This window comes from Pararge aegeria, chromosome 27 (genome assembly GCF_905163445.1).
Source record: "Pararge aegeria chromosome 27, ilParAegt1.1, whole genome shotgun sequence".
In the NCBI taxonomy this organism is placed as follows: Eukaryota; Metazoa; Arthropoda; class Insecta; order Lepidoptera; family Nymphalidae; genus Pararge; species Pararge aegeria.
The window spans coordinates 8,374,946-8,430,151 of NC_053206.1; the positions used below are offsets into that span (position 1 = coordinate 8,374,946).

Consider the following 55,206-nt stretch of genomic DNA (forward strand, 5'->3'; position numbering starts at 1 on the left):
GTTAGCTTGGGGGACCCTCGCCGGTGCCCCGGGAGTCGCCATTTATTTGGCCCTTTTAACGACGGGTGCGGGTCCACCAGAGCCTCCTCCCGTTGGAGAGGGCGCGTGCCCTCTGCCGGAATGAGCCCCCTTAGGCCCCTTGCCCGCCTTTCCTCTACGGCCAGCCGCAGAGGTGTTTTGCCCAGTATGAGAGCCCGCCAGTCCGCTCGATACAGGGTTGTAGGAGCTACCAGTTTTACGGCCGGCACCTCCCCCCCCCCGTCCGCTCGTACCGGGTACTGCTCTCCCCTGGTTCCCCGCGCTCCTGCCCCCCAGCCCGCTTGGGCCAGGAGCGGGTGGTGCCGAACTGGTGCTTAGCCCAGCCGACCCCACTCCCAGGCCAGTCGAGCCAGGTGCTGCAGTCGCCGGGTTAGTGTGCACCTCTGCAGCTGCCCCCGAGGCAGAACCAGTATTGGCTCCTCTCACCCTGAACACTATCTTCCGGAAGCCAATATTGACCCGAAAGTCACGTGCGCGGAGGGTCTCAACGGAGATCTCGTCGAGGGAGATGGCAGCAATGATGCCTGCTCCGTCGACCTTCTCGTTGAGGACCCTCCAGTGTTCAGGGTAAAGCCCCTCATTCTGGTATCTGATGGTGTCCAGAGCCTCAGAGACAGAGGACGCATCAGTCGCCGGAATGAGGGTGGTTGCAATCCATGGCTTTGGAAGCTCGCTATCCTCCATTATGGATAGGTTCGCCTCAGGCCATGGCTTGCAATTTGGGACTTCGCTCACAAGCCAGTCTTTGCTGCGTTGATTCTCACAGGTTACGAGAATCCATCCTGCCTTGTGAGTAAAGCCCAGAAAGGACGGTCCAGCGCCTCTGTTGTCCATGCACCTCCCTTTTGTGTTCAGGGAGGTGACCAGGGCCGCACGAACCGAACTCATTTGCGCGTCTGTCATTGGCACCACATTTCGGATGCCAACTCTAGTCGCGCCCGCTATGTCCCTATAGCTGAGAGTCGGGTTAGTACCCCGCCTCACAGGTGTAGTGGACAATTTTGGAGCCTTGCTCGGCTTCTCCTTGGGGGAGTTGTCCTCTGGTCTGCCCCTCTTGAGGTTAGATCGCTGACCATCCGGTTGAGTCGAGCAAGGTTTGCCTGCCTGAAGAATGGCCTCGTTGAGTTCGAGACCCCCCTTCAGGAGCCTCCACATTCTCTTTTTACCTGCCCCACTCAAGCGTCTAAACGCTGGATTGGAGTAGATGTTGTCGGGCGGGGCAGGTTTGCACGAGGGCTGAGCAGAGGTGGTATGACCTCCGTCCTCCATCATAGCATCCCGGTCCCGCGCCGAAGGTGTTCCAGTTGGTGCAGAGTCACTAGGCGTCCCCAGCTCCTGGAAAATACCAGTTGGTGCTGAGTCAGTCTTACTCCTCTGCTCCTGGTCTAGTCCACCAGAGGTGGATGGTAGAAAATTTGACATGTTTGTATCCATGCAAGTCCCACGAGTAGCAAGGGAAATAAAATGTCGCAAGGCCTCAGAGCCCCGCATGAGACCCGAAGGGCAAGATACTGCCTCGATTTGCCCCGGTTTCGAGGAGACTCCGTTCAAGACTGATTAACCCATCAGCCATTCATCCATCGGCACGGGTCGTGTGACACCTTGGATTGGGTATTTGGGAAAGAATACTAGCAGTACTTTCCCAAGGTACTACTGCCACCGTTTTTGAGGGTATTTAATGCCTCAGGGTTTGTGGTAACCGTGGTCAGGATAATTAACCGCCGCCTGTTGTTCGGCGTTGTCAGCTCGTTTTGCACCACCCAGGGGACACGTGTAGGGCGGGCCCTGTTGAAGGACAGGGTGGTAACTCCTACGGACGCGAGCGACGTCATCCCCCTATTTTTACTTTAGGTAAAACAGATATTTTACCTCTTGTCATAACAGAAATGCACACAGATATATATTTTAAGACATGACACACCAGTAGGGATCTTGTATTAGTTGTCAATCTATATCTTCAATTGAAATCTTAGTTTATTGTACCTTAATCAAGTTTAATCTTTTTATCGTTGCGTTCATCTTCCTCGTTGAGTTCGTCCAAATGCCTCTTATTCCTTGTCACATTGCTGTCTTTGTTTTCTTTGTCTGTATCTTTTTTGCTTTTCTTACCTTTACCTTTATCTTTGGATACATAATACTCGTCCATTTTGTGACTATCTTCGCCTGTTAGTTCTTCCAGTTCTATGGTTTCATCTAGTTCCTTGTTTATGGGTATGTCAGTCTGTTTGTCTGCTTGTTCCTCTTCATCGTCTGAATGTATGATGTTACGCTTTGGTTTGGATTTTGAACTGCCAGCTGGAATGAGAAATAAAATATTTGTTCCCATAGTATAGATATTCAATCTGACCACAAGTCAGAATCACAAGTTTGTTAATGTTTGTTTTCAGTCCTTATTGTAGATTTTTATTTAAATATATATTAAGTAATAAAATTAAAAATATCAATATATCAAAATTAAAATGCATGAGTTGTCTGTGCTGCCTTAGGTTAAAGAACTAACTAGCTAATCACAACTATTTTTTGGTACATATTCAAAATTAACTCTTCATTAGTTTCACCGATCAATCTCCTTCGTGCCTTCTTTGACGGCCGACTGGCGCAGTTGGCAGCGACCCTGCTTTCTGAGTCCAAGGCCGTGGGTTCGATTCCCAAAGCTGGAAAATGTTTGTGTGATGAGCATAAGTGTTTTTCAGTGTCTGGGTGTTTATATGTATTTTCTAAGTATTTATGTATATATAATTCATAAAAATATTCATCAGTTATCTTAGTACCCATAACACAAGCTACGCTTACTTTTGGGCTAGGTGGCGATGTGTGTATTGTTGTAGTATATTTATTTTATATTCTTCATCTACAAGACCTTGGCGAAGTACCTTGTGCCCCGTTGGCACAGACAAAAGCCATAAACAAGAATTGAATTGAAGTCAGAATCAAAGTCAAAAATATCTTTATTCAAGAAGGCCCATAGGTGGCACTTTTGATGTGTACATTACATGAGAATTGTCTTGCGCTTTCTTTAGAAATTTACACTCCCATCTGATGTTCACACCAAAAGAAGTACAATTTCTAAAGTTATCAGTAAGGCTTAGCCAAGAAATATAACAAACAAAAGTGATCCTTTTTGATGGATGGATTTTTGATTGAAACAGTTATTTCCATTATTATTTAAATCACATAATATGTAAGCTTATAAATAACAAAAGTTAACCAATCAGTGTAGATATTAAAATTTCTTAAACCACCTACCTTTAAAGCTATAACTGAACCGTTCAAGCTTAGCAATAAACAATCTGGTAAGAGATTTTGAGTTTGATTCCCATTGGAGGATGATATTGGGAATTCAGAATGTCAAACTGGGCAAAATGTCTACCGCATTTTACGCTGAGCGATTATCTGTAACTCATAAACATAAACAGTTTAAGAAGACAGTTAATAGTACAATACCTTGAGCTGTATCCTCTTCATCACTCTGGGTCTGGGCCTGGTTCTGTATGAAGAAGTTGGTGATAGGTTTCTGCCATTTCGGAGTTTCTCGTGGACACACTGTGTTGCCTCCGGAGTAACTTCTAGAAGATTTGTCACTACTGGAACCTGCAAACGACAAATAAAGGTAATAACGAACAAGCATGGAGTACTGTAGTCACCTGTGGGGTGGCTCTGCCAAGTACCAACTTGAAGCTTTGGATTCGGTGGATCGTCGCGCCAGGAGAATTATAGGCGACAATTCGTTAACGCAGGCGAAACTACATAGTCTCCAGCACCGACGCATTGTTGCCTGTTTATAGGTTTTTTACCGGATATACTTGGTGAGTGTGCTCAGGAACTTCACAATCTTGTTCCCCCTTCCCCGTTCTACCACAGAACAGCGAGACACCGAGAGCGGTGGCATCCTTATGTGGTTGATATCCCATCAACACGCACAAAACGTTTTTTATCCACGTTTCTGATACGTGCCGCTAAGATGTGGAACGCCCTCCCGGTAACTGTGTTTCCTGCCACGTATAATTTAAGTACCTTCAAGGCTAGAGTGAATAGGCTTTTTCTAGGCAAGCGTGCTCCAACCTAGACCTCATCATTGCTTTCTAACGGGCATGATTGTCGTCAAACGCTGGCCTATCGTTAACCTAGGTGTTTCACTGACTATGTATTTTATTTATTGATTTAATCACACACCACTAAACAGTTATCGACTAAACAGTTAGTAAAATAAAGGACAAATGTATAGAATACAAAGACTGGAGAAGAATATAAAAGTCTACTTATAAGAAGTAAAATATTAGATTTCACTCAATAACATACCTGCTGAGGTGCTGCTAGGTGGCGGAGCAGCACTGCACCTGGCCTTGCTGCTCTTACCAGTTGCAACTGAAAATAACAGGAAAAATATTGAGATTCTTGTTTTTTTTTAGTATACTGACGGTAGTCAACTGTGTGTTCGGGAAACTTCGTGACATCTTTTCGTCTAAAATCCCCCAGTGCCTGAAGACTGAAGTCTTCGAACAGTGCGTGTTGCCAGTGATGACTTACGGATCACAGACATGGTCGCTAACTATGGGCCACATAAGAAGGCTCAGAGTCACTCAGCGGGCGTTGAAGAGAGCTATGTTAGGAGTATCTCTACGTGATCAAAACAGAAATGAGGAGATCCGTAGAAGAACTAGAGTTACAGACAGCTCAGTGATTCACGAAGCTGAAGTGGCAATGGGCGGGGCACATAGCTCGGAGAACTGATGGACGTTGGGGCCTAAGGTGCTGGAATGGCGACAACAAAGTCTTCCTTCCAAAGCTTGTTGTAGACTAGAAGCTGGGTAAGCCTGAAGAAGGCGTGAGGATGGAGACCAAAATAGGTTTTAATTCAAGGAAAACATACAGTTCCCATAAGATTTGTAAAAAATAAGTGTACCAAGAATGCGGGTAACAGCTAGTCCTTTTAAAAAAAGTATCAGCTTAGTTCTGTTTTGTTATACACAGTGAAATGTACTTGCATTACGTATAAAATACTAATGTTTTTCTTTGAATATTAGTAAATACAAAACAATGACTATGATACCTTTAGCCGCCACCGACGCTCTTGTTCGTGCCATAATTTAGTTACTTCGTATTTCGTATGTTTCTTGCAATGTTTTTTATCACATAACACGCAAGTTTCACTAAACAAATTACGAAGTGCTGTTGTTTTTAACAAACATAGAGTGCAGTTAAATATTTCCAGTAAGTAAGATCTTTAAAATTATCAACAACAAGAAGTTAAACTTGGAAAATGGAAACAGAACAAAATTGCGCCAAAATCTTAAAATGTCAAGCACTGGTCCCAGACCATAATCTAGTAATCTAGTATCCAGACCACTATCCAATGATCCAATCAAACGTCTCACGCATTGAGCCAAAGAGTAAATGCATTGAGCTCTATTTTATAGTACAGTGGTCTAACGTCTGTTATTGGTTGACACCATAGACAAACACTACACATTTTATAGTCTTTATAGAGAGATATGAATCTGTGGAGAAATATTTATTGTGTCAACTTATGGAGGGTAGAGGTAAGGAGAGTCATCTTATATGGGAGAAAAGTTGAAAAAGTGTCCAGTTGTTGCGCTAAATAACAGTTCAAAAATCCTCCACAATGGCGCTGGTGGATGCACACGGTATGGTATGAATGTAGCAATCGTAGATGAATTGAAGTATGCCGAGTTAAAAAATTTAATGTCATTATCGACTAAAGTAGTTAATTATTGAGAATTTCAACAACTTACGTTGTACAAAATATTGTGGTAAATATAACCTTACAGATTTATTAAAACCAAACGTGCGTTTAGAGTGATTTTATTTCGTAAATAGTACGGTATTTATATTTGGCGCTTCTTTTAAGAGTTACCCTGATGCAAATGTGGCGCCATCCTAATTTAATACATTTTGACGACACTTTTTCATATACACAGATGACTCTCCTTACCTCTACCCTCCATAGTGTCAACTGTTGTAAACTAATTATTTGTTTATTTTTTTGTGGATTACTGTCAGGAATTTACGACAACATTTAACAATTTTAATTTATTTATTTCACTTGTAGTTGAACACATTATGCACATACAATAAACGCCCAGTGCAGATACTATGATTTGTGAAGGATGTCTCAGTGAAGACAGGGCTGTATCCATTGTTGATAAAGAAAATTTGAGGATCTATGCCAGTTTCCTTGATGATGTAAGTAAAATATAGATCTCTTTGCGCATTTAAAAAATCTGTTTGAATGATTTAGACTTTTTTTATTCCACTACAAGTCAGCCCTTGACTGCAATGTCACCTGGTGGTAAGTGATGATGCAGCTAAGATGGTTGCTGGCTACATGTTAGGATGTATGGTAGTCATACCCCTAATCAGTTTCCACTACAGGTGGTAACTAGCCACGGCCAATGCCTCCCACAAGACCAGACCAGAGAAAATTAAGGAAATATAAATTCCCAAATTGCGCCAGGGAGTTTGTCAAAACACTACAGACTACAGGAACAATGCATTTTTCCACAGTAAAAGTTAACCTTTTAATCTAAGCTACTATAGAATTACCATTTTAGCGCATTTAAAGTTTGTATTTGCAAAAAATCCAATTAATAAGTTGCTGTGTGAAAGAAGTGAAGGATTTTGTCACTTACAGTTAAAACACACAAGTGAAGAGGAGTTTTCGTGACAAAAAAATGTCTTACCATATTATGCAAAAACCAAATAGGTAAATAGTCCATCCACCAAAAAATTGTAAAGAAATCCTAAAGATTGTAAAATTATGTTGAAAAAGAGCAATCTTCTGAGTTTTGTTGGCAATCTCATTCTAAACTGGTTGTAGAGTCACTACAAACAGACTCACTTTATGTTCCAGCAGAGCTTATTAGTTGAATTAAATGAATTTTGAATTCTGAATTTTTTGAATTTGTTGGTTGGTACCATTTCATTCGTTTCACATTTCACTATTGCAGGAATGCACTAACAACAGTGTAAAACTTTGTTGGGAATGCAGGGCACTATTGAAAAAGTTCCTGAGATTCAAGCAGCAAGTGAGATGTGCTCACAGTACTTTAGTTAGATATTCGGTAAGTATCTTGTATGTTCTTTCAAAATAACCGTATCATGCTGGAAGGCTTTTTTAATATATAGCAATAGCTAATGGCCAGGGGCTCCCAACCTTTTAAGGCCAGCAGCTTACAGCGGTAAGTATCTTGTATGTTCTTTAAAAAAAACTGTATTGTGCTGGAAGAATTTTTTTATCATGATACGCCAGCTAATGGCCAGGGGCTCTCAACCTTTTTAAGCCAGCAGCTTACAAGTTAGAAATTTGTGATGGCAAGGCGTTTGTGCCCTGACCTAGCTAGTTAAATTATCTGTATGGTACGGTACGGTTTACGGTTTGCAGATAGACGCAAAAAATAAAAATCTCTCAATTTCTAAAAGTGGTGATCAAGCTGTGTCACTGCTGCAGAAAAACTATCATCAATATTATTTTTCTTGAATTTTAAGTACATTCAGCTCTGAAAGGAAGCCCTGAGCTAACCCATAACATAAACTGTTTCATTTCTGTTGGTGAAATGTTTGAATGAAATGGATTAGGTTATGAATTTAAATATATTTTTGGTCAATAGTATTCTGGAAAATATAAAAATTCATTTTACTTCCTGGAATAGTGGGCAACACTGCACTGGATCTCTTGTTATTATCTTTATAAATCCATTAACGGCCCACTACAGGGCACGGTTTTTCTCACAGCATGGGAAGGGTTTATGGCAGTAGCCCATGATGCTGGCTCAGTGCCAATTGGTAGACTTCACACACCTCGTAGCACCCTGGGGCATGCCAATTTCCTCACCATGTTTTAAATGCTTAAATAAAAAAGAGTGGGTACCAAATTCACTGAGTCAGAATTATTGCAAATATAAAAGAAATTGGCTGACAATGATAGTTTAATATGTATACTAAATTTCCAGAGAAACATCTCCAGGATTTATTAATTAAATTAGAGGAATGCTTTCTCCGTGCAAAATTTCGCCAATATTAGTTAAGTTGTGAAGGTGGAACAAAAGCTATTTATTGAAATCACCAGGTAACATTTCCCCGGTGCTTTTCCAGGATAGGTATCATAGTCCGCCTCCTGGATGGAAGTAAATAGTGTACGGCTCAAATTCGTCAAGTTCTGTGCAAAAATCAAACCGACACACTGTGGCATGTACAATATTCATTTGGATATGAGTTTCAGGTGCCCCAGTACAAATGTTCTCCAAATCACAAAACAACGGAATGCAAAAACACAATTGATACTGATCACGAAGCACAGATCTTATCGGAAACCATCTTATCGGAAACCATAGTGAAAACAGAAGATGGATGGAATACTAACCTAGCTGATTTTGATCACAATGATAAAGATATTCATGTTACAGAAAAGGTGAGTTATGCGGTAAGAAAAAAAAAAAAAATCAATTGATATATTATGAAAATATAACATTGTCATCTAGCCGTAAAGTAAGAGTAGCTTGAGCACCCATAGCTAAGATGAATATTTTTTATGAATTACTTATAATATACAGATAAACACCCTGGTACTAAAAACATTTCTTATCATCACACAGACATTTTCCAGTTGTGGGAAATGAACCCACAGCCTCTGACTCCGAATGCGACTGCAAATGAATGAATTTAGGAATTAGCACAAACTTATATTTTGTATAAATCGAATGGTTGGCTTGTTAGGATGTGTAGGACGATATTTTGTGTAACAATACAGATATTCAAGATTCAATAAAATAAAAATTCATTCAATTCGAGTTGAGTCGATTGGTTTATAAGCATATTATTTTGTCTCACGAAGACTTATCTTATCATAAATATATTGCCAAGCTTCTGTGTTTAAACTTTTCACGAAGAGATTCCTGTAAACTACCAATGGAAATTTATTGTTTTCCCAGAACCAAAAGTAGCCTATGCTACTCTCCGTACTTTCAACTAACTCCAAAAATCAAGTCAACTGATTGCTTAGTTAGGGCATAAAGGACAAACAAACAAAGAAACATATTTTGGCATTTATAATATTAGTATGGATCATTTCATGTCATATATGACAAGTTCACACATCTTATATCTTTAAATAAGCAATTCTTGTATATATAATATAATTGGAATCAGAAAATGTCATTTTATTTGTTACTTCGTGCAGACAAAGTTGCACAGGTCAGCTAGTATTATGTAACATGACATAAATTTATTTGTAACATTCCAGGTGCCCCGGTACAAATGTCTATCGAATCTTAAAACAACTGAATGCAAACACACAATTGACATTGATAACGAGAGAGAAATAGTAACGGCAACATTCGTGAAAATAGAAATCGAATCGAGCACAAGCTTAGCAGACAGTTACCACGATGAACTGGCTGATCACCTTTCAGCTGATGAAGATGACAGTTTCAATAATGATCCTAAAGGAAATGATGATGCAGAAAAGGTGAGTTAATTATCAAGCAAACTTCTTCTTAGTAATATTTTAGTTATTTATGCAACTGTTTTATACTTAGTAATCAACAGTTGCATACAGACTTTTCTCATCATATCAACCCACTACCAGTTTACTACAGATCACGGGTCTCCCCCCATAATGAGAAGGGGTTAAGGCCGTAGTCCACCACACTGGCCCAGTGCGGATTGGTGGACTCCACAAACCTTTGAGAACATTATGTAGAACTCTCAGTCATGCAGGTTTCCTCATTATGTTTAGTGTGCTAGGCCTGCTGGTGTAAGAATGACATGAATTCATTTTATTTTTCAGACATACGTTAGAGATGATTCTTCATTGGAAACGCCTGAATTGAAAAGCAAAGCAAAAAAACGCAGTCAAACCACTGACGTATTCGACGAGTCGGACGATGAACCACTGAAGGACAAAACTAAGCCTAAAGCGAAGCGGGATAAGAAAAATGAAGGTATCATATCTTTTTTTGTCTTTTTAATATATTCATTAGATACTCTTATACCACTGCCATTACAAAAGTAATAGATAAACAAATATATTTTGAGATTTTCAAAAAACTTTGCAATTTTTAATATTTCTTTAAAACTGTTGAATTTTTTATTCACTTTGCTATTCACAATTGATCCGTTTGAAAAAAAAAAAATTGATTATGATATTTGCCACTAGCCAGCTAGTGGCAAATATCATAATCAATTTTTGGCGTACAAGTCAAGAAGCGTGGAGCATATGACATATACTTACGACCAATACAAATTATTATGTTTGAATAGCGGAAACTACACAGGCGTCTGTCGTAAGCGTTACTTCCGTCAGATAAAAATCTGAGTTACTAGTCGCGCCTAAAGAAATTTTACGTAAAAAAATGATGATGATGATGGTGGTGGTGGATAAAAGAAATGATGATGGTGATGGTGGATAAAAAATGATGGAAGTTGGTGGTGGTGGATAAAAAATGATGGAAGTTGGTGTTGGTGGATAAAAATTATAGTGATTGTGGATAAAAATTGTTTGTGGATAAAAATGATGGTGATAGTGGTGGATAAAAAATGATGGTGATGGTGGTGGATAAAAAATGATGGAGGTTGGTGGTGGTGGATAAAAATGATAGCGATGGTGGATAAAAAATGATGATGATGATGGTGGTGGTGGAAAAAAAGGTTGCGATGGTGGATAAAAAATGATGATGATGGTTAAAAAATGATGGTGGTGGATGAAAAATGATAATGATGATGATGTCTGTGTGTCAGGCGCGGCGCGGCGCGGCGGGCGGCGGCAGCAGGCGCCCGGGGTGGTGAGCAGCGCCAAGGTGCTCCGCAAGCTGCAGAGACTCAACGCGGACGCCGACCAGCTGGAGATGGTGGTGCTGAGCTGGGACCAGGTGCGCCTCACACTCAGCCAGCCAGTGGCTCTCGACTGGCTGTCCCGGCTACCTTCCACCGTGCACCGGCACGCAGTTTAAGTACCATCAATAAGTACCCCGACACCCGTAGGCTTATAGAAAAGTCCTATTATAGTGTAAAGGACTACGTAATCGATAAAAAGGCTTGGGTGTCAATTATTGCTCTAACCAACTAGCTCTTCTAATAATTACAAATGAGAATGTGAGATGGTGATAAAACAAAAACACTCGGCTAAGTTTGTTGTGGGCTTCTTCTTAGACCAGGACGCGTTTGGAACCCTCGTAGCTTTAGTTTAAAGTTTACGAATGTGGTTATCGCCATCATCTCACTACCGTGTAATTCTCATGTAATGTACGCATCAAAATTTCGATATGGGCCTACTTGAATAAAATAATTTTTGACTTGACGCTCATTCCAAGTATTAACTTATGACTACGCTATTAAAAATAAAAGACCGACACGCGCATAGTACCTACGCTACACAACGCGTACTTAATAAAGTAACAGGGGTCAAATGATTTTAATTTTACATGAATGAATGAATGAATGAATACACTTTTATTGTACACCACATAAACATAACAAATTAACAGTAAAAATTTAACAAAAGGTTTACAATTTGGCGGCCTTATCGCTACATAGCGATCTCTTCCAGGCAACCAAAGGCGTTAAAAACAGCTCAAGAAGAGAGGTAGGCGGTGCATTTAACTGTACTGTGTTGCAAATAAACATGCATAAACCTATATATACAAATATAATATGATATGATATGATACATGTGATGTTAGGGCTATATCTGATATCATTCAGTAAACACAATAGCAGTGAATTACTCAAGAAGCTTATTTCCCATAAATTAGCTTTTCAGTTTGACAGATAAGTCACAGAGACATTACATAATGTTCCTCTAAATCCTGTGAAGTATTATATCGGGTTTTGTTTACACGTTGTATATTAAAAAAAATTGGTTGCCTGTAAAGTCGGTATACGGGCGAAAGTTTTACGTGACAACGACTTTGAGTGGTAAAATAATTTTAATGTGAATATTCATTCGTATAGTAGGAAGAAGGATGAAATAATAGTATAAATTTAAAACATTTATTTATACAAAGAATTATATTTAAAACATTAATTTATACAAAGAATCTCGCACTGAATTTCATATTAACAAAATTTTATTTTTACCTTTACACATACATACGTATTTATATACAAATATACATACAATAACTTGCAATACATTTGCGTACAATGAAACAGCGTTTACTACAAAGGGACGCGTGCCTTTCACTTTTTATGTCTGTCTCTCTCGCTCTTAGGCGGGCGCGTGCCTTTCACTCGCTCTCATTGTGAGCGCATAACGTGAGCGGAGCGTAACGCAGTTTCTTGAAGTGTCACCCGGCAAACCAATTTATAAGACGTTGTCACGTCAAAAAAAAATATGGTTAGTTTTCCCCATGTTTTCTTAATCCTAAGGTTGCCTGGCAGAGATCTACTACGCGATAAGGCCACCTTTTGTATTCTGCTTCTATATTTATTTATGGATCCTTTTTTTTTTTGTAGTTGGCAAATAAAGAGTATAAATAAACAAATCAAGAAGTTGGCTCAGGGCGAATTTGTAACCCTCCTAGCTTTACCTTCACTCAGGTGGAAGAGGAGCGTCAGAAGGCTCTCAAGAGCCACGTGTTCCTGCGCCACGAGCACCGCTGCTATACCTGCGTGGTGGGCTTCAACCACCGTTGCAAACTCGACGACCACATCGCGAAGAAACACGATCCGGTAAGTGAGCAGTTTTATAACTTACTTAAGTATTGTATTGGTTTTAAGTATTGTATTGGTTATAAAAATAAATAATAAATAATTTACGCGCTATAAATAAGGAAATTTATTTATCCGAGTGAACTTTCGAAGGTTCACTGCGACGCGAGTTAAACCTCTTTAGAACTAGTAAGTATTTACGTTACCAAATACACTATGCGAATGCTTAAACAAAGTAATAAGCAGATATTACTTATTGCATCTCCATGTCTCAGAGAGCACAAGAAGCCAATGATCCGTTATTTCATCACTAACACCAGATAACACTCGCTACGTGAGAGGCGGAATTATCTAAATACGCCAAACCGCGTAAAGATTCACGACTCTCTCTAAAAAGGCCTGTATTGCTTTCCCCCCCCCCCCCACAGTCGCTCGGCACTGTGGAGTGCAGCGTGTGCAACGTGCGGCTGGCGAACGTATTCGGGCTCAGAGCGCACCGACGGAGACATGTGGCCAGGTAATTATATCGTTTTCGGATCCAGAATACATCTTAAATTATAATGTATTGTGAGACCTAGAGTTTTTGGCAATAGATGGCGTTGTCGCCTGTGCGGAGCGATGTGGTCGCGTGCGGAGATCGCGGCAGATCACGTGTCGCGCGCACACGGTGGCAACACGCCCGTACACACGTGCCACGTGTGCGGCCAGCGTGAGACGTGAGTACCCGTTGCGAGACAGGCCTGGTATTGTTACTGTAATAAAACTAATGCATTTTAATTAATAAAAAAAATAAAATATTGGAAAAGTGAAAAAACAAATAAGTAAATTGACACTCATATAGCTGTGAACAAAAAAAGTAATTTGCCAGCTTTTTGTGGTGGCCATTTTATGGTATCGACAGCGGTGATAGCCAAAAGTTCGATCCTTGGCCTCCAACTTTTCAGAGTTATGTCCGTTTTTAAATCATTAGACAATTAGAATAGCACTTGCTTTAAAACTGAACCAAAAAACATCGTAGAAAAACGTATAGCAATCCGCACTTAACCACCGTGGTGGACTACGGCCTAAGCCATTCTTGGACTCGTGCCTTGTGTAAAGACAATATCGTGCGTCAACTTGTTTATATACTCATTGAGAGTACCGGCGCGCAAGTAATGCCGTGACTCTGAGATACCTATACGCTGTAATTAAACTATTAATGGCTTGATAACGATGATGGCGACGGGACAATCTTATCTTATCTATTATTTGGTCAACAGAACTCTAGGGAGACTGAGGATTCACGTCAGCACTCATTCCGAGAAACAGAAGTGCGAGCTCTGCGGGAAAATGTTTAGAAACAAGGAGTCGCTGAGAACACATTTGTTGTGAGTACGCTCTCATCTAAACCACGTTTGCTTACCGCTTTGCTATTACCGCGTTATCATGAGGGTAAATCGTAAATTTCACTCACCCCAAACCAATGTGAATTTATAACAGAACTTCAGAATATATTAAAGAAAAAGAAAACGATAACGTGATAATATTTATAACAATATAATCTTATTACACAGTTAACTAAACTGTTATTTGAAATAATGAAATATTAAAATATTTAATATTTCATGATTAAATGATCCGCTTCTCTACTATCGCCAATGCAATTACCTTGCAATTACCTTTGATTATCATGTAATTATTATAAATAATATCTGCAAATAGTTAGAGAATGATTTTAAATTAAATAGTGAATCGGATATAAAATTAAACTGGTAAAATTTATTATTTTATTGTAATCTTGTTATTAAAGTATACAATCAAAATATTTTTTGTGAAGATATTTTTAATGACTCCTGCTTTTATTTATATATCTGATCTCTGAATATAAATATTATTTTAATATTCTTTTTATGCTAATGTTTACATGCCTTTGAATAGGCTAAAACATTTTTATTGCAAATACACATTCATTTAACTTGAAAAAAGTCTGGTCGATTGTGTTTCACCAATCTTCTCTATGTATCACATTATATAATTTTTTGTACGATTGTACATGCAATATAGCACAGACATTTGGTATCCCTCAAGGATGTGTATTGGGACCGACTTTGTTTCTAATATACAAAAAGGACTTAGGTGATTTATAATTTGACAGTGGCCACCATGTGTTCTCTCATCCCGATTGCACTGCTATAGTTTTAAGCACGTTTTATCTTATCTTTTAAAGCTAAATACTGAAGAATCAAATTTGTATGCATAATTTGATTCTCAAATCTCATACACTCCATTCATTTATTTGTTCGTTAAATCATTCACTCACTCATTTTTTTTCCAGTATACACAAAGGGGAGAAGGAGCACGCTTGCCCGCGCTGCGACAAAAAGTTCCTGTTCAAAAAGGCAATGGAGGTGCACTGCATATCCCACGACGCCTCGTCGCAGCTGTATTGCTATGAGGTACTTCTATTCAAATTCCAAATTCTTATTCAAATTCTTTATTTGGGAAAAATATGGTAGGTACTAAACACTTATATATAGATGTTACCATTTTGTGTTTCACGCATATTTCGTCGTTCACATCAACGTCCAAATATTGAGGTAAATTAAAAAGCATAATATATCTAGTCAAATATTTTTGTGCAATAAAATTCCTTGACTGAATAAAATGAATTTTGTAAGAGCCATTTCTTCAAAGCTGGTTTGAATCTACCCAAAGGTAAAATCTGTATATTTTTTCGTAGCAGGTTTGAAATCTTAATGCACTAAAAGCTTTTTAAATAGGTAGCGGTCTTCGAAGCTTTATAAAAGATCAATCTTTCTGTATTCCTACCATTTCTCAATTCTTTTATTCGCTTCAAGTATTGAAATCATTTCATTAATAAATAAATAATAATAATAAATAAATATACTACGACAATACACACAACGCCATCTAGCCCCAAAGTAAGCATAGCTTGTGTTATGGGTACTAAGATGACTGATGAATAATTATATGAATAATATACATAAATACTTATAATATACAGATAAACACCCAGACACTGAAAAACATTCATGTTCATCACACAAACATTGTCCAGTTGTGGGAATCGAACCCACGGCCTTTGCTCAGAGAGCAGGGTCGCTGCCCACTGCGCCAATCGGCCGTCATTTGTAAATATTTCTTAATCTCGTATACATTTTATCACACACGTATACAGACGTCTGTATATAAATACAAAAATAGCCGATGTACTAATATAAAACCAAATAAAATCTAAAACGTCTTTGAAACCACCGCAGCGAGGTATAGTGTCCGAGATGTATCCATAAATGCACAAAAGCACTGCCTGCCCAATTTTTTTTATATCTTGATTATGAGCAGGATTTGTCCACACTCTTCTACGCAGAAATTAATATAGCGATATGTTGGTAACTCTAATTCTTCGGCTGATTTTCTCATTCCTGATTAGATCACGTAGTGATACTCCGAGGTTCATCGACCGCTATGAAAAAAAAATCAGAAATTGTAATAATATAAAAATATAAAATATAAATAATAAATCGGACCTTGGATCTTCCTCTGGGACCCGGGAAACACCCAGAAAATTGAATTTTCCGTAACCGTGTTACTGTTACTTGCAGTGCGATGTGAACTTCAAGAACCAGATGTCTTTCAACCAGCACATGAAGTACACCCTCAAACACGTGGACCCCGCTAAGTTGAAGTGAGCTCAATCCATCATTATTACTCCTTTTACTTCCTTCCCCTTAAAAACCCCCTGCACAAAATAATAATAAAAATTCTCCATAGCTACAACAATAACAATTATCTTATTTACTATATTTGAAATTAAAATTGGCCAAACCTATCTTAATATATATAAATCTCCTGTCACGATGTTTGTCCGCGATGGACTCCTAAACTACTTAACCGATTTAAAAATTAAATTGGCACACCGTGAGCAGTCTGCTCCAACTTAAGAGATAGGATAGCTTAGATCTTTAAGTAAAGTCACAATTTTATTTTATTGCAAATTATTTGTCTATAATTAATTGACAGTCACATGTCAATATATATATATATATATATATATATATATATACAACTATGCTCATCTAAGGCTTAGCGATACTGAATACTTTAAAAACCAAATCAAACGCAGACGAAGTCGCGGGCAACAGCTAGTAAATAATAAATAATTAGGATAATAATAGTCGTATTAACTTTGAAGGCAAAAAGTTTAAAAGTAGTAAATTTATACCTATTTGAATAAATAAATATACTACGGCAAAACTAGCCCCAATGTAAGCGTAGCTTGTGTTATGGGTCTATGAATATACATACAGACAAACACCCAGACACTGAACGTTGATGTTTGCAGGCACGCGTGCGAGTTGTGCGACAAGAGGTTCGTGAAGGCGGTGCGCCTACAGGAACACAAGCTGGCCGTGCACCTCAAGCAGACGCCCATCGCGTGCTCGCAGCCCGGATGTACCTTCGTGAGTGTGTCTCCCCCCCCCCCCCCCCCCCCCCTTTTTTTTTTTGTGTAGTTTAATGCGATAGCTTCTGGGCTCGATCCCCGAAATTGAGAAATTTTGATTTAAATTGCATTCCCTCTATCTAGTCTGGTGGCAGGCTTTGGCCGTGGCTGTTAGCCGGCATAAGAGAACACGTAGCCACTATCAATTTTTTTGGCATTTTAAATGGCATAAACATTAATCAGTTATGTATGCTAGAAACGAAGTTGGTCCCAATACACTTCCTTGAGGGACACCAAGAATACAACAATACAAAACAATGCACACTCCAATCGCTATACGCACTTCCATTCTATAATTGCTATCTAGAATGGCTTCAAACTTATTTTATTTCAAGAAGGCCTTACTCTATAAGCAAGGCGTTACTTTGCGGAATTCCATGATATATTATAAACATTACGCTTAATTTACAAAAAAAAATTAAGCTTATAATATTTTTTTGTTTTATTGGGGAGATTGGCCAGGAGAAAGTAGAAGTTATTTTTTATATTTTTTTTTATTCAGCCCCATCGTAACCTATAGATCCTTAAGATAGTCAATTATAATCGAATAGAATTATATACTGTGAATTTCTACGTCGCGCATTGTCTATGGTATTTTGATTTACATGAAGCTGTTGATGGCAACAAAGCTGTGTCAAATGGAACTTGTAATGTGTGCAGGCGTGCTCGTCCAAGCCCGTGCTGCGTACGCACGTGCGCATGTTGCACCGCAACGCGCGTGCGCGCCGCGACCACGTGTGCGACGTGTGCGGGAAGGCCTACTCCGTACGTACGAGCAGGCGCTCTGGTGCTTTGGCACGGCGCATGCTGCATGCATGGCGAAAGCTGCCGACATTACTCATTACATACAAAGCACAATAGGGAATATTAATATTAAAGTGAGAAACATTCGCCAAATCTTCTTTTAAATATTTTGACCAAGTCTTAACTATTTTTGAAATCATTAACTAACTATGACATCCCACCGATTGCATCAAAATGGCGGGTCAGTTGTTTTTTTTTTTAAATATTAAAATTAATACTAAAACTTAGTATTCAAAAATAGACAATCCTTTTTGGCGTTATTTTTGTTATCGATCAGCATGCATATTGCCTAATGAGAAGCATTTTTAGAAATTTTTGCAATTTTAATACAAACTTTGAACTTTTTAAGAGACATCGCCAAGATGTCAATGGGTAGTTTATTGTAGAATTGTATGCAATTTCCTTTCAACGAATCATGAATTTTATGTAACCTAGTATATTGCACTGTAAGTTTATTCTTACTTCTAATGTTTAAATTATTGCAGAAACATTTTTTCTTAAATTTAGAAATGTTTTTATGAACTTACATTAAATTTTCAAATATGTACTGACTATATACACTGTCATTATTTTAAAATCTTTAAATTTCTAATTTGTAATTTAAATATTTTAAAATAATCTTGGTGTGTAATAATTTGCATGTTGTACATTTTAATGCAATAGCATAAAAATAATAATAATAATTTTTATTTGGTAACTATGACCCGTCTACACTGTAACATAACAGAATAATTAAAAACTAAGCTAAATCAAAAGATCTTACATGAAATATTATTTGCTATATACAAATTAGAATTTCTGAGTCCAGACAGCACTACGTGGAGTTTTAATATACAGCTTGTAAATCGGAGAGTCGTATCTATTTATTAAACACTTTCAGAATGCCGTAACTGCTTACCCACGTTCTTTTTATTAAGGATGTTATTCTGATGGCAAAAAAGTCATCAGTATGAGTCGCGATTATTCCTGATGCACTACAATAACGTGGTAAGCCCAACGGCATTCTGAAACCATCATTATACTGTACTCATACTTTATACATTATAAAGTATGAAAATATACAATTCAAGGACAGGAAAATGACAGTTCCACAAGTGTTTTTAATACATTTGCAAAGAAAAAATTCAAAGGTAATAAATAAAGTAATAAAGCATTATGAATAACAAGTTATCGTAATACAGTCTGTCAGTCGTCAGACAGTCTGTCACTCGGTAATCAGTCGATCTGTCGGTCGACAGTCTTCAGTTAGTTTTGTCTGTCGTCAAGCACAGGGTTTTTGACCAGGGTATGGGACCATAAAGAAGGAATAATTATCATTTAATAATATTAATAATAATTTTTTAGTCAGGCTAAAAGAATGGATACAATAATAACATGAATGCCCTAACCTCTGCGGAAGGAAAACCTGTGTTACAGAGGATAGGTCCTTCCTGATGTCACAAAGGGTGCTTATTTGTTTTAAACCAATGTTTTATGAAATAAGAAAATAAAATTAAAAATTAAACAATGGAATGAAACAAGGAAAGTGGCAAAATTTTTTTTTTAGTGTAGGCAGTGCTTTTGTGCTTGTATGAAGTGCACGCCACTGTTAATCGGTCTATCTGGCTTAAGTGATAAAGTAATACGGCTATCTCCCTTATAAGCCCGACGGGCTATGGTTTCCACAGACTAAAAAGATACTAGAAGGGCATCTGCACAGCCACAGCGGCGCACGGCCGTACCGCTGCACCACGTGTCCCGCAGCATTCGGCTACCAGGCCGCACTCTACAACCACAACAAACTGGTGCACCTCAAGAATAAGGTGAGCAGGTTGAGCTAGAAATACAGTTCCTGGTGGGAGGTTTCGACCGTGACCAGTTACCCGACCCACAAAAATATCTGCAATAGCACTATGACTTAAAGAAACACATGTTCTTTCTGTTTTTCTAGGAGTGACCTTAGCTTGTAAGTGTAGCGCCATCTAGTTCTGTAATGGTAAGTAATTCATGGTCTGTATTCGCTGTATAGCGACATCGTCTGTATAGCGGTCTCCACATTACAGAACTAGATGGCGCCACAAAAATTTTGCATCGCGCTAGCCAAGTGTTCACGAAGAATGCCTATATATACAACTTCCAAAGATGAATGTTCGGACCTCGGTCCCCGAGCACGATCACCCGCTCGGAGGAAGATCTTCCTATTGTTACGGTCGAGCGTATCACCATAGCTCCCGTACAGAAAGCCTAGCGAGTAAACTCAGCTCGGCTGCATATGCAATCAGGAAAATTTGACAGCTTACCGATGTCGAAACAGCTAGCTACGGCTGGTTCATATCGCATACTATCACAGTATTATGTCCTATGGGATCTTGTTGTGGGGAAAAGCTTATTAATTGAAAGTATATCAATACTACAGAAAAGAGCTGTATATTTATTTAAATGATTGCTCGCAAAAAAACTCTTTGAGTAGACTATTGTATAGGATTCAATTAATTAAATTAATCAATGTTATGTTGTTCTGAATATTCAAATTAGACTATGCTGCGTTGTAATGTAATGAAATACATTACATTTTGCCTTAGTGTGCCATACTTTATTAAGGTTTTTGTAACAAATATATATAAAAGTTCGATATCAACATTAAACGACGTGGAACGCCCTCCCCGCAACTGTGTCCTGCCACGTATAATTTGAGTACCTTCAAGGCTAGAGTGAATAGGCTTTTTTTAGGCAAGCGTGCTCCAACCTACACCACACCTCATTATTGCTTTCTAACGGGCATTGTCTTCAAACGCTGGCCTATCGTTAATAAAAATTAAAAAAAAAAGATAGTGTCTAAACGCAACACAAAAGCCACACTAAAAGTGCACTTATTAAAAATATGTGTTTTTTTTTACAAGACTGGTCGCGGACGTGGCGCGGCACCGGCGTGGCCTGTCGCTGAAGAAAAGCCGGCGCCTTTACCTGTTGACCAGACCTGATGACGATAAATAGCACATCCCTATCAAAGACTTATTAAAATATACACGCTAATGATTGTTTTATTACTTAACTTTACTTCTGCATTAACTTGTTCCTTTTTTTATAAATTAAAAATGAATATAATAATATTTGGGAACCGACAGGATTTGAATCTGCGAAATTGAGCTATGGCTCTCCTAAAAAAAAAGTTTTTTGTTATATGCATATTAATGAAATTTTATGTCATAAACAACTGTGCTATTATTCTATGTTTCGGTATAAAGTAGTGCAGTCGTTTTCACCATGTTCGCTGTGGATACGGAATAGCAATATTTTTAGACCTAAGCATTTGCACCAACAAATATTGCAACTATTGGCACCGGTACTTATATTAATTTTTAAGATTAAATATAGGGTGCCCGGCAGAGATCGCTACTTAACGATAAGGACCCATTTTTGTAATCTACTTCCATTTTCATGTTTATATCCTTAATTTAATGTGGTGTACAAATAAAACTTAATAATGATTCAATAGGACCAAGGAGGACATAAACCTTGCATTGATTTTTGACATTAAATCCACAGACTAAAATTCAAGGGTTCAGCTGCCTGTCATTATTTACCTATTTTCGTCTGCACTTGATTGAAGTTTTAACAATAACAATGGGAAAATAACCTATAAAACTACAAAAATAATTTCAAAATGCGATTTACAGTACTCTTTCGTATCCCAAAAACATTATTATCATCCCACGCTGTACGTAATTACTCCGAATATGTGCCAAAAGCCCTGAGAAGCTTAAAACCAAAGTCTACTCGTAACACAGTACAGTATTACGTTGATTCGTGCCGAGTGAGGACCGTAGCGGGCAATGGGGGAGACGGCTGCATCTCCTTCCTCAGCGTGTGGTGCAACGACCAGGCCGGACCCGACGGAGGGGATGGGGGGCACGGCGGACATGTTATTTTCCAGGTAAACATCTCCATAGTACACAGGCAAACTTAGGTTTTTGTTTCATAGGAATTTTGATGGTAAATGGATAAACATCAACAGAGCAACCTGGCACAGGTCATGCAAAGAACACATCCTACAGAGTAATAAATGATAAATATACTACAACAATACACACATCGCCATCTAACCCCAAAGTAAGCGTAGCTTGTGCTATGGGTACTAAGATGACTGATGAATATTTTTATGAATAGGATACATAACTACTTATAATATACATATAAACACCCGGACACTAAAAAACATTCATGTTCATCACATAAACATTTTCCAGTTGTGGGAATCGAACCCACAGCGTTCGACACAGAAAGCAGGGTTGCTGCCCACTGCGACAACCAGCTGTCTAGTGCTGTATCCCATCAATTTGAAGCATAGTTGTTAAGCCTCATATGCTTATAATAACACAAGCAACCAAGTCCTTATGACCAGATTGCGCACTGACACGAATAGAAATATAATGATTCTTGGCTGCACTAATAACCATGACTGTAGTACTTTCCGGACAAGTTCTGTCACAGAAAGCTTCACTATTCTGTTTCTCATTTCTTTTATAGCTGTAACTCTGCAATCTGTCTTGAGACATTGGGCCGTTTGTTTGTGGGTTTAGGTAGTTTTTTATTATTATTATTGCTCTTTTTCAGGATATCATCCATTGATGAATTTACCCTAGCTCTTAAATCAACTTATTAAATTTAGAATGCTGTTTCTCTTCAGTCTAGAGAAAAGAATACTGCTGTCTCCTCTCATTTTATTTGCCAGGTTGTTGACATGTGTCACCCTAAATACTAAATACTGTATCCTTGTCTCCCTTCTGACTGTTTTAGTATTTAAATCTTTTTGGATATTCTTGTTAGTCACATATGGTTGGTGTTAAACATGCTTCTCATGGCCTTGTTTTGAAATTTGTTTCATCTATTAAAATAAAATATGTTTACACTTCTTTTTAACTATCTAATCTAAACTCTCAAAACTTAAAAATTCATTTATTTCAAGTAGTGTAAATAAGCACTTTTGAAACGTTTAGTCATTCTGTTTGTAGTTACTCTACCACCGGTTCGGTGAGTTTGGTACTGAGACGATATGGCTTTTCCTTTAAACTATGTAATCTGAAGTCTGAGACACCATCATTATATCAATTCCATCTATATCTGACCCTAAATTAAATTCTTATTTAAGTTATTGCTAGTTTAGTTTTCAATCAATCCCTAACTTCTGTCATGTCCCCAAGAAGCAGCTTTTGTTCACAACAGCCACACCATGGCCTGTAGGTTGAACCTGGTGCAGAAGTCTTGTATGCCTAGCTTTTAGGTCAGTTGGCAGTAACTCCCTGCATATAAGTAACTTACTCCTGAAAACTGAGAGTGGTTAATTTTGCTAGGAAGTATGATGGAAGGCATTATATATTGAATTTCTCTACAATTTTAGTTGTTTCAGTTGTGTTTTACACACTCGTGCACTAATATATCCTACGTAGTTGTCTGACCCAGATGTTTTTTTGTGCTGGTCTGTCCGTTGTACACATTATGTTGATCTGTTATGTTTATAAAAAATAAATAAAAATAAAAATAGCCTTTATTCTCTGTCTAAATACATTTTTGCTTATATAGTTACTAAATCTATTATTTAATTAAGTTATATTTATTCCTAAAAAAATTGTAACACCAGCTTAGTCAGGTTGTCCTTGGACATAGGCCTCCTCTAGAATTCTCCAGTGTGCTCTGTCTCTGGCTATTCTGCACCATCCTTTTGGTAGGTATAATTTTTTTAGTCCATTTTTCTTTCGAGGATCTAACCACATGGCCAATCCAGCGCCATTTTAGCCTCTTAATCTTTCTGGGGACATCCGTTACTCCTGTGGCCTTTCTTATTTTCCTCTGCTCCACTTGTCTTTCAGCTTAATATTCAACATGCTCCTTTTCATTCTATGTTGGCATACTTTGAGCTTCTGTTGGTGAGCTTTCGTCAATCCCCAGGTTTAACATCCATAAGTGAGGATTGGGAGAATACACATGTTATATACCTTGGGTTTGGTTGGCATTGGAATATCTTTGCTTTTTAGTACATCTTTGAGTGACCGGTATCGAGCCCAGCTGTTGTTCACTCGCTATTGCAATTCCTTGTCCATCTGCATGTTTGGTGAGATTATTTGTCCTAAATAGACATATTCGTCCACATATTCTATCTCTTGGTTGTTTACTTTTATAGTTTGTTTATGCCTATTTTTCATAACCTTCGTTTTGAAAGTGTTGATGGTGAGACCTGCTTTCCGGCTTTCTGATGCTAGTTGGTTTAGCATTTCTTGTAGAGTGTCTGGGTCATCGGTAAATAGCACTAAGTCGTCTGCGAATCTCAGGTGTGTCAGTGTGTCAGTTTGCTCTGTTATGTTTAATGCAGCTAAAATTCAAATTCAAATAGTCTTTACTCATGTAGGAATTTTTTGTTTTTGGCGTGGTGGAAAAGCTTTATTGCTACCTTCGACCCTTGGGCAGGACAGAGGTTATGTGGGACTCCCCCCTCTAAAGGCTTATACCCAAACTAAAAAACACAAAAGCATGTCCCTCTTGTTGGCTTAGTTTGACGCCCGGGGAACCCATTGTATACCTCCGGGATGTCCAACCACCCCAACCGATTGTTGGGGCTCCTGCGCTAACGAGGAGGGGATCAGGACAGCCTTGAACCCCCCCTCAGACCGTAGAGAGGCTTGTGTAGTGATGAGTAGCTAGCCCAATAGCTCCCAAGAGAAGCTGGCGAGTGGCAAATTGCTGGCGTCTTCTTCCCACACGTCTACACCGGAGCGGATGCGCGTCTGGAGCCTCTTGACGCACCCGCTCATGTAGGCCTATCACAGGGATTAATATAGCGTTAATTTAGCGCCCTGCTCTAAGAGGAGTCCACAACAACCTGGGCCGGGTATTTTTATGCTATCACCATCTCACAGTCAAATAATACTAAGCTATTCACACCCAAGCTTCTTATCGTTTAAGTAATCTTCAGTTTAACTTTCAGGCGACACACTCAAAGAAAAGCTTAAACCACTGCAAGTCAGTGATCCAGGCCAAGCACGGTGAGAAAGGAAATCACAAGGACTGCACCGGGAAGAACGCCGCCCATATTGTTGTGGAGGTGCCTCTAGGTAAGAACCATCCCATCCTGGAATACAGGCAAACGCATAAAAGCTAGTTAAGAGTCATTTTCTCAGGGTAATTCTAAAAAATATATAAGTCAAAAACTTGACAATTATTCATTTATCGAACAGGCTTAGTTCTGCTGCCTATGTGGTAAAGAAGATACGCCATATGACCGACGTAGAAACTGCTAGACTGGTATATTTTAGTTACTTTCACAGCATTATGTCATATGGAATTTTACTTTGGGGTAATGCTGCTGATATTAGCACTATTTTCGTGCTGCAGAAGAGGGCTGTTCGTTCGATCTACAAAATGGGTCCGAGAGTCATTGAGAGATAAATTTAAAGATTTTAAAATAATGACAGTGTATAGTCAGTACATATTTGAAAATTTAATGTACGTTCATAAAAACATTTTTAAATTTAAGAAAAAATGTGACTGCAATAATTTAAACATTAGAAGTAAGAGAAAACTTACAGTGCAATATAATAGGTTACATAGAATACAGGATTCGTTTAAAGGAAATTGCATACAATTCTACAATAAACTACCCATTGACATCTTGGAGATGTCTCTTAAAAAGTTCAAAGTTTGTATTAAACGTAAGCTTATAGAAAAGTCCTATTATAGTATAAAGGACTACGTAAACGATAAAAAAGCTTGGGTGTAAATTATTTCTCTAACCAGGTTGCTCTTCTAATAATTTAAAATGACATTGTGAGATGGTGATAACTAAAAAAAAAAAACACCCGGCTAAGTTTGTTGTGGGCTTCTTAGACCAGGACGCGTTTGGAACCCTCGTAGCTTTAGTTTTAAGTTTACGAATGTGGTTATCGCCATCATCTCACTACCGTGTAATTCTTATGTACGCATCAAAAGTGCCACCTATGGGCATACTTGAATAAAGATATTTTTGACTTTTGACTTTTTTTGACATTGTAAAGTCAACATCTCCTGAGGATGCTCCGGTTTCGGAGCGAAACGTGCGTTGAGGATACATTGCTGAGGATCTGTTTGGTGTGGAGTATGCACATTGAAGAAATTATAAATTACAAGCTTAATTTCCATAATATATTATGGATTTCCGCAAAGTAACGCCTGCTTCTATCCAATGTTGTTGCCCACAACTTTTTTGCCAGGCATTTTTGTTGTTTATTCAAAATTCTAAATTCTAAATTCATTTATTTCAAGTAGGCGTAATATAAGCACTTTTGAAACGTCAAGTCTGTCTGTTTGTAGTGATTTTACCACCGGTTCGGAAGGCAGATTCTACCGAGAAGAAGCCGGCAAGAAACTCAGCAGTTGCTCTTTTCCAACATCAACAATTTACATTTTGTATTTTAACATTCATTTTTCTATCTTGTGAGAGCTGAAAGCGGAGCCGGATGCTTCCAAGCAACCTTGTCATTAAAAAATTCATCAATTGTATAGTAACCTCGCTCTAATAAATGTGTTTTAACAAATTCTTTAAACTTGTGCATTGGCAGGTCCAAAATCTCCTTAGGAATCATATTATAAAAGCGTATACTCAATCCCACAAATGATCCCTGTACCTTACGCAGACGATATGCAGATGACAATAATTTATGACCATTTCTTGTAAGTCGACTGCTTATGTCCACTTTTTGTGTATAAAGACTAATATGTTGTCTTACAAATACTATATTGTTATAAATATATTGTGAAGCTACAGTAAGTATGCCTATTTCTTTAAACTTCTCACGGAGGGATTCGCGTGATTTAAGTTTATATATTGACCGTACAGCTCTTTTCTGCAATATAAATATAGTTTCGATATCAGCTGCTTTACCCCATAACAAGATTCCATAGGACATAACACTATGAAAGTACGCAAAATAAACTAGCCTAGCTATTCCAACGTCAGTAATCTGTCTAATTTTTCTGACTGCGTAGGCAGCCGAGCTTAGTTTACCCGCTAGTGAATCTATATGGGCACCCCACTGTAGCTTATTATCCAAGGCCACGCCCAGAAAAACTGTGGAAGTCTCTATTTTTAGTGATTCACCATTTATCATTATATTTTTTATCAATTTTCTTTACATTTGGTAAGATAAATTCGACACACTTTGTTTTTTTTGCATTTAAAAGTAAGTTGTTAACTGTAAACCAGTGCGACACATGCGACATAACACGGTTTACTTCGTCAAAGTTATCTTTACTCCTATCAGTCTTAAAAATTAGAGATGTATCATCTGCAAACAATACAATGTCGCATGTTCCACCTGTTATGTTATGCCTGTTATCTCTATTACCATAGATATATGGTTACATAATTGAGAGGTGATTGTGTCTTATTTTACTCAACAACAGGTAGGTACCTAATCTACCCTCCATAGTACCTAATACAAGATTAAAAAAATATTTATTCTTTCGCATAGGGATAAGGCAAAGGTATACCACCGTACAGCCAGGTTAAGATAAAATTACTTTTTTTACTTGCTAAACAGCTCTGGTGTTTAAGACTTTTTTAACCCTTTTAAGATGACGTGTACACTACAGATAAACGTCCACCTTCCCTCAGGCACGATAATCCGGGACAGCTCGGGCCGCGTGGTGGGCGACCTGCAGCAAGAGGGAACAATGTTTGTTGCGGCGCGGGGGGGCTGCGGGGGCCGCGGAAACAAGTTCTTCCTCACGGACACTGAGCAGGTCGGTTGTGATACACAGATAATACTAAATACACGAGAACCGGCTACTGTCCATTCGTAACTTGTCCATAACTTATATAGTCCCCTTTATAATATGGGGGACAAGTTGTAATGAATATTATATTATTACCATCCATATACTATAATTGAAGGGCAACCCGTGAAATACTTATTATTATGTAGTTCTAGTGGCTTTCATTAAATATAATATTAGGGATTACTTAAACTATAAAAGGCTTGGGTATGCATTGCTGTAACTTCATAACTAAATATTTATTAACTGTGAGATGGTGATAACAAAAAATATACCCGGCTAAGCTTGCTGAGCTAAGCATTGTTGCGTAGTCTTCTTAGAGTAATGGAATGGTGGTGGCAGGCGCCCATGGTGGCGGAGTGCGGCGCGGACGGCGAGAGCTGCCACTACTCGCTGGAGGTGCGGTCGATGGCGCACCTGGGCCTCATCGGCTTCCCCAACGCGGGCAAGAGCACGTTGCTGCGTGCAGTGAGCCGCGCGCGCCCCGCCGTGGCGCCCTACCCCTTCACCACGCTACGCCCGCACGTCGGTGAGACAATGCGACGACTCCTCCACTTTCGGCGTCTAACTACGATTTATATGCAATTGGGAGAGTGATGACAGTAACGAATAATCTCTTAAATATTGTTTAATGTAGAAAAACGCACTTTTATTTAAATTCGAAGTGTGATTATTATTTATTTTCAATATATAAAACTGCGTTCTAGCTATCCACTATGACAGGTGAAACGCTGTATGACGTCACATCTATATAAACATTAATTATGTATCGCTTGAACTTCGAAAACTGCTGCATATATCAAGTATTTTGTGTTTCCAAACTATCGGTTGCTCGCTAGTTGTGCAACAAGGATTTTATATATAGCTTTAATTTGCCTATGATATGTTGAAATTTATCAGTGGCGTGCACTAACACTGCCTATCCTCAAATTGATTATCTCGTATAGGAGTAGGGTTTTTAACATAACTTTTAACGATTTTTTTTAACAACATAGGGCAGTTTTCCAAAATTGACATTATGCCTATATCTCCCTACGTCTATTTACGATTTGTATAGAATCAAAAGTACAGCATCTAGCGACAGTTCACTGTGGGCGTAGTGCCTAAAGCCTTGCCGTTCTTTGAGGAGACCAACACTTGGGGGCTCGTAACGGGTTGATGTTGTGGGCAGTACAGATGGTGACACGAGCGTTATTGTCTGCAGGCATGATTCCGTATGACGACTACGAGCAAGTGGCCATCGCGGACTTGCCCGGGCTGATCCCCGGATCGCACAAGAACTACGGGCTGGGTAAGAATGACATTTTTCTCCCCGGGGAAAGAACAAAATGTTTATAAGTGAACAAAACTGTTAGAGGGGTCCCACAGCTTTGTTTACTCTCCAAGCATGGGCACGGGTGTAAATGATATAAAAATAATATGTGTAGTACCGAACTGGGGTAAATTTCTACCTTTCCCTTTTTCTATATATCCTTTGGATTGATAAATTTGATCCCTTAAAAAAGGGGATATAATTTTGGTCTCTTGCAAAAACATATCGATGTAACTAAAGTAAAATAAGTTTTGCTTTAAACTACTACGGTAATAAAGTATTTCGCGCACACGCACGCACAGACACACGCACACATACTCACAACTTCACGGTCCCATAACGTCTAAATTCCTATTATAAACAGTAAGTGAAAATAATCTGTATTTACCTTGTTTTATATTAGCGACCCACGAATTCGTTCGAGTGGATTATATGGGCTTTTTTTATTCCCGCAGGAACTCTCTTATTTTCCGGGATAACCAAACTACAGCTTATCTCTGTAACAAATTTCAGCCAAACCGGTTCAATGGTTGCGACGTGATTCAGTAACAAACATACAAACTTTCGCCATGATATTCTAGCTTCTGCCCGCGACTTCAGAATTTTTGGCAATTATTTTCCCACATATCAGTCGGACAGATAGTTTCTATACTGAAACATATCGGTATAGGAAGTATATGGCCTTTTACATAACATAGGGGTCATGCATACGAAATTTCAAAGCTGTCTGCCCGTGCCTTAGGTCGTAAACATTTTTCAATATTCCCTCGGGAATTACTTAATGAATCGGGATAAAAAAGAAGCGAGAAGTCTTTTGCGTGTCGAAGGCTACATGCATGCCGAATTTCATCCAAATCTGTTTAGCCGTTTTTGCGCGATCGAGTAACAAAAATCCACACTTTCATATATTTTATAATATTAGTAGGATTATAAGACCGCTAACCATTTCTTTCTTGGTTTACTCAATGACCATTGGACAAGAGATATACTCATAATATCCAGAGAGTACATTCAGAACATCGACATATGCTATAAACAATGGACTTACTAGAAATAGACATAAATTATTGACATCATATCATGTGCCAGCATTAAGAAGGTGGTCTGATGATATAACACAGATAGCAGGAAAAACATGGGAAAGAACAGCTATGGACAGAAAGTCCTGGCTACTCATGGAGGAGGCTTTCACCGCCAGGTGCGGTCCTTACAACGAATATTAAATCTAACATAGTTTTAAGAAAAATTACTTACCTAAACATTTGTTGTATTTAGAATTTAATTATGTAAATTTAGAATCCATTTAAAATAATATGTAAACCGTTGTAAGGAATAATAAAGCTATTATTTTATAATGTGCGAGAGGGATCATTTGTGGGATTGAAATTATAACTTTTCTTATATGATTTTTTCCATTTTGTTTTATCAAATCACTCAAAAATAATCTAGCTTTTGTTCTTAAATGTGCCGTACTAATAAGAAGTAAAAAAAAACACTCCTCATTCGGGCATTCTAGGGAGATTTCAAAGGGCGTTTTCAATTGGTAAATCTTTCAGGTATACAATTCCTCAAACACGCGGAAAGATGTCGGGGCCTGATATTCCTCCTGGACGGCACCAACGACCCGCGGGGGCAATACCGCTCCCTGTCGCACGAGCTGGCGCACTACAGCGAGCAGTTGGCACAGCGCCCGCGATGCGTCGTGCTCAACAAGACTGACGTGGCGGGCGTGCACCACGTGCTGGCGGACCTCCGGAAGACCATGGACGTGGTGGGCATTTCCGCTAAGACGGGCAGCAACCTGGGAGAACTGCTGAAGGTCATTCGCAGGATGTATGATGAGGAAGACGACGCGGTTGACTAATAAATGTATTCTAGTATTAAAAATGGTTTAATTGCGACTCATTTCCAATGCATCATCTTCATTTGAACCCATTGCATGCCTACAAGGTTTACTCTCCGAATGTGAAGGGTTTAGGTCGCCATCTAGCCCCAAAGTAAACGTAGCTTGTGTTATGGGTACTAAGATGACTGATGAATATAATACATATAAATACTTATAATACACAGATAAACACCCAGACACTGAAAAACATGCATGTTCATCACACAAGCATTTTTCAGTTGTGGGAATCGAACCAACGGCCTTGGATTCAGAAAGCAGGGTCGCTGCCCACTGCGCCAATCGGCTGTCGAATTATGTAGAACTCTCAGGCAAGCCGGTTTCGTCACGATGTTATCCTTCACCGTTGAAGCCAGTTATATTTAATTGTATAAACTAAAACCGCACGTTAGTGACGCAAACAGCCATCTTGTTAATTATTAATTAATAAAATAAAAATAATTAATATAATATAATTTTGGCTGCAATAATTGTTTGTCTATGGTTTGTATATTAAAGAATGAGCAAAAACGGAACGTAAGTATGGGTGGCAACTGTCTTTCTGACAATCGCGGCGGTTAAAAATTCGTTGACCGCAACTTCTCGCAGCCGCATCTTTTTTAAATTAATTCCGCCAGCCAAGTCATTGAAGAAATCCTGTTTTTTCATTTGCCTTGACCCCTACACGCACTTAAATCTGAAAAGTTACGAGGTGCGTGCGTACTGGGGCTTAAAATCGGTTCTTCAAAAGGCAAGCCGATTACCTCAACCCGATCCGGGAGTAACTTGGTGCGTCGCGGGATCATTTAATGAAATTTCCATAACGAACTTCATCGCAATAATTATTGCAATTCAATTCTATAATATTTACGATACATCCGGCTTGAAGGACCAAAAGTAAATAAGTATTTTTGGGGGCCATCGGGAATGGATGTTTTTGTGAAACCCGTCTCATTTATTATTATGAATGAAACTATTTTGAGGTAACGTTGGTTAATGGCGTAGCAACGCACAGTGGGCACAAAACTACTTCATTCGTACCAACTATTTTGACAATAAAAATTATTGGATAGAAGCAGGCGTTACTTTGCGGAATTCAATGATATATTATGAAAATTAAGCTTAATTTGCTATACTCCTCGAAAAGCAGCAGAATCTGTATGGTGTAATTAATGATTTCTTCAATGCTTATACACCAAACAGATCTTCGGCAATGTACTTTCTAAGCACGTTTCACTCGCACCGGCACCGGAGCATCCTCAGGACATTTCGATTTTACAATTAATCATTGCTGTCAGTAATTATGAGAAGCAATAAATAAAGATTGTTTATTTCTCATAAATCGATTAACTACAAAACTAAGAACCTAAAGCATATTGTAAGTGTGCGATAGATGCTTTACTGCTCCATGCAATCTTTGATAGACATCATTGCAAGGACTATAATTTCGAATAAATAAGTGAATAAACAGGAAGTCATTTAATCAGTTAGATATATTTGTTGTTTTGTTTATGTATTTTTTTTTTTTACAATTTTATTTTATTTTATTTTCTTTAATTACTTTTATTTACCTACTTGTTTAATTTAAAGTGTTAAATATGTACTTTTTGTGTTCGTTTTAGTTTTATTTGCTCTCTTTTACAGTTTATTCGGAGTTTTTTATTTATATTTACTCTAGTTATATTAATAAAGAACCGGGCGTCGCGGTTGTTTGCTCAGTCTGATACTGGTGTAGACTGAAAATCATTGTTGCTAATGCACAGCATAAGGCTGAGTTTGCGGCCATTTGCCATATTGTTAATATTAATTGATAATCTTTTCGTTAATAATCTTGTATTAACAATAGTGTATGGCAATAATGGATTTTTATTATTTTTTAATAATAATAATTAGAATTATTGCATAAATACACGTAGATAATCAGATGTTACAAATTTAGCTTTTGTTGTTGAAACAGTGTATTACCATTAATTTGGTGTGCAACTTACAATCATATTACATAAAATAAAAACATAAAAGGAAAACATTAAAAAATAAATCAAAACTACAATTTGGACGCAGAAATATATAAATTATAATATCGTTAGTAAAAATCATCTAATGAAATGAAAATAAGCCGTTAAGTCAAAATACAAGTAGGTATATCTTAATGAAATTAACAAAGTCATTCTTGAATAATATCCATTATATTGTTGATAATACATGCATACAAAAATTATCGAAAAAAATTGGTTGCCTGTAAAGTCGGTATACGGGCGAAGGTTTTACGTGACAACGACTTTGAGTGGTAAAATAATTTTAATGTGAATATTCATTCGTATAGTAGGAAGAAGGATGAAATAATAGTAACAATTTAAAACATTTATTTATACAAAGAATTATATTTAAAACATTAATTTATACAAAGAATCTCGCACTGAATTTCATATTAACAAAATTTTATTTTTACCTTTACACATACATACGTATTTATATACAAATATACATACAATAACTTGCAATACATTTGCGTACAATGAAACAGCGTTTACTACAAAGGGACGCGTGCCTTTCACTTTTTATGTCTGTCTCTCTCGCTCTTAGGCGGGCTAACCATGCCCGAGTGGAAGGGACGCGTGCCTCTCACTCGCTCTCATTGTGAGCGCATAACGTGAGCGGAGCGTAACGCAGTTTCTTGAAGTGTCACCCGGCAAACCAATTTATAAGACGTTGTCACGTCAATAATAACATTAAGTAAAGTCAAAAAATTCATTAATTGAGTAAAAGCACTTAAATAATAGCCACTCATGCAATCTTCTCTTAAATAAAGGAAGATTCATTCCTTTTATGGACTCTGGCAGCTTGTCATATACTCGAATAACCATACAAAATGCATTTTCTCTATATAAGGCTAGTTTAATCCTAGGTACAAGAAGACGATCCTTATGCCTTGGTTCGTTGTCAAAATGCTGGCCTCGACTTTTAAAGTACTCAGGATACCTTTTCACAATATTACAAAACATACACCTACTACCTTTTCACAATATTTCACTATAATTAGGCAGTTGTTCAACCGACAACGATGGACGTGTGATAAGTAGGGCTAGAATGTGGAAACAAGCTAGCAAGCTCGATTATAAGCGAGTTTGCGGGTTTCATAGTGGTGAGCGAGTAGTACTTTTATCATATGTTTTGTCAGACAAACTACGAGCAGTGAAACGATTCCTCGCCAGCCAGCAGCGTGAATGTCCAACGATAAACTAGTTGAAACATCTCTTTTATTTACATGGAGTGTATAACTATTGGAATTTCCATGAGCAAGAAAATAGTAAGTAATTTCCTTACCGTCTGCGGGCCAACTGCCTATTTTAACGACGAATTAAATGATTCTTCTATCGCACATTAAGTCGATAATTTGTAGACAATTGACGTGCCCCACGGTTTTATTTTAGTCTAGTCTATGCATATGTTTATAATTCCCACGACTGTATCTATTTTATTATTGCTTGGTTTTTAGTACATTTATCTTAAACATTGCAATGTATGTTTAACATAAAACCGTTTAACTTAAAAAGTTTTTTTACCTATTTTTATTTTCTAGTTTTAAGTTTTTATTTCGCATTCTGTTTAATTCATTTAGTGCTTCATTATTGCAAGGTTTCTTGCCCGTTAGTTTATTGCAGTCCAACTCCTCTATACGTAGTCCCTGCAAAGATCTTACTCTACTAAGAGCCACGTAGGCTTGACCTTCTTCAAACAGTTTCGTATTGAGGTTGTATAGTGCACTGTATTCGTCTTGTCAAGCCCTTTTATTTGATACCCATATTGGTGGGATTGATAAAAAATTGTTATCCGCCATTTGGTAGCGGCGGCCATCTTGAATTTATAATGATAATGAATAAACATAATTGTATTGTCACCAAAATCCAAAGTGTATACAAAATTTCAGATTAATCGGTTGACAGGAAGAGGGTGAAATGTGACCCAAGAATAATAAATAAAACAAACGGGGTGAGCTAAATAAAACAGTTTAATAAAAAGAGAAAGTGTGTGGGTATGTTCCGTATAGGGTCCGAAACGGCTGGACCGATTTCAATGACACTTTCAGGGAATCTCCGGATTGACCTGGCGAGTAATCCTGTAAAGTTTGGTGACGATCGGAGCACTCCTATTTTTGAACTGTCAAATACAGCTTTTATTTACTATGATTATATTCTATTGTTAGGTGTACATGGGTGTAGATAATGATCTTCACCCGCTCGAGAAGTGAATAGAAGAGAATGAATACGGAGAGAAATAAATGATTTAATATATTATGAGACTTAAATTAAAAATTGAATGATGTAAGTTTATTATATCTAGCCCGGCGAAGTGGGCTGGGTACGCTAGTCATTTATAAAAATTAAGAATAAAATTGGACCCGAGTGATAACCTTGGGGCACACCAGACGTTGGAACTAACGGATCAGATTTGTAGCCTGGATTAACCATTCTCAGAACCTTATTGCTAAGGTAGACTTAAACCGCCTCCACAATCTTCCGTGTACGCCATAGTGTTTGGGTCTTCTTAACAATACGTTATGATCTACTTTGTCAAATGCACTGCTAAAATCAGTATAAAGAGTCAACCCGGATTTGAGAGGCGACCGACCTTGAGATGTCAGAGACATAGGAAATTAAACTAGATACTGTAGAAAACCGTGTTGGGCATCAATCAAGCTAATAACACTAATAAAACTGTAAATTTGTTCATTTATCTATTAGTGTTTTGGGAGACATCAGTAACTGGTTCTGTGAAGTGTCGGGTGGGAGGATATAGGTTAAGGGTGTTTTGGAGGATTCGATAACGGGTTTTTGAAACGTGTCGGTATCGGGTGTTTGGTATGGGTGTTATGGGGAAATCATTAACGTTAAACATTTTGGAAAGTATCTACGAGTATATCGCATATATTGGAGGTTATCGGGTATGGGTGTTTAAGCAGGTAACAGTGGTAAAATAAAACGATAAAGTTTTATAGTAAAACGCCATATATTCAGTACAAACACACGCTAGGGGGGGCCCGCTTGCAAGAGAGGGAGGAGATCGCTCGACTTTTTCACCTTTTGCTTCCTTATCCTGTTCGGTTGCAGTTTCATCTGCGATGAAAAAATAATATTTAAATCGACTCCGAGTTCATAATTTTTCAATATTATTAATAAATAAATATACTACGACAATACACACATCGCCATCTTGCCTAGTTATGGGTGGGTACTAGGATGACTGATGAATTATTTTATGATTAATATGACATTAATACTTATAAAATACAGATAAACATCAAGACACTGCAAAACATTCATGTTCATAACAGAATCAGTTGTGGGAATCGAACCCACAGCCTTGGACTCAGAAAGCAGGGTCGCTGTCCACTGCGCCAATCCGCCGTCATAATAATAGTATAAGATATTGACTCGAAACCGATACAATTCAAATTTCAGCAATGACATAATAGGATTATATTATTGTGACGTAGTGTTGTTTGAAAAGTGTAAAGCGGTAATAGCGCAGTGGGTAGGACCTCGACTTCACTTCACCTCTAACTTATAAGTTATGTGAGTTTTAAGTAATTAAAAATATCACTCGCATCGACTGTGAAGGAAAGCATCAAGCATTCAAAAAATTCAAAATTCAAAAATTCAAAATTCAAGAAATTCCAAATTTTAAAAAAAAACATTTATTTCGAGTAGGCCTATTTTATAAGCACTTCTGAAACGTGAAGTATGTCTGTTTGCAGTGACTCTACCAACAAGAAGAGCCGGTAAGAGACTTAGTAGTTGCTCTCTTCCAACACCTCTCTCTTACAATCATTTCTCTATCTTGGGGAGATGAGAGCGAACATCGTGAGTTAACCTGCACGCCTGCGAGTTCTACATAATGTTCTCAAAGGTGTGTGGAGTCCACCAATCCGCACTAGGCCAGCGTGGTGGACTACGGCCTTGACCCCTTCTCAGTGTAGGAGACGTTGGTATGATGATGTTTATGATGAACGCTTAGAACAATAGACATACAATAATTACAGTCTACACTAAATGGTATGAAAAGACAAACTATTTGTTCGAGAAACCATTCTAAAGTGGACTGGTTTTCGATGCTTCAATATTAGTCGCATATGAATATCTTTTCAAGGCAAACAAACAGTCTAATACACATAAAAATGACGATGTAGACACTGTTTCTGTCCCCTTCTCACTGTGTGAGGAGACCTGTGTTCTGCAGTGGGCCGTCACTGGGTCGATGTGTGATTATTATTTATTGTAATTTCACATATTTGGATTTTTTTGACGTGACAACGTCTTTTATTTCGATGGAGCCGGCTGCACGCACGAAAAAACATGACTCATGCGGCGTTACCTCGCTCTGAGGCGTTCCATTTAAGACTTGAAGTGTAAGCGAGAGCGCGGAACGAGCGACTAAGAAGCACAATCGAAAATTTCCTTTTTAAAAATGCAACCATTCCATCAGTATTGTCTTATGACGTTGTCACGTTTAACTATCGTCAGTAAACCGATTTTATTTAATTTTTTTTTCGCCGCCATTTCGGAGTCGCGTAGCCGGGCCGGCGCACCTTGTAGTGCACCTCGCGCACGTGGCGGTACAGCGAGGAGTACCAGCCGAAGGCGGCGCCGCACTGCGCGCAGCGGTACGGGGTCTCGCGGGTGTGCATCGCCACGATGTGGTACTTCAGCTTGGCGGCGTTCTGTGGCCAAATTCAAAATTCAAAATTTAAAATTCATAATTCAAAATTTAAAATTCAAAATTCATAATTCAAAATTCAAACTTTAAAATTCATAATTCAAAATTTAAAATTCATAATTTAAAATTCGTGATTAAGTATATTTGTGATGAGAAATAAATGGCTTTTTTATTTTATTTATTTATAGGGAGTGACTCAGATTTTTCCGACGTAATTAACACTTACGTCAGACGTCTGTGTAGTTTCCGCTATTAAAAAATAATAATTTGTATTGGTCGTAAGTATATGTCATATACTCCACGCTTCTTGACTTATACGCCTATATAGCTAGTGGCAAATATCATAATCAGTTAGGATTATTTATGTCCAGTATTTTCAAACGGACCGAATGTGAATAAAAAAAGTTAATAAAAATTAATAAATATTTTTGAAAATCTCTAAATATACTTGTTTAAATATTACTTTTGTAATGAATAAATTATTAATATGTCTTTAATATTCAATGACAAGGTTATATTGACACGTGCTGATCTAACCTTAAATTTTCTACTCTCAATTATTCTATTTAACAAATAAAAATATTTATAAAATGTTAAAGTGATGTTAAGGAATTTTAAATAGAATATAAAATGAAATGGCGGCGTCCCAGGAAGTATGGAGTTTGGCAAGTTTGAAAAAGTAGATCGAAACTGCAACGTTTCCTACTAGATGACGCTACGGTCGCAGGTTCAAATCCTGTCGGTTCCAAAAATTTTTACATGCATTTTAAATTTATGAAATTGTATATGCTCACCGGGTAGGACTTGCCGCACACGTGGCACAGGTTTTCCTTCTTCTCTTTGTTCTTGTGCACGTTCTGCCGGTGCACGTACAGCGACGTGTGGCACTTGAACGGCTGCAACGACACAGCGATGGTCATACCCATTGACATCTTGGAGATGTCTCTTAAAAAGTTCAAAGTTTGTATTAAACGCAAGCTTATAGAAAAGTCCTATTACAGCATAAAGGAGTACGGAATCGATAAAAAAGCTTGGCTGTCAATTATTGCTCTAACCGGGTTGCTCGTCTAATAATTTTAAATGACATCGTGAGATGGTGATAACAAAAAACACACGGCTAAGTTTGTTGTGGGCTTCTTCTTAAACCAGGACGCGTTTGGAACCCTCGTAGGTTTAGTTTTAAGTTTACGAATGTGGTTATCACCATCATCTCACTTCCGGGTAATTCTTATGTACGTGTTAGGAAATAGGGAATTACAGCACTTTATCTATGATAAACCCGATGATTATATTAAATATATCAACAAATCATAGTTTGTATACTCATTGATAGTGTATTGAAAATAGAATAATGGCCTTTAGTAGACCGTCAAAGAAAAATATAGGATCTATGGCGGGAGACGCGAGTTTGACAAGTTAGATTGGCGGCAAAGAAAAGTGAGGACGGATTTAAATTAATGAATTGAGAAAAGGAGATTAAGTAAAGTATTGTGGATAGAACGTTACAAATTGGGTTGAGATGATTTATAATGGAAACGATACACTTAACGAAATATTGTTGTGGCGAAACAAGTCGTATGTACTGGTGATGGAGTTGTTAAAAGTTGTTGGTACTATGGTTGTACCTGATGTTGCATTAGATAAGTATATCTCATCCTTTGGTTTATTTAGGTATCATATATGGAGCCCTAGCATAACTTTATACCGACAGTTTATGTAGCAGAGGTTGCTCTATACAAACAACTTGTTCCAAAAGTCCTGATGTTATAAGTGGTAATAGTGGTTATGTTTTACCTGTCTTAAAATATGTCTTGTATCAAAGGGCCTAGCGTTATTACATATGACAATGTTGTAATTGTGTTTATAAGTTGCTTTAATTGATTGAATAAAAGAGCAACGGTAGAGTTTCTTGCCAGTGGTCTTCTCTGCCGAAGACAGCATTCCGAACTGGTAGTAGAGTCATTTGAAGGTAACAAGTAATATGAATTATAGAGAAGCCTAATATACAGTATTAGAGTCAGTCCAGTTGTTTTATTTCACTCCTTGGGAAGTCAGGTTTATAGAGTACAGACCCACAACACTGCTCTAAAGCAGGTTGGTGGGCTTTAAAGATTTATTTTATAAAATGAATACTTTAATAGGAAGAAAGAATAATAGTCATGAGAATAAATGATTACTGCTAAGAAACTAGGTATTTAGCTTCAATAATACTGTTAATTAATGAAAGATCTAAGTGCCATCCTGAACATTGTGGGTATTGAAGTGAATATCTGAATACCTTGGCTTTCCATTCTCTATATTTTTTTAGCATACGCATCAAAAGTGCGACCTATGCCTACTTGAATAAATATATTTTTGACTTTGACTTTGACTTTAATAAAAGCGGCCCTGCAATGGCTTCGTTTCGGTGAACTCTTCGGGGAAACCGGATGGTTTGTCGATACAGGATCAGGTGGCTGAGATGCGGAACTATCGAAAGTGCATTCTGAAGGATGTGTCATCCTTCATGACATTTGTCGAGCCTGTCAAGTGATGGGAGGAGAGAGTTAATCCCAGTAGACAGGCATCCCCCATCCCGCTCTCAAGAGTGGGGGGGAGAATACTTAATCCCAGTAGACAGGCATCCCCCGTCCCGCTCTCAAGAGTGGGGGGGGAGAATACTTAATCCCAGTAGACAGGCATCCCCCGTCCCGCTCTCAAGAGTGGGGGGGGGGGGAGAATACTTAATCCCAGTAGACAGGCATCTCCCGTCCCGCTCTCAAGAGTGGGGGGGGAGAATACTTAATCCCAGTAGACAGGCATCCCCCGTCCCGCTCTCAAGAGTGGGGGGGGAGAATACTTAATCCCAGTAGGCAGGCATCCCCCGTCCCGCTCTCAAGAGTGGGGGGGGGAGAATACTTAATCCCAGTAGACAGCCATCCCCCGTCCCGCTCTCAAGAGTGGGGGGGGAGAATACTTAATCCCAGTAGACAGGCATCCCCCGTCCCGCTCTCAAGAGTGGGGGGGGGAGAATACTTAATCCCAGTAGACAGGCATCCCCCGTCCCGCTCTCAAGAGTGGGGGGGGAGAATACTTAATCCCAGTAGACAGGCATCCCCCGTCCCGCTCTCAAGAGTGGGGGGGGGGGAGAATACTTAATCCCAGTAGGCAGGCATCCCCCGTCCCGCTCTCAAGAGTGGGGGGGGGGAGAATACTTAATCCCAGTAGACAGCCATCCCCCGTCCCGCTCTCAAGAGTGGGGGGGGAGAATACTTAATCCCAGTAGACAGGCATCCCCCGTCCCGCTCTCAAGAGTGGGGGGGGGGAGAATACTTAATCCCAGTAGACAGGCATCCCCCGTCCCGCTCTCAAGAGTGGGGGGGGGAGAATACTTAATCCCAGTAGACAGGCATCCCCCGTCCCGCTCTCAAGAGTGGGGGGGGAGAATACTTAATCCCAGTAGACAGGCATCCCCCGTCCCGCTCTCAAGAGTGGGGGGGGAGAATACTTAATCCCAGTAGACAGGCATCCCCCGTCCCGCTCTCAAGAGTGGGGGGGAGAATACTTAATCCCAGTAGACAGGCATCCCCCGTCCCGCTCTCAAGAGTGGGGGGGGGAGAATACTTAATCCCAGTAGACAGGCATCCCCCGTCCCGCTCTCAAGAGTGGGGGGGGGGGAATACTTAATCCCAGTAGACAGCCATCCCCCGTCCCGCTCTCAAGAGTGGGGGGGGGAGAATACTTAATCCCAGTAGACAGCCATCCCCCGTCCCGCTCTCAAGAGTGGGGCGTGGGAAGAACTTCATCCTAGTTGACAGCCACTTAAACTTCCTTCTCTAGACGCGGAAAGATGCGGAACGTAGTCACAGCATGCACTGGTTAGTATGTACGATTAATCAGTTATATACAAGCATTATTAAGTCATTTGGCGAGCCTGTCGCCGTCCCGGCGGGTCACTCAGACATGTGCTTCCGGGAGGTCCCGCGCTTGCTGACACTGAGTACTTGAGCTACGTTCAGCTTGAGTACAGCCAAAATCCTTCACCAAGAGCTTGCTTTAAAGTACGGTCTGCTGGACAGTGTCCGGCTCTATTGGGACCGGACTATAACGGACAGGACGATCTTGGCCCATAAGCCTGATTTTTTTTTTGATCGACAGGTTACTATAACTCTTATAAAACTAAAAAACAAATTAATGCTAATTGTACACCCACTTAGAGACTGCCACAACTTGCGAATAAAAAACTAGAATGTCATTACAAAACCCCTAAGAATTAAAATCCCCCCCCCCCCCCCCAATTTTCTTCTGTAGCGCCCCTAATTATGTCAACAAGCCCCCCATTTTTTTCTGCAAGACCCCTAACTATATCTTAGCCCCGTTTACCTCTTTCAGTGCTCTTAAGTATGTCAACAACCCACTCCCTTCCCCCTTTTCTCCTGTAATTCCCTTAAGTATGTCCCCGTTTCCTTCTGTAATGCCCTATGAATATCTTAGCCCCCCCCCTTCGTTTTTTCCCTTTCGTCCATCATGTCCCCCTTTTCACCGGAATTGTCCCCACGTATGTCTACAGCTCCCCCTCTTCCCCCTTTCCCCCGAGCACCCCTGCCCGCATGCCGGCAGCGGTTACCTTGTTGCACAGCTGGCAGCGGAACTTGATCTTGTTGAGGTGCTCCCAGTCGATGTGGTCCCGCAGGCGCGTCTTGTTCACGAACTTCTTGCCGCACTCGTTGCACATGAAGCTGGCGACGGACACATTTTATTTACTTAATTAATTTATTTATTTAATTTAGTTATTGTAGCAACACGGCTGCGGGCAAGGAGGCGTGGCCTATGTAACCCGCGGGTTGGGGGGGGGGCGCCGCACACTTGCGCTCGCGCAGCCGGAGCGCGTACACGTATTACTAATTAATTAATTGCAATCATTTGATCCATTAATCTTGTATTTCAATTAAAATAATATTGGATAGACGCAGGCGGAAATCCATAATATATAATGAAAATTAATCTTAATTTGCTGTACTCCGCGAGCAGCAGGAGAATCTGTATGGTGTAATTTATAATTCCTTCAATCCTTATACTCCACACCACACGATCTATGGCAATGTAAATAAAATTTTAAATCTGTTTTTTTTCAATTTCAATTTACTTAAGGTCCTCAATAATATGTATATGTTTCCTAAAAGTGCGGGTAATAATTAAAAAACATGTTTTTTATTATTTTAGAGAAATTCTCTCATATTGTACCACACATACAGTTTCAACATACAGTTTCTCTGACCGATTTCAGCTATGCTAGTAAATCTCCGGAGACATTTTCTAAGTACGAGACACATATAGTGAACTCTCTATTCCCTCACTCTCACTTTCTGAATCCCAGCACGCACCTCTGTCTTTTCTAAGTTATGTGCGTTTTAAGTAATAAAAATATCACTAGCTTCAACGGTGAAGGAAAACATCGTGAGGAAACCTGCATGCCTGAGAAATCTCGATCATGTTCTCAAAGGCGAGAGTCGGTAATAGTTAGATGTGATAGTGGTAACAGGTCAGCTGTAGTGTGGATGCCTCACGTGAAGTCCTTCTCCTCGACGTGGCGCCGCGACACGCGCAGGTGCTGGCGGAACGTCGCGACTGACGCGAAGCGCTTGTCACACGTGCCGCAGTGCAGCTCGTTGTTGTCGCGCGCCTGGGGGGAATGGGGGGGGGGATAATAAGTGTTACACTGCTCGCCTCGAGCTTGATCTAGCAGCCAGGGCACTACTGGGATGTGGGCGTCGGGTCGGCCACCTCCACCCCCTCATGTGATGGGGGGGAGAGTTAATCCCAGTAGACAGCCAATTCCCGTTCCCCTCTCAGGTGCTTGAGGGAATACTTAACCCCAGTTGAAGGCCAACACCCGTTCCGCCCTTAATTGTGGGGGGGGGGGGGGGGGGGGGGGTTACTTAATCCCAGTAGACAGCCATTTCAAGTACCGCTTTCAAGAATGGCCCAAAAAACTTTATCCCAGTTGACAGCCACTTAAATTTCCCCCTCCAAAAGCCGGGGGAAAATATCGTCGAAAAAGACGTATTAGCGTAAGGCAGATGATTCCACTAGCAGGGGGCTTCGCCCCGAACATGTCTGCCATCCCCCCCCGCGGGATCGAACTTACACTCATTTAAGTAACCATTAACGTCATAGGGAGAGAATGTTTTAGAATATAGAGTCAACAATAATCAAGAACTACGGCGCAACTTGCCCTACGAGGCACGGAGGTGGATAAACTCGATTTCCTGACCCCGGGCTGTAATTAAAATTTTTGAATCATGTGATTTTTTATTCAACAATGTTAGCTGAATGTTAGTAATGCAGTCTTAAATACCGTTCCGCGCTAACCCATTAAGTTATGGCAGATAATTGAACCCGGTTTTTACGCGGCATCGTACCAGAACGCTAAATCGCTTGGCGGTAAGTCATTGTCGGTTATAAAAACAATCTAAAAAAGAGCAAACGCTAAGTTTCTTGATGGTAGAGTCCCTGGAAACAGACTGACTTGCAGTGGCTTGCACGTAGCTTTTGCCTACTGTACGAGTTATATTTATAAAATTGGGTGTACCTTGTGGCTCCGCATGTGGCGCCCCAGGTTGGACTTCCACTGGTACACCTTCCCGCAGCGCGGGCACGGGTACCTGTTCTGGCCCCTGTGCAGTACGCTGGAACGAAACGTGGATTGGGTCACATTGGTTTGGGTCACGCTCATTTGGGTCAAATTAATTTGGGTCACATGGGTTTGGTTACATTGGTTTGGGTCACATGGGTTGGTTATATTAGTTTGGGTCACGTTCATTCATGTGGGTATGATTACATTCGTTCGGGTCATATTGGGTTGGGTCACATTCGCTCGGTCACATGGGCTTGATTACATTGGTTTTCTTCACATTAATTTGTGTTGAGTGATAAATTTATGATTTGCAAACAGATTATGTGATGTAAATAATTCAGCCTTATGGATGATATAATAATTTATTTTATATTCTTTTAAGCAAAAGTTATTTTGATTCGGATCTGATAAATCACACTACGTTACCGGAGTTAGGAAATTGGCGGTGTCACCCCCCGTGCCTGGTAGAGTAAGTTAAGCCGTCGGTCCCAGTCTTAATAACTCACTTGTAATGATAATCGTTAAGTCGCGAATTGGAACAGCGTAGTGGGTCTATGCTCTCAAACAGTTTCCTCTACGAGAGCGGAGGCCTGTGTCCAGTGTGGGACGTTGAGGGTATGTTAGTTACATACCGGTCCCGAGACTACTACGAACTTTAGGAGTCGCCATAATGGCGGGCGATGCGGCGCGGCAGGTCGCACTCACTTCAAGTGGTATCGGTAGGTCTTGCGCGAGCTGAACATCTTGCCGCACTCCACGCACTGCGGCTTTTCCGGCAAAGGCTCCGGCTTGCCGGCTTGCTGCGACAGAGAGACCGGCGTATTCGTAATTATTATTACAATTGAAAAAAGGATTGAGTGGTTTTATGAAACCACGGTAAAAGTGAAACTTTTTATCACATCAAAGACATTTAACCAAAAATTTTCAGGATAATATTCCATTAATTTATTTATTTATTTCATTACATGTTGTACATACACATAGCAACTACAAAATACAAAATTGTAAAAACTTTACAAATTATTTAGATGTATAATATTTAAAGGTTATGGTATTAGGAAGGTACATTTACATCGCAAAATACCTATATGCAATTGTAAAAACAATCCAATTGTTCATTGACTACTGAACTAGTATAAACTGTGTTTCAGTAGTCAGCCTTCCTCAATTATACAGGAAAAATTACACAACGAGCAAATAGTAAGAAATTTTAACAAAGGACATTTAAAATAAAATTTATAATTATGGCATGATGTTCATAGTGGTGCTGTGTATATGTAGATATTTGTAGTGAAAGTATGCAAAGTAATGTGTGTATTATGGTAGGTGTGCATGTTTGACATTAAAAGTAAAACTTAAAATTATAACATGCAAGTATGTGTATAGTGGTGTTATGTAGTAAAACGGTTGTGCGAAACCTTATATATAAATTGTTTTAAGAAGTTCCTCAGTTTGGTCATACGACATTTTAAGAAGGTAATCTTTAACCGTTTTTTTACATACGCTTAATTTTAGTGGATAAATATTGAGTGCATTGTTTATTTTATTGTATAACTTAGACCCAAGAATATAGTACTGATTACCAGCAAGAGTTGTTCTATACGATTCAAATGAGCAGACTTTTTGCTTCCTTCGTGTCTCTTCAGCATTAGGAATTTTGAATGGTAATGATTTATGCTTCCATAAAATTATCTTTAGAATAAAAATTTGCCTTACTGTCAGTACCAAACTATCCCTGTACAATAGTTCCGTGCTAAACCAATATGGTTTTCCTGACATAATTTTCAGAATTGACCTTTGCGCACGTTCCAGTCGTAATATAATGGAAGAACCTACTCCACCCCAAGCCATTATACAGTAGGAAAAAATAGATTGTACCAAAGCATAGTACACCGTTTTAAGAGTATGAAAGTCTAATACACGTCTCAGTTGTTTAAATATAAAATTTAACTTTCGAGTCCTAGATAAAGTAGCGTCGATTTGTCGGTGCCAACTCAGTGTACAATCAATTACAACTCCCAAATATTTAGCACTATTTGTGCGAGCTATTGGTAAACAATCACATGCAATGGAGTCAATGGATCCGCAGCTATGGGCTTTTATTACAAAATCCTGCCTGGGCTGAGAGTTTAAGGGAAGTGTGAAGGGAACATATTGAGTTTTCGAAATGTTCAGAGTTAAGAGATTTGTAGCAAACCATTTGGAAACAACTGCTAGAAGGGCCTGGGCAGCATTACTCACAGAATCCCAGTCACTACCCTCCACAAGCAAGACAGTGTCATCAGCGTAAGACAGTACTTTACAGTTAGTCATATTAATGTGACAAAGTTCATTTATATAAATGAGGAATAGTGTTGGGCCAAGAATACTACCCTGAGGAACACCAAAAGTAATGTGATTATCTTCGCTAGTAAAGTTATCAATTTTAACACACTGAGTGCGCCCCATCAAATAGCTTTTAAAGATGGCAAGAGCTGGACCACGAATTCCCAAATGCTCCATTTTAATTAGCAGATGAGGGATTGACACGCTATCAAAAGCTTTGCATAAGTCCAAAAAAATACCAAGAACCTTTCTCTTGGAATCAAGTGCTCTAACTATAGGTTCAGCTAGCTTAAGTATTGCATCCTCAGTGGATACTCCCTTTCTAAAGCCTGATTGATGATTATGGATAATTTGATTATTTTCAAGGTAGTTATTTAGCCTAACATTTAAGATCTTTTCTATAATTTTTGAGAACGTTGGAAGGATAGAAATTGGTCGATAATTGGTGACGTTTTTTTATCACCACTTTTGTGGATTGGTTTAACAAGAGCTTTTTTAAATACTGTGGGAAAAACACCGGTCCTCAAACAAAGGTTACATAAGAAAGTAAGTGGCTTTACGAGAACGTTTCGAGCAGCTTTAATTACGGATGCAGGAATATCATCCCAGCCTACAGCACAGTTCGCTCGCAAGGCAACAATGATAGTGTCTACCTCTTTTTCCTCAACATCCAGAAGAACCATTGAGCTTAAAACACGGAGCTTATTTGGGGAAGGAAGATAAGAAATCAAAGAGTTTTCCAGAGTAACACTACATTTATCAATATTTTCAGCCAGCTTGGCACCTACAGCAGAAAAAAACGAGTTTACTTCATTAACCGATTTAATGGGGTCTTGTGTTAAGTTAAGCAGGTCAGTAGCACATTGGGGATTTTGATTCAAATTCGCAATTTTTTTAATAATATTCCAAGTCGATCTTGAATCATTCGTGGCTTTCTCGAGTTCAGTTTTTTCATAACTAATTTTAATTTTTTTTAGCAGATTATTACAAAAGTTTCTGTACCTCTTATATGTGATTTGTATTATAGGGTTTTCCAGAGAGGTTTTAGCTCTTTTATGTAGGCTATCCCGATTTCGAATACACCTGAGAAGGCCAGGAGTGATCCATGGCTTGATGAGCCTTTTACTGCTTGATACTCTTTTAACTGTTGTATACTTCTTCACTAGGGTGGAAATGGTATTAACCAGTAACTCCGCTACCTCATTGGCATTCACCAATGAAAAAATATGCGAAAAATCAAAATTGTTTAGTTCATTCGTAATGGATGGTATATCGATGTGTGTGCGCTTACTAACTGATCGTTTAATCATCGATTTTCTATTTCCTAAGCATAGCAGAATCGGGGCATGGTCAGTTATGTAAGAACTAATCACAAATACAGATGCTTCGCTTTTAGTCCTAAGTAAAACATGATCCAGACAACTGTTCTCCCTGGTTGACAGAAAATGGGCTGGGTATAATCCATGAGAAGTTATTATATCCAAATAGATATCAGAATGTGGGTCTTTGTTGCCTGGAGATATATTTATATTTATATCACCAATTAAGACTACTGTTTTATAGGCTTTTAAATCTGTTAGAATATCGTTTAGACTTTTTACAAAATTATCAATAACGGAAAATGATGGGGAACGATAAATAGCCACTATTGCAGTGTTACTTGATTGTTTAATAACAAGGCAATTGGCATCCATAAAATAGGGCTCATTTACAATAAAATTAAGATTATTGCGAGTAAATATCACGACACCATCATTCTGATTATTAAATTTGGACATGTAAGATACATACCCCGTTATTGATGGAATTAAAGGTAACTTGGAAAGCCAGCATTCTGTTAAGATCAAAATGTCACATTCAAAGGCCATCCTATTCAATAAAATTTGAAATTCTGAGAAATTACAGTTAAGACTACGTATATTGATATGTAATATCTGAGTAGATTTTAACATAAAGCCTTCATGGTGTAAACATTCTTCAGGGCTGCAGTTATAAGAATTAGAAATCTCTAATGATTCAATATCATTTGCTATTAAAAGGTCATCATCCATTATTGAATTTAAAAGGTAATATTAGTGATCTACAGAAAGGTACAATCAGAATATCTCCAATGCTTATAAATATTTTAGAAAGTAAATTAATATCTTTTAATAATATTTTAAATGAAATTGTGTAAACTCGAGTAAATTTAAATTGTGTGATGCGTGTCGTATCAAATAAGTGTACAAGGTACTAGTATGAATCATTGCAGTGCTCAATATAAAGTTAAATTATTGTAAAAAACAGCGCTTAAAAAATTTAAATTAAAAGTTTTACAAAACATAAGTGCACATAACTAGTAGTAAACTAGTCATTTCTTAGCGTCGGTAACTAGATTAATAAGGGTATGTTCAGTCTTGATGTGAATAAAAGGGGCCCCTTCTTTCTTACGTAGATGGACTTTTCCATGTGTTGTCCAGCAAAAAGCATAGCCATTGGAAAATTCCCGAGCTTGAATGCAGCTTCTTGCATTTATACGTAAGAGCTTCTGAGATAAATATGGGCTGAGAAGGTATATCAAGACGAAGAGTTTTAGTGCTTAACCGATCAGTCCCTCGGTGTTCCATATTATAATTTTTGAAAGCTTGTAAGAGGTTCTCTTTCAATATGACTGAGGAGAATTCAATGCTTATTGGCTTATTGTCTTCGGGCTTGGCATTGATTCTGTAAACATCGCGGATCTTCGTGAGTGGAACCTTTAATACCTGACTTAATTTTATGACTAATTCCAAAAGTTCCAGCTTGCTTTCTGATTTTTTTGTAGGAATGTTTCTTATTTCTAGGTTAGATGACTTAAATCTTTTCTCTAATAATTCAATTTTTTCCTCTAACTTCTCTATACACAAATTATAACTTTTCTTATCCTTTTCAATTATTTAGATTTTAAGCTTTATGTCGTCATATTGCTTAGATAAAAATTCTAGTGAAGACCTAATTTCCACGTTTTGCTTCTTGATGTCATTAATAGTTACAAATAAACTGTTTTGGAAAGCCTGCAACATCTTTTTCATGTCTGCCATAAACAGACTCAAATCATCGTCATGCTGTTGTTTACGTATCCTTAGTTTTGATGTAGCAATAGTGGCACTCTCTTGGGTATCGGTGTCTGTCATTGCATTGGAGCTTTGATTCGAGTCTGAGTCAACCTGTAGCAGTATGGGAGTTTTCTTTGGAGGCATAAGGAAAAAGCGAAGCAATTCACACAAGTATTGCAATTGCTATATGCGAATCGCAGGTTCGTAGTCTGATATGCAAAAACACTGATCTTATTTCTATGGACTTAAGGCTGAGTTTTGAGGGAGCAACTTCAGAAAACAATAGCTCTTATTAATGAATGAACTACCATTAAACACTCACTTTTATTCTATGTGCAGTAGCGTACAATTTCGAAGCGGGCAAAGGTGTTTCACCGGTCCATAATTGAGGCAGAAACACTACGTTCAATCGTTTTTAGGACGGGGCGTATAGTAAACGCGACAGAGGTGCGTATGCGCAGCAGTCGCGTCGTCCCGCTCGACTTCAGCATCAGCGCTAGGAATGAGGGACAGGGATGCACAGCTCACCCGCTGGTCCACTTCGCCACTAAGGCGCGGCTTGCGTAGTGTGCGCGCGTCCGACGATCTTGCCTACTGTTTCTCGTTATGTGATCCTAGTACACTCGCGTTATTTATTTGATCGAATTTTTGAATAAAAATTGAAAATAAACAAACAGTAATATGCTATGAAACACGTCTGCTCCGTACAGAGGGTCCGGGGGAAGGGGACTCCAAATCATATTTCAATAGAACTTCGTGTCTTAGAGTACGAAATACATAATACATAACAATTATTTAAATGGTATACACATATTAAAAAACTGAAAGCAATATTTTATAATCGTTGAGTCTGAATATCTTATGGAGCGCTGGCACAAATGAGTGATAGTCTATACACTACACGGTCAGCTGACGCGACTATAGGCGCCGCCATATTGGCCTCGGTTGCTCTGCCGAGCGCCTGTCACTTTATCCCTACTCCGCGGCCGACCACACCCAAAAACAACTGTTGGGTGGGTGTGAACAATTGCTTTAACTAGATTGCTTATTAAATATTTTCAAATGACAATGTGTGATGGTGATAACAAAAAACAACCCGGCCAAGTTTGTTGTAAGCTTCTTCTTAGAGCGGGGCGCCTTTGGAACCCTCGTAGCTTTAGTTAGCTCTAGCTTTGGCTTTATGTAAACATTTTGTACGTAATCATCGCATCAAAAGTGCCATCTATGTTCCTATTTGAATAGAGAAATATTTGACTTTGACTTTCACTTTGAATTATAAGTTTTTATTGTGTGTTCATGAGATATTTTCATTCCCAAGGTTCAGTCAGTCCGAGTTCTATATGTTTGAATTTCTTAGAAATAAATATTAGATAGTTGGACATTGACAAACGTAAACAGTTGGAAACCTCACCTTTATGGTATGCTGACTGCCAATATGCCTCTCCAACTCTTTCTCTTCTATAAAAATCTCTGCGCACTGTCCACACGGGAACTCCTTCTCCCTGTAACTCTCCGCCGCGTCGTAATCAAAGTCGCTGCCCGCTTCGGAACTCTCCTTATTTTTTATTGCTTTCTTTTTCTTTATTTTCACCTTCTGTTTGGATTTCTTTTTCAAATTCTGAAACATAAAATATAACTAGTACATAGCAGAAAGATTGAGTTTTAAATAAAGTTGACAATGTGAGATGGTGATAACAAAAAAAAAACACCCGGCTAAGTTTGTTGTGGGCTTCTTCTTAGACCAGGACGCGTTTGGAACCCTCGTAGCTTTAGTTTTAAGTTGACTAATGTGGTTATCGCCATCATCTCACCACCGTGTACTTCTCATGTAATGAAGATATTTTTGACTTTGATTTTGAAACTTTGGTACATGAATGAATGAATATATGAATGGATGAATTAATGTAAGAATCTGTGTGTGAATGATCGTCCTGGTGGGATCTCAACTTAGAGTGGCAAATTGTCTCCATCGGCTTCTGTTGGAGGCCATTTTGGCGATGTGATAAGAACGGCACGAGTTTGACCTTTTTAACCGGACAGTCCATCTCGATGGGGACCGACTTCTGGGTCTTTTGCCTACAGTGTTGCCTGTAACTATATTTGTTTGCATGCTATGATTTGCATGTGAGATTCCCCTGCCGCATGACCCCTGGGTAAACCTTTACCTTTTTCTCCTTAGTAGTTTTAAGTGTCTTCCCCACGACGTATACCAGGTCGTTGACGAAGGTCTCCGGCTCGCAATGCGTGTCGTCATCCGGCTCGCGCTTGACGGACGCGGGCTCCAGCTTGACGGGCGGCTCCGGGAAACTGATGCAGTGCAACTGCGCCGCGCCCAGGCGGGACTTGTGTTTGTACGTCGCGTCCTAGCGTACGATACCACTGATATATCACTTGCATTAAACATGAAAACACTTCGTAGGTGTACATGTTTAGTCAAAATCTATCACGTTTCCACCACGCCGGTCCAGTGAGGTGGACTCTGGATTGGTGGACTCCACAGAACATCTTTCAGGCATCAGGTTTCCTTCACCGTTTAAGCAAGTGACCTGTATACGACACGTACTATCTATCTATATATATAAAAGAGAAAGTGTGTGGGTATGTTCCGTATAGGCTCCGAAACGGCTGGACCGATTTCAATTTGAAACTGTCAGGGGATCTCCGGATTGACCTGGCGAGTAATCCTGTAAAGTTTGGTGACGATCGGAGCACTCCTATTTTTTAAACTGTCAAACTGTCAAATACAGGTTTTATTAAATATTAAATGATGTAAGTTTATTGTTTAAATAAAATAAAGCAAAATCTAGCCTGGCAAAGCGGGCTGGGTACGCTAGTACTAGCATAAGACACTCGCGACCTGTATACGACACGTACTATACTAGCATGAAAGACACTCGCGACCTGTAGACGACACGTACTATACTAGCATGAAAGACACTCGCGACCTGTATACGACACGTACTATACTAGCATGAAAGACACTCGCGACCTGTATACGACACGTACTATACTAGCATGAAAGACACTCGCGACCTGTATACGACACGTACTATACTAGCATAAGACACTCGCGACCTGTATACGACACGTACCATACTAGCATGAAAGACACTCGCGACCTGTATACGACACGTACTATACTAGCATGAAAGACACTCGCGACCTGTATAAGCAAATACATATATACAAATAGCATCCTTGATGAAAACAATGTAGAGCTACCTGCAGGCACAAATTATGTATATTCAATATTAATATGTAATATAATTTAATTTAGTTTTGATTACCATATTTTAATTTATTTTGTTCAATAATAGTATAGCAATCCTATTTTGATTATTTAGTTAAATTGGGTCCTATTTACCTAATAAACAATTATTATTATTATTTATTTTTATAAATTATATTTAACAGTTATAAAAGAAAAATAAAAAAAAGACTTAAAAATTTAAAAAAAAAAACCACTTGGTTTTGAGTACCCAAGACCACTTGGGTACTCAAAACCAAGTTTGTAATCTTATGAGCAAGGTCCAAGTGTTTTGAGATTTATTAATATTATTATGATAAACTCCCAAACAGACCCTACCGGGGATCAAACCTGGCATATCCCACTTATCACTAAATGCTAAACACTGCACCGGGAAGATCAACAAATGCGGTACCTGAATTTTAATGCCCAGAAGTTCAGTGCAACATTGCTGCGCTTGTTTCTTGAAGCGCTGGAAGCGGCGCAGCAGTGCGTGGCACTCCCAGCACACCTGCATGCAGACTGACAGCATCTCAGCCGAGATCTGGGGAAAAAAAAAATTTTTCAAAGAAAATTAAGCTAAATTTGCTATACTCCGCGACAAGCGGGAGAATCTGTATGGCGTAATTTATAATTTCTTCAATTCTCCATACCAAACAGCTTCGGCGATGTACCCTCTACACACCGAGGATACATCAGGAGATGTTGACTTTACAATGAATCATTGTTAAGAGATTCTTATTAATTGTTCAGAGATATTACATGGAATATACAACCACATTCCAATATAATAATGGATTTCTGACAATCGGGCAACCATAATCAGCCTTCAATATGGAGTTAGCCAAAGTAACAGTCCTTTTTTTTGAAGGTAGGTACCCCATCTTTTCTGCTTTATCCCTAACAATACAAAATCACACAATCATCAGAAATTCTCTATCAACTTGTAGCGGTATTTTTTTAAAACTATAAACATTTCAAAAACATAGGTCTATCAACCCCATTGCAACCCTTTGTAATTATATTATATCTTTTCAAGCAGCAAACCTAGACTTAAAAGAAACAATGTTAAGTGAAACCTTCTGAGTAATCCTCTACCTCATTGTGAAAGTCTCATCAAAATTGTTACAGCCATTTAGATTGGCCGGTATAGTCATCATCATCATCATCATAATATTAACCCATTACAGGCCCACTACAGGGCACGCGTCTCCTCCCACAATAAGGGGGGTCAAGGTCGTAGTCCACCACGCTGGCCCAGTGCGGATTGGTGGCCTCCACACACCTTTAAGAACATTATGGAGAATCCTCAGGCATGCAGGTATTTTCACGATGTTTTCCTTCACAGTTGAAGCAACTGATATTTCATTGCTTAGAATGCACATAACATGCCAGGATTGGAACTCAGCCCCCAAAAATGAAGTCGAGCTATCACCGCTTCCGCACCGAATAAGATATCACAATAAAAAAGAAACATTACAACGCAGACAAACTAAATCAACGAAACATCGTATCAAACATTTTATTGTTATCTGATAATTGCTTTGTTAGCAAATAAATCAGTGTTACCGCATTTACAATGCTACGTGTAACGTTCCGGCCTACATTGTTCTTAGGTTACGGTAATTTAAGTTAACATAAAACTTTTTTCTAAAGCTTTGTTGATATTAAATCGAGATACAAGAGTCATATTTCCCCAACTGTTAAAACACTGTATAACCAGTTAATATACCGAAGAAAATCAACGGACTTCAAGTAAAGAGGGTCTTTTTTATTTTAGCAAAGCTTTTTTACTCAACTTACCGATATTTCATTCAAGATTTGTGTATAAAGCGGATGGATATCGCTGCCTTCTATAAGATACAAATTTCGACCTACACTCAAACACGCTGTACATAATTCGTTCATAGTTCACTTTTTATAAGATTAAAATCAATTCTGTGTAATTATATGCTGTAATTTGTATAAAATTATCGATTTTAACAATGTTTATATCCAAAAAAGCGTCCTTTCGTTCTGTGTCAAAAATGACATAAAAAACAAATGTAACGTTTTAGTCTATGGTAATCACTAATCAGTGCTACCAATACTAAAAACAAAATATAAGGGTTACTACGGACGAGGTAATGTTCAATCTTCTGTTTTGATCAAAATGTAGTAATTGTATCCTCTTCGATATTCATCCATGTTTAATCCATGAAATACATACTCACCACCCTTGAAATAAATAAAATAAAAACAGG

The 55,206-nt window shown here is 38.8% G+C and overlaps 4 protein-coding genes across 4 annotated transcripts; 2 read left to right on the forward strand and 2 right to left on the reverse strand.

The window, feature by feature from the left end:
* Positions 1-1,882: 1,882 nt before the first annotated feature.
* LOC120635644 (PCNA-associated factor-like) lies at positions 1,883-5,376 on the reverse strand. Its single transcript, XM_039906689.1, has 4 exons — positions 5,090-5,376; positions 4,339-4,404; positions 3,484-3,630; positions 1,883-2,334 (listed from the first exon to the last, which is right to left on the reverse strand). Exons 1-4 carry the CDS (start codon positions 5,121-5,123, stop codon positions 2,024-2,026), a joined length of 558 nt encoding a protein of 185 aa, XP_039762623.1. The 5' UTR covers positions 5,124-5,376; the 3' UTR covers positions 1,883-2,023.
* A 632-nt stretch (positions 5,377-6,008) lies between these two features.
* On the forward strand, positions 6,009-21,022 carry LOC120635789 (zinc finger protein 846-like). The gene is made up of 15 exons (XM_039906949.1): positions 6,009-6,243; positions 7,008-7,121; positions 9,299-9,523; positions 9,845-9,998; positions 10,795-10,925; positions 12,595-12,726; positions 13,134-13,222; positions 13,299-13,421; positions 13,965-14,072; positions 15,020-15,140; positions 16,308-16,390; positions 17,048-17,165; positions 17,867-17,971; positions 19,678-19,812; positions 20,890-21,022. The coding sequence occupies exons 1-15, from the start codon at positions 6,154-6,156 to the stop codon at positions 20,968-20,970; spliced, it is 1,809 nt and encodes a 602-aa protein (XP_039762883.1). The 5' UTR covers positions 6,009-6,153; the 3' UTR covers positions 20,971-21,022.
* Positions 21,023-21,573: 551 nt separating this feature from the next.
* LOC120635847 (mitochondrial ribosome-associated GTPase 2) lies at positions 21,574-30,992 on the forward strand. Its single transcript, XM_039907035.1, has 6 exons — positions 21,574-21,923; positions 24,969-25,095; positions 27,633-27,760; positions 28,136-28,322; positions 28,998-29,084; positions 30,662-30,992. Exons 1-6 carry the CDS (start codon positions 21,654-21,656, stop codon positions 30,967-30,969), a joined length of 1,107 nt encoding a protein of 368 aa, XP_039762969.1. The 5' UTR covers positions 21,574-21,653; the 3' UTR covers positions 30,970-30,992.
* A 4,983-nt stretch (positions 30,993-35,975) lies between these two features.
* Positions 35,976-54,975, reverse strand: LOC120635792 (zinc finger protein 555-like). The gene is made up of 11 exons (XM_039906952.1): positions 54,767-54,975; positions 53,379-53,507; positions 51,882-52,079; positions 51,128-51,334; positions 45,023-45,117; positions 44,273-44,369; positions 43,248-43,363; positions 42,308-42,419; positions 38,496-38,597; positions 37,574-37,705; positions 35,976-36,101 (listed from the first exon to the last, which is right to left on the reverse strand). Exons 1-11 carry the CDS (start codon positions 54,869-54,871, stop codon positions 36,015-36,017), a joined length of 1,380 nt encoding a protein of 459 aa, XP_039762886.1. The 5' UTR covers positions 54,872-54,975; the 3' UTR covers positions 35,976-36,014.
* Positions 54,976-55,206: the final 231 nt, after the last annotated feature.

What these genes read in the sequence shown, in the direction of transcription:
- LOC120635644 (XM_039906689.1), bottom strand. Translation starts at nt 5,123, where the DNA reads ATGGCACGAACAAGAGCGTCGGTGGCGGCTAAAG. An exon ending in AGCGTCGGTGGCGGCTAAAG is followed by an intron (nt 4,405 to 5,089) that starts GTATCATAGTCA and finishes TGTTATTTTCAG; the next exon opens with TTGCAACTGGTAAGAGCAGC. An exon ending in ACCTAGCAGCACCTCAGCAG is followed by an intron (nt 3,631 to 4,338) that starts GTATGTTATTGA and finishes TGTCGTTTGCAG; the next exon opens with GTTCCAGTAGTGACAAATCT.
- LOC120635789 (XM_039906949.1), top strand. Translation starts at nt 6,154, where the DNA reads ATGATTTGTGAAGGATGTCTCAGTGAAGACAGGGCTGTATCCATTGTT. An exon ending in GTACTTTAGTTAGATATTCG is followed by an intron (nt 7,122 to 9,298) that starts GTAAGTATCTTG and finishes GTAACATTCCAG; the next exon opens with GTGCCCCGGTACAAATGTCT. An exon ending in TGGTGCTGAGCTGGGACCAG is followed by an intron (nt 10,926 to 12,594) that starts GTGCGCCTCACA and finishes ACCTTCACTCAG; the next exon opens with GTGGAAGAGGAGCGTCAGAA.
- LOC120635847 (XM_039907035.1), top strand. Translation starts at nt 21,654, where the DNA reads ATGCGATTTACAGTACTCTTTCGTATCCCAAAAACATTATTATCATCC. An exon ending in GCGGACATGTTATTTTCCAG is followed by an intron (nt 21,924 to 24,968) that starts GTAAACATCTCC and finishes TTTAACTTTCAG; the next exon opens with GCGACACACTCAAAGAAAAG. An exon ending in GCACAAGAACTACGGGCTGG is followed by an intron (nt 29,085 to 30,661) that starts GTAAGAATGACA and finishes TAAATCTTTCAG; the next exon opens with GTATACAATTCCTCAAACAC.
- LOC120635792 (XM_039906952.1), bottom strand. Translation starts at nt 54,871, where the DNA reads ATGAACGAATTATGTACAGCGTGTTTGAGTGTAGGTCGAAATTTGTAT. An exon ending in TTCTGGGCATTAAAATTCAG is followed by an intron (nt 52,080 to 53,378) that starts GTACCGCATTTG and finishes ATCGTACGCTAG; the next exon opens with GACGCGACGTACAAACACAA. An exon ending in TGTGCGGCAAGTCCTACCCG is followed by an intron (nt 37,706 to 38,495) that starts GTGAGCATATAC and finishes ATTTGGCCACAG; the next exon opens with AACGCCGCCAAGCTGAAGTA.